This window comes from Hippocampus comes, unplaced genomic scaffold (genome assembly GCF_001891065.2).
Source record: "Hippocampus comes isolate QL1 unplaced genomic scaffold, H_comes_QL1_v1.1 scaffold9, whole genome shotgun sequence".
Lineage (NCBI taxonomy): Eukaryota > Metazoa > Chordata > Actinopteri > Syngnathiformes > Syngnathidae > Hippocampus > Hippocampus comes.
Window position 1 is genome coordinate 1457754 of NW_017805275.1, and position 72089 is coordinate 1529842.

Genomic DNA, 72089 nt, shown 5'->3' on the forward strand with positions numbered 1-72089 from the left:
GTGTTCCAGTATCCATCAAGCCAGTTTCAGTGCCCTTATACTGTTGAGTGTTGTGGGGTAATGGAGTAGTTTATTCCAGATGGGTTCCAGCGAAAGGCGGATTACACCCTGAACTGTCACAGGATACACACCTGGATGGAGCGAGGCAACCATTCACATTCACACCATCACTTGAGGGGGAACTGAATCCACGCTGCTTTCACGGAAGTCATGTGAATTTACCATTACACCACCAATGACTCTTTCTCAGCATTTATACTCTACTTTTTCTGGGATTGTTTTTCTTCCAAATGCCCAAATCAATGTACCAACACCTAATTTGTAGACTTTCTAAATTTACATCCTGAGGACAAGATTTTGCCCTGTGCAATGAATGGTGACCACTCCAGGTGTAGTCAGCCTTTCATCAAATCAAGGAGTCTCCGTCTTTTCACGGTCCCTGAGCTGGATGAAGAGTGTGAAGAAAAATGAATCGATGCAGGAATATTTTTGTTCTTATTTTATGCTTACCTGAGCAGTTAAATACAATGAAGACGTTTTTTTCTGTGCAGTAATACAAAGTACTATGTAGGGAAAATACCAACTACTCGTAGTAGTTAGTTTCTTTTCATTGGGCCTCAACCTATAATTTAATCACTGTGGAATCAGCCATGCTGCAATCATTACTGCGAACCATTTAATTTACCTTTTAGCACTTCACATTATGCCACTGTACTATTGATTTTCCATTCGAAAGACACACACATTAAAAAAAAAATGTGACAAAGAGTTCTCCTATCATTCAGGCCTTTTGCACTTACATGGGGTGGTCAGAAATATCAACGTGTACTGAACGATTCCGAAATAACACGACTAGCTTTATGTCAACGGCTCATAAAAATATGTTTTGAATGCTCAGTGACATAATTTCATTCACCAATGTGGAGCCAAATTCCCTGCCATGGCCGCCAAGTGGACAGGACAACGTGAGTGAAGCTAAACATGATCTTTGATTTCACCTGGGAGAGTCTGTAATGCTTTGTGATCCGTACCGTTAAATGAAGGCAGCCTGATAAGAAGAGCTATTATGAAGCAGTCACACGCGCTCTGGTCAGTTAATGAACAACACTTACGTGGGTAATGACTGACCCTGCGTAATGTTGGCCCCTTGCTGGATGTCTCGGCTCTGTCTCCGAGCATTCTATGCTGAACACTATCATAGACCATAGCTAACTGTTAGAGATAGACAGAGGTGGGGGGATGGTTTGGTAAAATGACGCTGATTGGTGACATATTATGGTTGAGCAGCGAGGTAGCACTAATAAGGTAACAGATCACGGGAAGGAGTCTACTTAGCGCACACGCACGAACACGCACACACAGAAACTTTGTCTATCACACACAAAAAGTAATTGATGACTGTTCGATATGTTTCCCCCTTTATGATGATACTAATGCAGCGTGTTCTACCGGAGACAAATTCCTTGTGTGTTCTACATACTTGGCTGATAAAGATGATTCTGATTCTGATTCTGAAGTTTGGTTTCCTAGTGGGAACAATATTGCATCTGATCTAGGTTGAATCACTTGGTCACAGTTCTGCAATAGTTTTCCAAGGCTATTCTCTATTCTCCTGATTTGATCCGCAGACAAATTGGATCCAACTGACAACAAGGAAAACGGTACTGGAGTTTGTTTCAAGCTGACGACAAGGTGCTATCAACTTTCAAGACTTATAAGACAAATGAATGCAACTTGTCTCATTGAATTAAAACAACTTAAAATCCAGATTGCGAGCACTTGAGACAGCCTCCGTAACGTGTAAATTGTACAGTATGTCATTTTAAACTGTGTTCAAAACTGAAACGTTCCGCAGGCATGTACATAATTTTAATTGTGTTGAAACTGTAACTTTTTTTTTCTTGTCTCATGGCCAGCACTCCCTTAAAACATAGGTTTTTAATCTCAAAAGGATTTTCCTGGTGGAATAAAGGTTAAATAAATGCATTTAGTTAAGCAAATCAAGAGACAAATTGACCGTTCCCCATACAGGTGAAATTCAAACTAGCCAATTGCAGCACAGTACAGACTACATTCCTGGCAGCGTTTTGCTGTTATTTACTGATTTCTTTTTTGTACACGATTTTGGCCCGTTGCACACTCAGTGATGCAGCCGAATCTGGCTGAAGTGTCGCGCAGAGCATTAGGGGGCAGCATTGACAAAGGCTGCGACTTGGAAGAGAGCCCTCACGTCCTCTATTTCCTTCTACATTTATGGAAGAGAATATATAATCAGTGATGATTTCAACATATGTCCTGTGATTGACAGGCGACCAGTCCAGAGTGAAGTCTGTCCCAAGTCATCTGGGATGGGCTCGCAGCCACCCTGAATACGGTAAGTGCTGATTGAAAATGGATGAATTGATGGATTTCAACAGAATCAGAGTATGAGGCATGTATTTCCCATGGAGTGGTTACTTGGTGATCATGAATATGTTGTCAAGCACACCATCTCCCTCAAAGGTTGTAGATGACGACGTTAGCTGTTTGCTGTGCTTTGTATTTTGATTACTAATTGGTTAGCTCACACCAGTAATCATCCATTCCAATTCAATGGCTTTGCTTTAGTCAGTATTAAATCGTAAAAAAAATTGCATAGCGTACGGATGAGCAATTTGTTTTTACCACAAGAATTAAAATATATCACCATCACATCATCACATACAGTTCACAATCCAGTGGTGAAGCACACTGGACATGGATCAAGTGCAACAAATGAATCCAGTTTGAAACAGGGTTGACAACAACGCCAGCACTGTCATGTAATATTCAGGCTGTTGCACATCCTGATGAACTCACGAACATGTCACCTTGTCCCCCAGTTTTCTTTCCTTCACTGTGCCCATTGTTCTTGTTCCTGTGATAGTCACAGCTTGTTTCAGTGATGCACAAGTTTGCTCACAAATATTTAAAAATGTTGGCTGTTGGACTGAGCCAATCAAGGATAGAACACTGAATGAGTAGAAGAGCAACAAGGGAGCAACACCTGAATTTTGGGGTGTGTCTGTGCGATTTATATATGTATACTGTGTGTATATGTAAGCTTATGTTAAATTATTAATTATTTTCATTTTATATTTGAGCATTATGTTCTGTTGTGTTACAGTTACCTAGGTTATATTCTGTTTAATAATTGCTGAAACAAGTTTATGTTGATTTTATCTGATTGGTTAAGGAAACCAGGAAGTGTTTTGGTGTTTCCGGGAAGGAGGTGTGTTCTTGTTCGTTCGTTCGGAGGTGCAGACGTTGGGAAAATAAAACTGCCTTCAAAGGATTCCATCTCTCCTTTTGCCCATTTTTAAAGTAGAGCTATCCACTGAAAAACTACGAACCTCTCAACTTACACATATATATCGAGAGAGAGAGCAAGAGAGAGATACTGTATGTATAGATAGATAGATTTTTTTTTTTTTTGGGGGGGTGCATTCAGAGCAGCATTATTTGACTTCTGTCAATGAACAAGTTGACAAACTTATTCCAAATGTCCTGGATAATGAATGGCAACTCAGGAGGAGCGTAAAGGCCAAATCCAACTACTGATTAATAGTCAATTGATTGTGTCAGTCAGTCCTATCAATAAAGTTTTGCTGCAGCACCAGCTTTCACAATTAAAAGCACAGGAGGCAGAAGTGCCCCCCCCCCAAAAAAAAAGAAAAGCAAGTACACAGAAGTGATAAATAATAATAAATAATACAGTATAAAGGCTTAAAATATAAATAATTGTTGAAACGTATTGTATTATATCATGAATATACACGGCCAGTGCTGGTTCTGGTAGGGCTACCACACCACATGGCTAACCCAAAAAAGGGTTTTCTCTAGGACCCTGCTTACCAGATATGTTGTGTAAAGTGTGGATAATTGCAGAGAAGTGACGATTGTGCACTGTTCCTTTTTTTTTTGTGGGGGGGGGTAAATTTTCTTACTACTTATCTTCTCATTTACATTGCATTGATGGGACCCTCAGGCAAAGCCAGCATTGAACAACTTTTAAAAACAAATTACTTTGATTTGGATCTTTAGTGACTGTACTATTGTTGTTTGTTAAATGTTCTGTAAAGCGCTTTGTTACTGCTGTTGCGAAAGCGCCGTATTAATAAAGATATATTGGACTTTATTGATGTCCTGCGCATTTGTTTTTGTGCTGCTTTATGTGTGAAGCTACAGACTGCGACTTCTCCCACTAAGCACTATGAAGTTTCTCTCAAATGAGCTCAAAACTGGCGAGTCTTTGAAAATGCGCTGAGGAAAAGCACATGGTCAAAGTTAGGGAAAGGTCATGTCTGGGTAAACTAAAACAAACCAAAAAACCGACATGCCCATCCATCACCCTCAATCGCACCGCTTGCATGCTGCTCAAGGTAGGTGCAATGTTTATGAGGTGCAGATCTGTCCAACATGAGCTTAATTGCCGGTGACACAGGTCTGGAATATTACATATCTGTACAATGAAGCTGTAGATAAGTTTTGGTTGTCACTGTGGTTGCGCAGCTTTTACGCCGTAGTCAAAGTGTCAACAGACTGTCTGTGAAATACTGTGGTAGACAGTCATTGTAAAAGTGCCTCTGGAGGAGGTGAGCTTACTCAGAAAATTGCCTCCACAGGGAGAATTTCATGTGTCGAGCAATCTAGTGAGCTCCCGTGAGGCTCCAGTCCGGGTCCGTGGGGTTCCAGGCCAGTGACTGATTTGCTGTCATCGCTGTCCAGCTGCTCCCACGACATGAAGGTGTGTTCCGCGCTGCAGATGTTTGCTGCTGTCTCCAGAACTCTTTCGTGTAGTTTTTGAGACAGATGCTTGTGTGTAACCAAATACCTGCAAACTGAAAACACCTGGGCGCACTCATTCTCATGCATAAGACTCGACGCTATACATTCTCGTCTTCCTGAACACAAATGAACATGGCAAACGAACATGGCAAAAGGCTCATTTTAATTGCACTGTCACCTCTTGTGCAGTTAAAAGCCCGCACAGAAGAATTTCCAGACACCAAATGAATAAATATATGAAATATTCATATATTTTTTCAAAAAAGCCTCCCGACTAACCGAAGTGACACAGGGTTTTTTTCCTCTCCAAATTGCAGCCTTTACGATTTGAAAATTACGTCGTACTACACTGCGATGTTGATTTGAATTTGAGGAATTGTTCAGTCCTACTTCTGCTTCATGTTTTCATTCCCATTCCCACGATATACCAGTGTTTAGTCCAAGGCCCACTGACCGGACCTGGCCCTCCATATCATTATGTCGTCTTGTGGCCTGATTATTGGGATTCCCATATGGAATGTAATGGGTAAAGCACAGGAAATGCAAGTGCCTCCCATTCTAGCCACAGTGCTAGTCTGCAGACAAACACAGTGACGCTCAGCCTCTGACGAGAAGACATCATGACTGGCGACATGCTTTTGGCAGTATTTCAAACAAAGCTCTACCTTTATTTGAAATGTCATCACCCCAAAGTGAATATCAGTGCAGCACAAATAAATTAATAAAAACTAGTGAAGCACAAATGCAACCTCCAGCAGAATTGAAACAGCCTCTGTGAGGCTATTCAGTGGGAGCTGACGCACATGTTAATGCCATTGCTGTTTTTATAGCATAGCCTTATAACTCACACTTTTTGAACTGGTGACGTTGCACTTGTCGACATCATTCATTTTCTAAAAAGAAAACAAGCCATTGATGTTGTGCTTTCCTCAAAAGCAAATATTTAAAAATTGATGTTTCATCGATTGTCACAGGCCGGCTCAAAGCCTGAAGCAGAAATGAGGGGACGCGATAATGTACATTTAAATAATAAGTGACTTGAAACAATAAAAAGCAGTGTGGGATGTGAGTGTGTAGGTGTGAGAAGTGTGTGCAAAGCGCATGGGTGACTGACTGCAAGTGTATGTGCAATAGTGTGTGAATGAGACAACCAAACATAGCCAGAAACAAACAAATCAAGGGGTGTTACCCGAGGGCAGAGAGCGAGGTTGACTAGTGAGAAGCATACATCCAATGAGTGAGTCAGCCAGGTGGCTCCAATCAAGAGGACCCTCCCCTGCCTGCCTGAGGAATTCACCCCAGTAGTACACGGGAGGGGCCGTGTCATCCATCCATCATCCATCCATCCATTTTCAACACCGCTTATCCTGTTCATATTAAATGCTATTTATTCTGTTACTGTTTGCACACAGAAACATAAAACAGTTTTGCATTTTATTACTTTATTGGATTGATTAAAATCCAAACTGTACCTTTGAAAGACTGTTTATCAAGTTACAAACTGCCATTACAACGAGTCCCCCGAAGACAACCATAATGTGTTTTCATATTCTAACCCTTTACATTACATGTGTGGTGATTTTCCTTTGATACACGCATAAGGGTTCGTTGAGAAAATTAGCTTTCCAGTGTTTTATTGTTTCGAACATTCCGACATAAGAATATTACACATTTAATCAAATTTTTATGATGATGACCAATTATTCAAAATACAATTGATCTCAATTGGGCAATTTTTGTTTTGAAATTTGACATTTGATATGGAACTGATTCTCTTTGAATTTGGAGTTTACACTCTGTTTGTTTCTGAAGCAGACTTGGGCAGACAAAAGCAGGCCTGTTGTTGAGCCGTGTGTACATGCTTCATGCACATCCACATGAATTCCCTCGGATGTAGGCAGACAAATGCAAACATGTTTTCACATCTGGAGGTGGAAATCAGCGCAAGCAGCTTGTCAAAGATTGAAAGGAAGACTGTTCTATAAATATTCACTTTTGCATACATACAAAGAGATGAGGAGGAGGAAAAGGATTAGAAAAGCTACGGTGCACACTGTTGTGAATTTTACCAGGTCTGGACGCCAGCAGTCTTTCTTGAATGGAAAACAGAGCTGATTAGTTTGGATTAAAAAAAAAAAAACATACCTGTACAGTGTAATTACATGCTCCTACACAGGCACTCAACGTTCAAAAATATTCACATACAGTTACACGAAAAAGTATTTGCCCCCCTCCTGATTTCTGTTTTTTGGCATATCTGTCATACACAAAGTTTTCAAATCATCAAACCAATTTTAATATCACTCAGAGACAACCCAGGGAAATACAAAATGACAATTCAATTTATTAAGGCACAAAAAAATCCAAAACTTTCTGACCCTCTGTGAAAAAGTAAGGGAAGGTGAGTTCAATTCCACAAGCCACACCCAAACCTAATTACCACCATACTTGTTGAATCAAGAAATCACTTGAATAGAATTTGTGAGAGAACGTGAAGTAGGCTACAACATCTCAAGAACCAATGCATTATGTCACGTTCCAAAGAAATTCAAGAAGAAATGAGAAAAAAAGTGATCGAAATCCATCAGTCTGGAAAAGGTTACACAGTCATTTCCAGTGGACCACCATCAGAGCCATTATCCACAAATGGAGAAAAATGGAACCTATACCTTCCCAGGAGTGGACGACCAACTAAAATTACTCCAAGAGTGCGACGATGACTCTTTCAGGAGGTCACAAAACAACCTCGAACAACATGTAAAGCCCTACAGGCCTCGCTGGCCTCAGTTATGGTCAGTGTTCAGTAGACTCTACCATAAGAAAGACACTGGCCAAAAATGGCATCCATGGCAGAGTTCCCAAGCAAAAACCCCTGCTGTCCAAAGAATACAAAGGCTCCTTTCATATTTGGTCAAAAACATTTTGATGACTATCAAGGCTTTTGGAGAAACGCTCTGTGGACTGATGAGTCAAAATTTGAACTTTTTTGATGGTGTGCGACCCTTTACATCTGGCACAAAAATGACACAGCATTTGATAAAAAGAACATCATGCCAACAGTGAAGCATAGCGGTGGCAGTGTGATGGTCTGGGGCTGCTTTTCTAGCTCAGGACTCGGACAACTTGCTGTGATTGATGGAACAATAAATCCTGCAAAGTACCTGAAGGAGAACATCCGGCCATCAGTTCATGCCCTCAAACTCAAGCGCTCTTGAATCATGCAGCAGGACAACAATCTGAAACACACCACCAAGTCCAGCACTAAATGGCTCAACAAAAAACAAAATTAAGGTTTTGGAGTGGCCAAGTCAAAGTCCAGATTCAAATCCAGTTGAGATGCTGAGGTGTGACCTTAAACGTGCGGTTTATGGAAGAAATCCCTCCAATTTAGCAGAGTTGAAAGAATTCTCCCAAGAAGAATGGGCCAAAATTCCTCCAGAGCGATGTGAAAGACTCATCACCAATTATCGCAAACGCTCGATTTCAGTTATTGCTGCTAATGGTGGCACAATCCGTTATTAGGTTTAGGGGCATTTAAAAAAAAACATTTTCACAGAGGTTCAGAAAGTTTGGGATTTTGGGGGGGGGGGGTGATTAAATGGAATTGTCATTTGAAAACTGCATTTTGGATTTCCTTGGGTTGTTTCTGAGTGACATTAAAATTGCACATAGATTATTTTATAGTACATTATCGCGACCCGGCAGTTACAGTACAGGATACGTGTAGTGGTCTTAATTAAAGTTCTATAAATCATGACCATCTGCAAGGCTATGCAGTTGTCTGAATATGATTGGAATAGTCAGTCGGGGGCGAGTGCAACCGGGGAGTGGAGGCGGAAGAGTGAAAGGTGAGATAACACCCAGCTGAATGTTTTTTTTTTTTTTTTTTTTTTTGTATTTTGGTTGTTTTTATGGTTACAGCAGACTGTAACTTTTTATTGTCTCAATAAAGAGTTTGTTGATTGACCAGTGCTTGTCCTCTTTTCATTATGTGAGAAGAGGCTGCAGTACTGTACTTAGCAAATAACAATGTCATCATTTCAGTGTCGACTTAACCCCAAAATTCTACCGAACCAGTAGTGTATTTGCAGCTCTCATTTACATTTGATGAAAATGACTTGCATGGGGGTTTCATTATCACAGAAAATTTAATAATCTGCCCCCCCAAAAAAACTGCCACAAATGCCCAGAATGTTACACTAATATGCAACGTAACAAACTTATTTATTTTCATACACACTGTATAGTATGGACTTTGTTAAAATAGAAATGGCCCATTTGAGGAAAAATGTTCTCAACCCATTTTAGGCAAATGCAATTGGATGGAATTGTGGCATACAAATTAGTCCTCAACACAGAAAACCAGACAATAATTCTGGAATTAATGTCAAGACATGAATATTATCACAGATTTGGACGGATTTAATCATAAACTCATCAAAAATATATTCAGATGAACGTCTGTAATTATTTGACATTGCTCATTTTGAGTGGAATACCCTGAAATTCACAAGGGAACTCCAGAAGTAATCTTGTTTCTTTCTTTGTCTTGCTCCCTCTCACACGTCCGCATTGTTTTTCCATGCATTTAAAAACAACCACTTGTATTAATTCACTCCCTTTCACCCTCGCTCCTCCTTTCACCGCGATTCCTATTTGCCAGAAAAGGCTCTGAATCCAACTCCGATCAATGAGAACAATCAAAAGTTGCTCTAGGGTGTTGAAGCCTCACGCTACTAACCACAAGATGATTTTACCTGCACCATTTCAACACACTGCCACTACTCTACCGTATTCCAGTGTTTTTTTTTCTTCTACACGTAGCACGCGATATTAGAAGGTGGAAGAAATGATTGAAATTGATCCCGTTTCTAATTGGTGTGAACGTGTTACATTTGTCCCCTTGTATTATCACTGTTGGCGCTCCTCCTGACCTCTCAGCTGAAACACAATAAGTGTGATCAAATCTCATCAATTGTGAGGAAAAAAAAACAACAACCTTCAACGCTGGGTGATATAACTGAAAAGTTTATCATGGTATAGGCTGACTGTCAACAAAGGCAAACACAGATTGCTGATCGAGCTTTAGTGGCTTGGAAGAAATCTGGTCACAATTGTGTCAGCATTCGCCGCATACCGAGCCTTCATGAGAAGGAGACGGCAAAAAAGATGGTTTATGTGAAGAATACTGTGGCCGTTAAGGAGACGTTCTCCATCTGTATGGGAACAGAGAGGCGTTCCCACGTTAATGTTGCCTTTTTGTATTCATTGCATAAATATGTTTTTGTCCCCCCAAAACATACCGTACTTAATAGTTCGACACCATTCTTTGTGAGCCCAATATGCATGTGTGACGTGGTATCTGGTCCTGTCATCTTTTATTCACAAAATAAAATCCACAGCTACAGAAATCCATGTCACACTCTGCCAATTATTCATAACTGCCACTTTGCACAAAAGAAATGCTTAAAGCAACTACACTTTAGGGCCCGAACGTTAAATCGGGATCATTATCTTTTAACATCTGCAAAATCGTGGTGTTTCTGATTTTCTTTTTTTTCACGTTAACACGACATAACCGAAGACAAAGAAAATTACATCAATTAAACATCACCACCACCCCACACCTTGTGTGTCTATTTTTAACAAAATATAAAACGAGACTAAAATCTTTTTTGAGTTTTTGTCGGCTAAAACTAGCATAGTTTTTGAGCTTTTTTCGACGAAAAATAGATTAAATAATAAACTATCACGAATAGGTATGACCAAAATGTGAGAAAAACTAACAGGCATTTTTGCCCAAAAGACTAAATCTGAAATGGCTGCCAAAAACAACACTGCTGCTTTGTCACAATTTCAGTCATAGTATTTGCTTTTCCATCCTGGTTAGCGTGCAAAATAAAAAGAGCATCAACATGGCCATCGTGAAGACTCAAGTGTTGTCGCATAATGGTATTTCCAGCTAGGGAAAAAGAAAATCCCCTCACTCAGTGTGCTTGCCGCTGGGCCTGGTAACATTTGAACAATTTGGCCACACAGAGAAAAGTGTCCTTGTTCTGGGCCTTCCGCAGCAGTGGCAATTTGTAGTGTTTGCAAGTAGTGCTAAATAATCCCTCTCCATGTGCACAAGAGCAATTCTGCACTCTCCTTCCACTTTGAAAGTGTGGGCTGAAAGATGCTCCAAAAAAAATTCAAGCTCAAGCCGGTTTTTGTATCCTCAACATGTTTTCCTTCACTTCCCAAAGATGCATATACAGAAATAGAAGAAAACTGAAATCGGTTCAGGTGATGGACTAATTTCATCCAGCACACTCACCTGTTGCTGCCAGCAACTCTGCCTCCTCCTCAATGAGTGCATTCAAGGTGGCTCTGGGCGGCCTCTCTTTGCTCTCCGCGATAAACTTGAGCTGTTCAGCAAGCACAAAGTCTGGAATAGGAGTTTAGTCCAGGTCATCTGACTCCAGATTGAACCGTTTTTCTAACTGTGGCAGCCATGCCAGATTCTTGAACACAGAGTGAAGTTGATGTTGAAAACCATGGGACAGAAAGACAACCCCACACATTATTTGCGGAGCCTTGACCAACGTCTGTAGTACGGAATAAGCTGTGACATCATCTCTCACATCTCTCACTGTATCGCTCGCATGGTGAGTGATTTCTGGACACTTGCTTTTATGACAGTTTCATCTGAAAGCACGGATCGCACCGCAGTTCTTTGAAGAGCCACTGGAGCATGGCAACTTCGGAATCCCGCTGTACCAAGTAATCAGTCTGGAGTTTATCGCCGTGTATGCCAAGATGTGCCTGTCATCTCTTTGAGGCACAGGTGGCCATTGCAGAATAGTGAAACATGGCGTTGGGTTTCTCACCTATTTCCCACTCTACACTTTGCCAGTTTTCAAAGAAGTTCGATTGGCAAAAATCGGAGTAAATTAAGTTCAACGTGTGCTACATGTGCAGTTTCAACACCAAGACACACACAGACGAACAACCATTCACACTCACAATCATACGAGGGACATTTTAGAGTGTTCAATCAACCTCCCATGCATGTTTTTGTAAAGCGGGAGGAAACCGGAATACCCGGAGAAAACCCACGCAAAGACAAGGAAAACATACAAACTCCACACAGCGAAGGCTGGAGCCTGGAATCGAACTCCGGACCTCTGCACTGTGAAGGAGACATGCTAAACGATCATCCACTATGCGGCCCACAGTTGATTATTACAATATAAAATCGAATCGGTGACCGGGAATGAATTTATATACATTCTTATGACAATATTTGTTTTAACTCTGTTTGTCTTTGGGCGTTCAATTATTTTCAGATGCTTTACATTGAACACAAAAGTTGGGAATTGATAAGTTTCTTTATTTGCAGATTTCCAGAACAAAAAATACTGCCAAAGACGCTTTTCACATCAGTAGAATCTCAGTTGGTTTATTCATGTTGGCAAACCTTTCACTTTGCCCACTCTTGCGGTGTCCACTTGCACAACAAGAACGAGAACGTTATTACACTCACAATTACTTTTTGTATAGCAGCCAGAGGTCTAAAGGAATTGCCTGTTGAGGACTGGCTGATGATTCCCTTTTAAAAGCGAGGCCATGTTTTAGACTGTAGCTCAAGAGCTAACAAATAAAGTGAGAGTTTGACAAACGGCGATGGAGAGCATGATTGTAGTGTCAAGGTTAGTCTTTTGCACTCTCGGCTCGACGCTGCTGCAGGACACTGAAGAATCAGGGCATCTGTCGGCCACGTCCAAGTAAAATGTTGCTCGGTTGTCTCTCCGGCTTGCCCCCACCCTTTTGTTCCCCACTATTGATTAGAAATAATGGTCCTTTCGCACTCACTTTAGAAGAGCGCTGTTAAAGGGCCATGTGCTCCGGCAGCTCTCCTAACCCTGACGCACATTGAGAGCTTCTTTTGGTATCTTCGTACCGGTCATATAGAGAGAGGCCGAGATCTTAATCAGTCTCTAGCTCAATTCTGGCATGTCTCGACCACAGCAACAACGACTGTATGTACAACTGTACACATCGGCTTCCGTTAAGGGTCCAACTACCAAGACACAAAAATAGAAACGGAATTACTGTACAAGAGAAGGGGGAGGCAAGAGTAGCTGCAACGGTTCTTGATACTGCCTCCATTCTCTGTAGCAGGAGGGGAGTGCATCCCCACAGTCTTTAGCATCCACTGTCGAGTAAGCGAAACAACAGAAGACTGACGGCAACTGGAAGCAGGAGCCCGAGAGGGGATGCTGCATTTGGGAGGCTGTTGGACGGCAGAGTGGACTGGCCAACCAGGAGTTCATTTCCCATGGCCTAGGGCAGGTGGTACAGGGGGAAAGACAGATGACAGAATTAATTACAGTGTAGCCTACATAGTTGAGCTCCGCAAAAGTGGCGCAATTTCGACTTAAAGCAAAATGGTCTGGAAAAATCGGTCTCAAAAGTCAGTCATTCCAACAATCAAATGTCAGTCGTCAGCTTCAGCTCAGTTTTGACTTCAAAAGTGCTTTTTCACAGTTTGCTTTTTCCTCGGCTTTTTGTGATGCCACCACAGAAATCAGCGATGGCAGGGCAAGGAGGTACGGACATCGATCTTTCCTAAGGCTGTTCTAATCAGGGTTATATGCTGCACATAATGATCGTCCATGAATAAGATCGGCCGATCACAAATTAGCGATGCATTTTTCAATTTTAGACCTGCTAACGGTTATTTTCATCATCCATTAATCTGTCAATATTTGTTTTTGATTCAGTGACAAACTAGACTTTGAAAAAAGACATCTTATCCAACTTTCCGTTCTTTTATTGTACAAAAATAGGACATTTTTTTTCAAAACGGATATTATGATTCAGTTGCTGGTTTGCTATGTAACAGTCCAGTCATCAGGAAGGGGGGGGCGGACACTCCACTACACACAGGCTGGTCTCTAGCTAGCTGCAAAGAAAGTATGAGCTGTAGTTGATGGTCTATTAAAGGCATTGATCGAAATATGCCGATCACATACTTTTCCATGGAACTTGGCCGATGATGATCGGTGGTCGACTGATCGGAGCACCACTAATATTCACCACTAAACTAGCAATGCAGTGTTGTTTTTGGCAGCCATCTTAGTTTTTTTTTTTTTTTTTTTTTTTTTTTTTTTTTTTTGTCATTTGGACAAAAATGCTTCCAGTCAATGAAAACTCATAAACGTTTTGGTGTATAAACAAAAAAAAATAAAAATACAGTATGAGTCTTTTAATAAATGCACATCATCGTGTGTTTCAAGTTCAACACATACGTTTGAAAAAAATACTGCTATGTTAAGACAAAAGAAAGAGCAAAACAACTGGCGTGCTGGAGCCTATCCTGCCCGTCTTCTAGCAGTCGATGGGGTACATCTTGAACCGGTTGCCAGCCAATCACAGGGCACACACAGACGAAAACCCATTCGCGCTCACAATCACACCTACAGAATATTTAGAGTATTCCATAAACCTACCATGCACGTTTTTGCAATGTGGGAGAACACCAGCATACCCGAAGAAAACTTCCGCAAACACCGAGAGATCATGCACATGCTACAAAGTGAGGCTGGAGCCCGGATTCGAAACCACGACCTCTGCACTGTGAGGTGGACATGCTAACCAGTCGCCCACCCCTGTATTGTATATTATTTTATATAAAGATGTCTAATTTACCTGACAGCAGTCGAAAAAGGGAAGTAACAATATTTTTTTCCCCACTTAAAGCACTGAACTTAACCTCGAATGAACATCAGCATGGTAAGCATGCATTTGAAAATGTCTGACAGACCACCGTTTACATTTTTGTCCAGTCTTGTTACGTCAAAACAAACACAAGTCTCATGTTTTAGTCACCAAAGTGCCATACATACTTCACCGTCATTTCATCAGACATCAACCAAATCTTATGGTCAGGCATTGCTGCCGAAAACAACACTATTTCCCATTTATTATGATACGATACGAACATTCAGCAAACAGTGGACCTATTTGCTTGGGCTCGGGACTTAAACCCTGATGCAAATAGCAAAAATCTGTGAGCAATTAGCGTGCTATTATGCCAACATATGGCGCGACAGCATCGCCATTTTTGCAACAGGAAAAAAAAAAGTGAATTTTTCAGTGAATAATGGAAGATAGGTTAAAAAAAGAATCTCAGAATAGGCAAATTTGCAAATACCAAACCGTAAATATGCGGGGCTTCGTTGTACCTACAAAACACAACAACATGGAGGAACAAGGCACCAAACAAAAGTGAAGGACAACCAGAAAAAACAGACCTGTGTGGGGAATTTCTTATCCAGGATGTACCCCCTTGTTAGTATGCCTTCCGGTGGGGAAGTAGTGCTATTTTGTCTGTTGTGGTGGGCAGGGCTTAAGGTATTGGACTGGCCCGCCGTTGGCTGCTGGTCAGATTCACTTCCAAACACCTTGAGGGCATTCCCTGTTGCATGAGACATAATAGTAAACAAAGTATTTAGTAAAACTTAACCCGCATCATCTTCCGTCTCTGCCAGGCGTCTTCAAAGAGGGGAGTCACTTTATTTTGGTTAACTTTTATTTAATTGTATTGTACGTGAGTTAACGTTGTACTTCTGGGAGGGTTAGGAACTGAAACTGTTGCCAGTTCAGTTAAGAACGTTTTTTTGTTTTTGGTTTTAAAGGAACCAATTATTTTGACTCTTCGAAACCAATATTACTACCACTGCAACATCAACTGCTATGTCGAAAACAAATCCTATATAAGGAGGTAATGTGGCGGTTAGAAATTTAAGGACATAACATTGGCAATGACCACCTGTCAAAGATCTATTGGACCACTAATCGATGTAAAGGATGCCATATCTGACTGTTAGAATCCATTGTGTCTGTCCTCAGTGTTCCACTGTATGGCCCCTCCCTCTGTTGCTTTTGGTTTTCTTTCCCATAATTCAGTGTGGGCTGGGCGTCTCCCCAATCATTGCACCTATCTCATCTAAACACCTGCCAGTCTTCACCTCTTCAGCCACACTCTGCGTCTTAAAGGCCCGTCTGAAGATCCACCCGTTGCCAGTTCGTCAGCTACCTTCCCTGCCATACTCTGTGCTGTCCAGCTGTTGCACTCAGCCTTCCTGTACAACTTGGTTTGGTTTCTCAGACTGCCTTTGGTTCCCGTCTCCTTGACCTGGCCCTCTGCCCTGACAATAAACCAGTACTGACTTCATTGTGTCTGGCTGTGTGTCCTGTGCTTGTCTTAAGATAAGCTTAACACCGAAGAATCTTTTGAAGTCACTTTAATTCATTTAAGAATGTTGACATCGGTGTTGCTGTTCTGGTTAGCCAACAAGTTCAGCATGTATGGGTGGCCTACCTGTTTGTTTTTCCTGGGAGGAGAAGGGAGGCATCTGATTGAGGGCGGCATTTATTCATCTTAAATGGATCGTGCACCTGACGACTATTTGGAGCAGAGTGTTTATGTATTTAGTGTTTTTTAAATTACTGAGTATTCATGAGGACTTGCCCTTAGTTTGGACTTTACTGGCAGAGCATCGACAGAAACAGCAAAAAAGCATCAGTATTCTCTCTAAGCCGCCACACTGCACCTGCATCTCCACATCGGCCTCATTAACTCATAGAACCTTCTGACATGGCCAAACAACTCAGAGACTCTCTCTGTATCTTTTCTAGGCAGCAGGCCCAAGAGAGCTGCGCTCATTTGCCACGTCGAGCTCGGTGAGCCTTTCCGCTTGCTCGCTTGCGAGTGCAGTCCAGTAAGTGTAAGCTGGAAGTGATTTGGGGGATTGGAGAGTGGCAGTGCTCCACCGAAGTTGTACTGCGCCAACATTGTTACCTTTCACGGGTTCAAGTGACAAACGGTGCTAGTTAGTGTGAAGACGATGTCTAAACTGATGACAAAATTAAACTTTTTTTTTTCTCTAGCTTGAAACTTGTGCTTCACCATTACAAGGGGCGGGAAAATATGACTTATCTGACCTCTGTGATCTTTTCTTTGTGATAGAAAAATCTATGAGCAAAATTGTATCATGTTTAAAGTTTCATTTAATTTGGGCACGTCTAGACGTTTGGGTACGTATCCAGCGCCCCCAAATGCCTGTGCGCAAAGGTGTCGGCCGTCTGGGCGGAGGGCTTTTGAAGGCCACAATTATCACGTCAAAGCAAGGGAGTGAACAGAAGGAAGAAGGCTAGACTCGGTCACAAAGTGGGAAAGAACAATTCGGGAACAAAGCGTTGTTGAACAACAAAAGACGATTTGAGAACACCTGTTGCGCCCAGGCGACATTTGTCGTCTGCAAAGTCTGCAACTTGTTGATTCATTGTAGACCAGACAGAAAGGCGTCAACGTACTGGTGGTTCAAAGCTTAAACCAAGGTAACCAATCACTACTGTGGGGCCGGACCGGGGGCGCGGTATGCAAATATCGGGGGCAGTGTTTTTCTTGTATTTTGCATATGTAACAATAAAAGTTCAAACTGGCGGACAGGGAACTCTGAGCGTGATTACCGGGGCAACAACCGTTGTTCGCCCTCAGAGATCCCTCCCGCTGTTAATGAAGACAATTTTCCCTGTGTGCCGAGTCATTTCTTTAACTTTGTCCGAGAAAAACTTTGACACTTTGTGTTTATTAAAAAGTATATATGATCATTTTTATGCCGTTATACTGATTTGAGGTTCCTCATGACAGTTCAAAGATAAGAGGCGCATGTTTTCCCGGGAACTTGTTCAAATGCGGGGGTGACAGACAGTTGTAATTCTTTGGTCTGTTTCAAGCTCCTTCATGAACACTTTTATCACTGCCCCATAACGAACACAAACATTTACGGTTGTTTGACATTTTCAAGATTCCCACCTTGATTAAACACACACTGGTGAATCCAATTTAGTAGGCCGGGTCAAATTTGACCTTGAACATCCTAAACTTTGCATCTTTGTGTATTTCGTGTCACTTTAGGAAAAGTAATCCATTTCGCGAGTAGTTTTATTTTGCACGTAAAGGTTAAAACGGATCAAATTTAACCCGCACAAAATCTAGATGAATCCCAGAGCCACAGTATGTTTTTGCAAGAAACAGGGAAACAAATGAACTGCTGCCGAAAGAAGGGTTAAATCCGATTTTTCAATCCCACGATCAACTCGGATATTATTTGTGACACCTGCAGCACCTACCCGCAACCAGTACAAAGTAGATGAGTAATCAAAAGAGCAACCTGATAACATGATAAACTGTCCACTGTAGTCACCGTTGTCCCTGAAAGGGTTCACTCTATTGAGCGAATGTCATATTGTTAATATCAGGAGAGATTTTATCTTCGCCATCCACCGTTGACCAAAGAAAAATCCATGCCGATTATCATTCTGGTCACTTGTACCAATACCTTTTTCGAGGTGACGTCAAAGCACTTGCCCTGAGATTAGGCTTTGTATATCACAATTCATGTACAATAAAATTCACAGTGCTTTAAATTTACATATAAACATTGAAAGCATTTTGGAAAGATTAAAAAAAATATGAAGACATTGTAAAAATGATGATAAAATCATCTAAAATGTTTGGAATTAAATGTTTAAAACCAAGCATCTCAGTCTACATGAATTAAAAGATATTGTGCAATTGCGATATAATAAAGGATAGGTTCACGAGAATGCTGCCGATGACAAGAATGTTTTCAGCCCCGATTTACTGTAAATAAGCCGACAGTTTGACTGCACCGCATGTATTAGGGGAGTTTGTTGCACAGGTGAAGAACCTAATAACTAAATGCTGTTGCACTTGGCTTGGCTGAGGTTGAAGGAACACACGATAGACCTGTCCCTGATGACATGGGAGGTCTGGATGCCTCTCTTCAAAACCTGTATCCCCAAACAACAGTGAATTGTTCACCAAGTTCCACTCACGGAGACAGATGTTGTCAGTGAAGTAGTCCAGAAAGTCTTGGCATTCCTGCCTCTGGTTGCCACTGGCCGAGCAAGAGCACCACGGTGCGACACTGGAAGTGGCGTTGTCAAGGTAGTTTGGTGTGATTGGGCTTCCTGTGGAGAAACCACGCCAGGTGTCAGCCTGGTTTACTTACGGTATTCATAGGCCTTTGTGCAGTACTGCTTTTTTTTTTTTTCTCGAAAGCGCTCCTCAACACCCACCTCGTGCTGACTATAAGATAAGATAAGATATCCTTTATTTGTCCCACACTGGGGAAATTTACATATATATATATATATATATATATATATATATATACAGCATTGTACTTCAGCTTTTTCACTTTCAGGTTGCACCAGTCTAAAGCCGTGAGATTTTTCTGGTGCAGCAGCACAGTGGAGGTGGAATTTTGAGTGCTTCAGTAAATGCAAGCCAAGTGTGTGTTTGTGCTCTGGGGCAGCAAGTGCATCAAGTTATTCTTGCTCTTGTGGAAAATACATGGCTATTGCTTTCCTTTATGAGATGTTCCAAAAACGAAGAGGCACGTTGAATTCAATAAGCGCATCTGTCATGATGTTGTTCGGAGCTTGTGTGATTTTTTTTTTTTTAATTTTTAAATTATTTTTTAACACTCATGTACTTCTGTTGCAGACGTAGCTCTCGCCTCCCCGTATTTGCACAATTCTACCTCATTGTCCTCTCACACAACATATGTCGCCTTCAACGCTGTGTTTATACAGCCTTTGCATCCCTCCATCTGTTCCTCCAATTCCACGGTAAGCTTCTTGTATGCACTTACCTATGAGTCCTGTGTAGGCGAGGAGGCAGGCACCATAGTTTCTTTGCTTGCAACCACTGGCAGACACTTCAGAGGGTTCACAGTCATACTGAAACTGTGCCAGACGAGACCTACAGAAGAAGGAAAGGTTCTGCTGAGCAAGAACATGTTAGATTCTTGTATTCTGATGATTTAATTTGTCTCAACCACATTCCAAAAGAAATATCTATCAGCTAGCACGGTAAAGGCAGAGCACGTTGAGCTAAAATGTGAAAGTGACAACAAGACAAATATATTTCACCAGCAAACCCCTTGACCTGGAATCATTAGTAAAACCCGCCGAGTGTAATGGAGGCATGGAAAAATAATGACCGAGACCAGAGATTGCAATGAGCGATAACTCTGATCCATCTGGCTTTTTATTCGTGTTCAATATTTAATGTGCTTGTCCAAGGGGCTCTCAGGGCTGTTGGAAGCAATGATGGAGGGTGGTTAAGGCTTGGGGTAAGACAATGGCTCATTTGGTTGACTGTTTATTTGTTTTCAAAAAGCCTGAAAAAGCCGAATCGGACACAATCTACATCGGACATCATTTGCCATTTCAACCTTCCAAATGCTTCACCCATTTCTTGGGGTTGAGCACACATACATCACCTGTCCCAAGGGTTTTTCTTGGGGACGTCAGAGGTAGCACAGACCACAAAGAACTCGGTGGAGTCGTACCCTCAAACCAGTTTTGAAATGGGTTTTTATTGGGTTGAAAAATCTGTTCCAACCTTTTGGAGTTTGCCTGCTGTAATTCACATCAAACTACTGATACATTTGTCACTGAACTCTGAGGTACAACTAACCGCAACCAGATTTGTCCTGAACTGATTGAATGGATGAAGACGGACCACAACCCTGAAGACCAGGGCATTTTCTCATGGTTGGCAGATCACGTACAGTACATAGTTGTAGTGACAATTTGTCCCATGACACACTGTGGAGATCCTTCTGAAGGCGTGTTCGTGTCTCACACTGGTGTCCTTTTCCACCCTTCTTTGTGCCTCATCCTTTTCGGGCAGGAGTGCTCAAACCAGCTGATCGTGGTCAACTGGTAGACCGTGGACTGCTCGCAAGTTGACCGCAAGGGGTGTAGGGAAATGGTCTCCTGTCCCGTTTGTTTATTTGTTTTGATCACCTCTTTGACGACACCACAGATGGCACAGAATTAAAATGGATCTATTGGGTCTAAAAATAAAAATAAACAACTGCATACGGACCACAACACCAAAGAACCAGGAAATTTGGCCTGGTTTTCAGATTCCAGATGTCATGAGCTCATGTCCCACACAGGTGCCCAATTTGATTCTTCCTTGTGCCTCAGCCATCTCTGAGGTTAATTACACAGGTGTCACCTGAAGGGTTCTCCTGTTTGGCTGAACCACTGATTTCCCAGATCCTGCGCCTTATGCTATTTGTCATGCAGCACTAAAGTTTTACCCTCAATCTGGAGTTGGGTGTGGGCAACCAGGAACAAAGTTTTTGCAGCAAGACATTTAGTGGAAGTCATTGGACAATAAACTTGCCCTTACTTGCATACGTAGTCAGCCTCGCAGAACCTTCTCTGCGTAAGGCAGCTGGGCTTTTCCACGCTTTCATAAGAGCAGCTGGGAACAATGGTCTGCCTACGACGTTCCGCGCAGGCCGTGTCTTTGCAGGGGCAAAATAGCAGCTCATGCGTGTGGTCGGCTGGGACACGGTCAAAGAACCTGCGCAGGGCCTTGTTGCATTTGACCCGGTTGCACAGGCCAGATTTGCCAGTGGGTTTGATGCAGGCCGAAACGTATTCTGTGCGCAGTTTCTGACACAAGTCGTCCACGTTACAAGCCTTTGCCGCATCCAAGCAACGGTTCACAGGTACCATTCCAACATCGGAGTCTATATAAAGAAGGAAAGAAATGAACACAGTCATTCTGTTGATGCTTCGTAAATATAGTTTGTCTGTAGTGCACTATCAATTATAATGAGATTTGAAGATCTCAACGCTAAACTCTCATGACTCACAAAAATGTACATGTAATTCTGAAAGGTAAAGTCAGCACTGTCATTACATTTTGCGACCTCGGCAGTAAGACCACATTTCCATTCATGGGTTGTATTGCAGGAACACTGTGTGACTAAGATATCATTTTAGATGCAGGAATTTTGCTCCGATAAATAGCGTCGCTGTCCTCAGAACAAACCGGGCTTGTCTTTGCCCAGGGCCAGCTGCCAGGGAAAATCCAAGCATACCCCAAAGGGTACAAAAGTAAAAACATGAAAGTTAATGAAGGTCAGCAGACTTGCCTGCTGTGATAGAGGCCAAACGGACGTAGTCATAATCCCACTGCACAGTCTCATAAGGATAACTCTCCACCAAGTTGAGTCCTGAGGGAGGAAGAGGTGGTTTGAAGCTGTAATTTTGCTGCAGTCTGTCTAATTGATCGCACATGATCACAATAAAGGACGTCCACACTTTTTCGGGGGAAAGTATAATTTGTCATTGTAGAACAGGTATTCCGAAACTATAAACATTTTCCTCTGTAAAGTGTCATAATGACTCCACTGTCTAGTAGCATACCCAGGTGAATGAGAGGGTGTACCAACTCTGCCAGGATGTTAATATAGCGTGGCTTCAAAAGAACAGTCGTTCTCAGGGCAATTTATTCCTGTTTTTTTTCTTTTTCTAGCCGCCTGAATATTCAGTATTTATGTCTCAATACATGATTCATTCAGGGGATTCTAATAGCTAATTGATACTCTGGCATTTAAAAGGGCCACTGGCGAAACGCAGAGCAAAGTTGAACTTAAAAAAAAAAAAAAGAAAAACCACCACAATCTGTGGGCAGTATTGCGGTGAGCACGTCCGCAGTTGAGCGGCTCGAGGATTTGAATCCACATTTCAGAACTATGCAGAATATCCATCAACCACTAACCGTGAATGATAGACTGGTGAAGGCTCCAGTAGATACTCAGACAGTTCTTCTCCTTCTTCATGCCCCGTTTACATTGGCAACCGTGCAAAGGGCTGGAGAGCAGGGCAGACACCGCATTGGCGCACTGGCTCCTGGCTCCAGGGCCCAGCTTCATGCTGCCGTTGCCTGCCACACATTGACGCAGTGTGCGCAGGCGCGGGCTGCAGGTGTCATCGCTTGAACACATGTCTCCGGCCATCAAGCAGTCGCTGCCAGCCAATACAACTGCCAGCAGAGCTGTGGGAGGGAAGTAGAACAATGACTTGGGTCAACGTTGACCTGTGAGGTTATCAGAGCAGTGGTTCTCAAATGTTTTTTGCCAAGTAACTTCAGAAAAAAAAAAAGAATGCTTAGCTCTCCAAGTACCACCATCCTATCACCAACATTAAAACACAACAGTGTAGTGCCTTGAAAAAGTAACAGCTACTCTTCTGATTACTTGATCTTTAACGTAATTAAATTAGATTACATGTTGGCGGGGTACACATAGACAAATAACCATTCAAACTCACTATCACACCTCGGGATAATTTAGAGTGTTCAGTTAACCTATCAGATGTGAATTACGATTAAAATAAGATTTTTTTGGAATTAATTTATAAAAATAAAATTTTAATGAATTAAAAACTCATTGAGCCTTTTTAACGGACAGCATGTTTCTATTCTTCTCCTGACTTGAGGAACACACCGGCTCCTGTTCAGGTTACGACTAAATACTCACGTTGACTTCACTAACCCATTGTTTGTTTGTTTGTTTGTTTTTAACACACTCATTTTAATTTCAGGGAAGTTGTGATCTTTAAGACACTCATTTCCTTTGTTCTCTTGCATCTGTGCATGTTTCCACAATGATTCTAAGAAGAAAGTAGATTCTGTTTTCCCGGTCATAGTCCAACGCATGACCTCTAATCGGAAGTCTGACACATCTGCCTCAATAAAACCTCTTCACTTGTATGCACTGCAGATAATTATGGGACACAATTCTCCAACTTATTGCTGGTCTTGACAGCTTCATTTAAGTCAGTGTAAGGCACTCACTCATGTTCTCTTCAATAGATGTCAGCAAAAACCTTTGTAATAGACAACTGTGTGTGTGTGTGTGTGTGTGTGTGTGTGTGTGTGTGTGTGTGTGTGTGTGTGTGTGTGTGTGTGTGTGTGTGTGTGTGTGTGTGTGTGTGTGTGTGTGTGTGCGCGTGTGCGTGTGCGTCTGCGTGTGTGTGTGTGTGTGAGTGTTTACCAGCCCTTTTCTCCACAGCTACGCATGACAGTTTCCGCTGCGTGGCACACAAGTCGGAATAGTCACCATCCATTATGAATGCAAATGGGTAAGTTGATTTGACATTTCCAATGAGCTCATCTTGATGTAGCGACGGCTTTAGCCAATTAACCATGTCAGCAATCAATGCGTTTCGAGGCTCAGTTGAGTCCTCACTTTCCCTGTCACATAAATCACAGGCGGATGAGCCGATCAGTTATCCGTGCACGCTGACTAAATGGTCCACTGTAGGAAAGATAAAATGGAAAATGAAATGTAATGAGGCTGACCGGAGAGGAGGCGTCGCTCCTGCTCTAAGATTTGAAAATGGATTTTATGTTTGGATTAACGGGAGTATCCTGGCCTCCACAACCATAAAGCTACTTGACTGACAAGTGATTCTGTGCAGAGGTTCACACTTGGAAAAGCACAATGCCTTGCAATGACGACATACTATTGAGCCATTGATGGTCTCATGGTCATCGTATCTGCCTTTCAGTTCTGAGGGTCTGAGTTCAAATCTCATTTTGGGCCTTCCGGTGTGGATTGTCCATGTCCCCATGTGATTGAAACTATCATCATACATGTCATCAGCATATAATGCAAGTAGCTGTACCTCAATTCAGCCAACACCATAAAAACGGGAAAAAAAAAACCTACACACAAAAAAAAAAGACGAATATCCACCAGAAGTTAAATGTGAACGTGTGCGTGAATGTGGACTCGCAATGGAAGCAGCAAAGACTCTTGTGGTGTCCAAGTACTTTTTTTTTCCAGTGACGCGATGTCAGTCTTTATGTAGATGACTTACCTTCTGTTCATGACTTTTTGAAGGTTTCTACTTCCTGTATTTTGTTCTATTACTTTTGGCTTGATGCAACCCTCAGTGAGCAGTTATTTGTAAACAAATGACTTGGATTTGGATCTCATGTGGCTGGTGTTGTGCATTTGAGTCCATCTGTTTGTGCTTTTTGATGAGGAACACAGAGTGAAGATTTAGACTGCAACGGTAGCTTCTCGCGCTTGTCGTTAGCTGGCAGCTACCATATGCTTGTCACTTGTGAACAAAAGGTGGAATGTTTTATTTGCATATGGTTTTCAGTCTTTCGAAAGTGATAATACAATAGAGTTTCAACTCTCAATTAGTACGCATAACAAAGTCACAGTGTGCGACGTCCTTAAATAATAAAAGTGAAATGTCCCATTTTGTGAAAAGGCATGACCTGGCGAGTCCCCTTTGTGAACCTTGTCCATTTCCATCATGTCATCTTTAAAAGAGCTGGGCATTAATGTTAAACATTAAAGTCAGACCAAAATAGCAAAAAAAAAAAAAAAGCAAATATACATTTGAACATTGTAAAATATTTGATTTTGAGAGCACAAAGTGAGCTATTTCTGACATCAAAGAACGCGCAGATTGATTTTGAGACAGCAACTATTCAAAGTGAAATGCTGTCACTTGGCTCACACTTCAAACACATGCTGCGTTCAAGAACCAGCGGGGAAAAAAGCCGCCTCATTTAGCTTCAAAGTCCTGAAAAGAGTCACAGTCACAGTTGAAGCACAATGTGCTTCAAATGCAAAACACTTTTTTTTAAAGCTGCAGTTTGGCTTGATATCTGTCCAACAATTTTCATTATTTAACAGCACCGATTCTTCATACCATGCAGTCGAGTTTAGATTTCTAATAGGAGAAACTCGAGCAGCATACACATGCAGTCGGGTTTAGATTTCTAATAAATGGGAGAATCGCTAGCAGCGTACACACTGAAAGAAATAATGCCGACTCCGGCTCAAGTTAAAGAGAGCCTGAATGTGAGTTGATTGTGACATACCAGAGGATATAAAAAGTATAGAAATAGCGGATATATAGTATATAAAGGATATTAAAACGTGAGACCAACAAAAATCCTTTCAAAATATTTTCCACCACTACTGTGACCTACAGTTTAATGTTCACAATGCAATTGAACTAGAGAGAGAGAAAACGAGCCGAAAACAACGGATCTAGAACTGAAATAATGTGATTGCAAAAGTGTTTTGTGGCCGTGTCCTATTCTTTTAGTGATGAATAGTGCCAAGCATAGATATTGGAATGATGGCCAACAAGGTAAAGTTTGTTTTCACTGGACCACAGCACATTTTACCATGTGTTTTTTCACTTAGGTCCAATGACACCAAGGTTGAGCTTCTTGCCCATACTTGCATCGGGGCTTTGTCCATGGCACATGTGAACGGAGGTTAAAAGCATTCAGAGGGGGGAAATAGATTCATTGATTCTTAAATTTCCTTCAAAAAACCAGAAAGAACACAGTGTTTAACCTTAATTACCTTTTCAAAGAGCACAAATATACCAGTGATAATTTTACAGTTTAACCCCAGCGAGTCCCAGGGACTCGCTGATCAGAAAAGTACGAGTCCCATTATGCATTTAGAGCAGCGGTCCCCAAACTTTTTCCTGTGAGGGCCGCATAAGCTTTCGCTTCTGTGATGGGGGGCCGGGGTCAGTCTGGAACAGAAAAAGGGTGACCACAAGAGTACGGAAATGTAAAAATGGATTGTTTTCCAGAAACCCACACAAAATGAAGCCGCCTCTTGACAGATGAGACTGACAGACGTTTCTTTGCGCTGAAAGAAACAAAAACAAAAACATCGTTTGTCCACTTTGGGTTAAATACCCTGCATTCTATTTTTCTCTTACCGAACCTTTTCGCCATGATCCCGTTCTCTGAGAGAGGGGCCGATAACGGCACAGAAAGATGCACCAAATGTCACCTTATTGTATCTGTGTTGATGAAATAGTAACTAATTAATAGTTAATAATGAAAACGGTTCAGAACTAAGGAACATTTTATTGCAAAAGCCCAACTTTATGATCAAAGACAAATCCACATCGATGAAAAATAAATCAAAATACTCTGTGGTATTTTCAGGGGGCCGGACCAAATGCGGAGGCGGGCCGGATCCGGCCCGCGGGCCGTAGTTTGGGGACCACTGATTTAGAGAGTCCCAAATTTCGAATTCTGAAATGGTGTACTTATTCAATTGCATATGATAACAACACAAACAACAACAATAAAAACTGATAATAGGTTTATTTCTGATAAACAAACGCTGCAAAAATTTAAATCATTCAGTCATACAAGATTTGCTGAGAAATAGGTTCTTATTTCATCCCATGGTTCAGTCTTTGAATTCATAAATTCTCCTCACTATCACACCTTTGAAGCCACGCTACTTTACTTTAACATCCCATGCCACGAGGGTTTAATCTGCTTCCAATGATGCAAGGCTTTCTCAAAGTCAACTTATCGCAAAAAACTATCCAACTTTAGCTGCTTCCTCTGTGATATCTCCACAATGAACTTTCTCAACACTTGTTGGCAACACTTGTTTTAACGTTACACAACTTGGCAATCGTCTGCTTTCCGCGAGGTGAAGGCCGATCTCACCAATCTCGTCTTGCGAGAACGGAAATCTCGTCTCGCGAGATTACTTAACGCGAGATCAAAACAACAATGGCGGCGATTGTCAAACTGTGATCGTTGCGGGAAAAAAAGATGTACCGAAGCAGGCCTGAGGATTTCGGAAATTCACGGTAACCGTTTTTCGGTTCCGTCAGATTACCCAATGGGAAACCACGGGAACTAATTTTGGGTTCCGTAAACGTTCATCATGGGAACCCATGTTTCTATTTTGACTGATATTCATAATCAAGAATTCTAAGTATAATGTTTCAAGGGTAAATGGTTGAAAACTGCATTAACAATGAACATTGCATCAGCAGCTGTGGACTCCAGGTTTATTCAACAAAATCAATGGATCAAAATATGTTGTATTCATATGGCATCATGAATACAGCATACCACAAAATCAGAGTATTTTTTTCCAGTCTCACACTGCAAAGATTAACTTACTGGTAATCATGAATACAGGTAAGTATTGATGTGGCTTGACATCCTCTTCCCAAGACGATGCATGTGTAATCTACTATCAATTTGACGAAAGAATCTACCACACGTCATCGTTAGTTCTACCGACAGTTAACATTAGCATTACTACACCTTGTGACGAATGATTTATTCATGAAGTTCCCATGCTACAACGAGTAAATTATAGAAGAACCAAGACTGTTTCAAAATATTTTTCATAGCGATTAGCCTATAGATCTAATGACCAACTTGCCTCGGAATTGTGCCTCCCATCGTATCTCGCTCTCGTGTTCTGTGCATACATCACAGGTGAGTTTAGTGATACGCCCTTCGGACCATTCATATGAAAAATCAGACTGGCATTCCCATTTCTTAAATGTCGTAATTAGACCTTTGTGAGTTTTTTTTCGCCGCCTTCTCAAACTGTCACCCGCGCGATTTCTCAGTTGGAGGACTAAAATAGCAACCCGCATGCGCACATAACATTATCTGTTCCGTCCCCCACAACACTGAAAACAAAACAAAACGAAAGTAAATTAGAAGAAACACACTCAAACAGCACACCACAGACACACTTAAAGGCACAGTGAAATCGCGTTGATCACACAGGAGAGATTCGATCGCGTACAGTCAACTCGTGTGCGGTGACTTTTATGGGAAGCGATTTTTCGATACCGTCAAAATGACGCCACGGAAACGACACGCTACCGGTAACGATCGTTACCGTGAAATCCTCACGCCTGCCGTAGTTGTTTTTTTGTTTTGACTGAGAAATTTCCTTGCGTCCCAAAAACGCACATTATTTGGAACTGTGCGTCCCGCGGGGAAAATGATGCGTCTAGGACGCGGGACGCAGAGGTAACGAGATGGCTGATATACTGATAAATAAAAAAGACAAATCTAAAACATTAAATTGAATTTAACACAGTGCGCCCAAGAAAATGCTGGACAATGGTAACTTGTTGTGTATTGTGCTGCAATTGGCCAGTCAGTTTGGCTTATCAAATGGTGACTGAATCGCCCTTCAAACTCTCCTTTTTTTTATTTGCCAGAAGCTTACTTTTTGTTTGAAATAATACAATTGTGACTATCAACACGAAGCCCCCCCCCCCCCTCCCCACCCAAAAGGGTCTCATCCAGATCAGTGCCCCGTCAGTCACAGGAGATTCTGTCAGCATCAGGGTGTCAAATTAGCTATGCGTTGATACGTTGTAGCCTTGAACGTTCATTGCTTATGCAAACACGGAAAAAAATCGAAGATCATCGAATTTTACCTGAACTGGGATAGTAAACACAGAAAATTGATTGCTTGAAAAGTCTGTCTCATTTGGGCTTTCTGAAGCACCTGAGGCCAACATCATTGGCAAGCAGAAATAAGTTTTAAACTTTTAACGACGTGCTGACGCACACGGGGAAATTTGAGCCAACTAAAGAGTCTCTGCATATTTTGTCTTGATTGAACGCTACAGACAGACAGTAAGTAATGGTAGACCATTTTCTCCCTGCAAAATTGGTCGGACGATGTCTCCTTGTACATTCCGGTCGTGTCTTTCCCTGCAGATGATGATGCACAGTCGCACAGACGTATGATGAAGGAGCAGAGACGCATAAAGCCACTCTGATGCTTAATGGAGAGCTGATTCGTTGCTGTGCCGCCTGCGGTTCCGAGGAGACATGAAGCCTCCTCGGAATGGCAGACGCGAGCTTATCAAATGTCCAAATGTACACACAAGCACACAGCTGGTTGGAACAGAGAGAAAAAAAGAAAGAAAAAAAAATCCGAACAGCAATAACTTATTCTGCCAAGCTTCCAGTCAACACTCAACTCATCATGATTTTTAATCAGTGTATTTGAATTTCAGTCTTACCACAAAATCACCAGCTGTACAACGTCAGCGCTTTTAATGATTGAAGGCCAACGACATCATAATAACTTGCAAAGGCTGTGCACAATTGAGGGCATATCTTTCAAGCATGGGCAACAATTATTCCAAGACAGCTTTCCGCCTTCAGTGCTTTGACCGACCAAAAGCCAATGTTAGCCTCAAATGAGGTTTGTCCCAATTTAGTCTCCTTGAAAATATGACCTTCTTTGCCCTATATACATTTTTTTTTCTACAGGAAGCATTGCTAAAATATTTTGACAACAACCAGTGACCTTACGACAAATATCCATCAATCCAGCGAGATGTGGGGTGCATATCGGCATGCAACCATTCACACTCAAATTCACATTTATGGACGAGTTAGTCTTCAAATCTCCGGTCCATTGATTTTCTAAACCGCTTATCCTCATTAGGGCTGCAGCTATGCTGGAGGCTAGAGGTGAGCTTCAAACCAAGAATCTCAGAACTGGGAGACAGACATCCCAGCCACTTGGAAACTACTGTCAATCAAAGCATTCTTCCATGTTTTATTTACTAACCCGCTGCAAAACCAAACCCCGATGTAAAATGTGTCAAAAACAAAGAGTTTTATTTCAAAAAGTGGCATACACATTTTACTCCAGCTAGCTAGCTTCTTCTCCCTTATAGCCAACCACGAGCCCAAACGGATTTGCATTCTCACATACTTGTCACTCGTCACGTATATTCTCAAACTTGTCTGCGCCCGTAATTTCACATCAACTTGCTTGTATGGTTTTGATTGGGGGTGAATGCCAGCATAAAATATGGCTAACTTTCAACTTCTTGGACTACGGCTAATTTGCGTGAAACAGACCAATAGGGCCGCAACTAACTGTGAGTTTTAATCGTCGATTAATCTGTCAATTGTTATATTCATCTAATTAATCAGCTGGAAAGAAACGACTGACTTGTGCTTTTACAACTATTAGATGTCAAATATTTTCTGGATTGGGCAATTGGCAACAAAAGTTCCAACGGTGGTGACATAATCGAATTTGTACGAGAGTCGGAATAGATCCTGGTTTATTACTAACTTACACTAACGCACAACGTCTGTCCTAAATAATATCCTGCTTCGCTGGGTTCAGTATACAAGTGCAGAACTACCTGTTCCACTCTGATGCATCATGAATTGTGCAGGATCTCTGTGCTAAAGAGACACAGTCGTGCCGCCAGCTGTGTCTGCCACTCAAACGCCAAGAAAAAGCATTTGGGGAAACATTCCCATACAGTTACGAAAACTCAACAGCAAAATCTCCATCTCTGACTTACAAGCTCCCAGCATGCGTTTTGACGTTGAAATCTGCTGCTGGCGGCTGCGATGTAATCCACCAGACACAATGAGATGCTACATGAATTACGTGAGCCTCCTTCACCATAAAAATGAAGAACATGGCAAAATCCATCGTGTGCTTTATTACGGCGCCGTAAATCCGCAAGCATTTGCTTTGTTTTCCAATTTTATGGAACCAGATGCGCACAAAAGTGGCCATGTGCGACAACGCTGATGTTATTTAAATGCCTTTCATGGCCTCCTTGAGAATGCCTTGGCTTTATGTCTCACTTTGATTGTGTGTCTCAGTGATGTGTAATCATTGCCATCGCTCATCCACAGTGCTGGACATTTGGGAGCAAGTGTTCAATGAAAGAGTAAAATTGGAAATGTGGGTCAGCGTGCCTAGACTCCGAAGCAGAAGAGTTAATTATGGGGGGGGCACGGTAGCTCAGTTACATTGTTTATTGGGGCTCCTTTGCTGGTCTTTATTTTAAAGCCTGAGACAAGAGGTCACTTTGGGAACACGGCTTGACATGGAGATCTAAAAGAACATGAGCTCTCAAGTGGAAAAAAGCCTGTTCACCGCTACACAAGCAAATTCTATCAAGCATTTAACGAGTGCTTCGGACCTATAAGGATTTGGTTCTCATAGTGGATGACAACAAATAATGAGGAAGGGCACCTGAAAGTCTTTCCGAAAATATTTTAAGGGCTTATATCAATGAAATGATCATATATTTTGATGATGGCATCTTCTCTTTTTTTTGATTTTCTAAATTTGATTTGCAGCCTTTTCTTTTTCTTCTTTTTTTTACATTACTTTTTGAATGAATGCAGTACAAGTATATTTCTAAATATGGAAACAAAGAAAGCGCATATGAATAGCTTCACAAGTTAAGCACCTTCCATGACTGAATTGGATTGGATTGGATACAACTTTATTATCAAAGGTGCTGTATGTGTAACATACAATGACGTCATAAGGCACAGACTCTCCGAATTTGAGGCCGTCAAATTCAAAATGTAGACTTCTTTTTCTTTTTTTTCTTTTTTTTTCAGGATGCATAACAACTTTTTGTATACCAGTAACTAGACAAGTGTTACAATACCTTGACACACAATAAGTGATTTTCAACGGCTTCAGAGTAGACAAGTGAAATAATGCAATGGCTGTCTTAATGGGATGCCTTTAAATCTGGATGACTCATAAAAACTTTTTGTGGGTTGCGTGGCAATTATTTGTGTATATCAGTTCAAAAGAAATTGGGAACACAATACTTGTGTGCTTTTCAGCATAAGTGCATTGACTGACTGGAGGCCAATGATATTACAAAGCGAAGGACGTTACAATCTCATGCTTTTAAATGTTAGCTGCGTTGTGACTATCTTTCTAACGCTGCCAGCAAAGACAGTATTTCTAGAATATTTTTATATTATAGTATTCCCGGTCTGCTCGGCAACACTCAGACCAGTTGAGTCAACGGAAGCATAACATCCTGTCAAAAGTCATGTCTTCTAAATAAAAGCACACCAGTATAATAACAGTTTCAAGTCAAGTCAACTTTATTGTCAAATGTGCTCTATGTGCAACATACAGACAGCACAGATGAAATGTCTTTCCTCTCAAGCACAGGAGAGAGAGGAGCCGTTGCGGGTACCTTCGTCGCCATCAATAGCACAGTTCACATAAAATGACAAAATAATACAACACAACACATAAGACACAGTCATGCAATCTTAACCACTTTTTCTTCATGCACTTTGTTGTTTGAAGCAGTTATATATGAAAGAGGAGTGAATCAAAAGTGTCCTTTCACCAGTGGATCAAAGACGTCATGCTGAAAATGTGCACACGTCTACTCCAAGCTAAGTTTGAAAGCAAACAAGAAGCTGTAGCGTCCATTGACGCCACACTCTATTTCGTCCTGTGGCAGTTGATTTAGCAGTGCCGCTGTGAGATAGGCCACAATGTAGCCCAAGAAAGCGTAGTGAAACTGCGGGATTAGAATGCATGCTTTTATTTTGAAGGCGGGGCTTTTGGCAGATTGTGTTCCACGTGTTGCAAACCGGGAGTGTTATTACTTTGAGTTGTAAATAAAAAAATGTATTGTGCAATATGCCTTGCCGTCTGTTGAACACTTCAGATACAACAAAAAAAATATTTGGGCTGAACACGCATCAATTGGAAATGAATAGCCAAGTGACATTGTTTTGCTACAAATCATAAGTGGATGTACAAAATTCAATGCATAATTTAGATGGAAAAAAACGGTATGAAAACTGAATCATTCCACTGTACCTCAAAATCAGCAGCTTTTCAAGTTCTGAGCTTGGATACCAAGGACCTCGGGAGTCCTCTCAAATGCTGGCTCTTTTAAATACGGATTTTTTTTCCCCCTTTTTTCACCGGAAACTACCTGACTATCCTTGACAGTCCTAATAACACAGTAAATATAAAATAAGTAGATAAATGAGCCTTTAGGAGAGTCACACATTTTTTTCTTGCTACTTGGCAGATCTAAAAAACTGTCTGGGAATATGCTGACCCCAAGGGGTTACGTAAATGAAATGCAAAACGCGAGCTTGTTTGGAAGTACATCACATCAACGGATCCTACACAAGGCGAAATGTTAAGTGATTCGCTTGAGAGAAGTGTCTTTTCGATCACAGATGGTCTCATTAATGTTAACATTTTGGGAGAGCGGGAAATGTGTGGGCGCTAGAGAGGAATAACTTATGGGCTAAAACTCCCCACTTATAGTTGAAACCGTTTTAAACTTTTACTGGTCTCTCATTTGGGGTGTTCACACGGCAACAGCTGGCATGCCCCCGTAGAGCGTTTACACGTAGCCCCTGAAAACAGCTTAAACTGAGCAAATTTAACCCTGCTCAAGGAGGTGGTTTAAAAATTTGCTCCGGAGTAAATGCTCGTTTGCGGGGCAGCACCGATATAAAATGGTCCGTGTGAACGCTACGAGGGTAGACTCGCTACGCATGAGAAGAGTTGATTACATACGGGTAGAATGTGTTGCTTTCGTGCTCTGTTGTACTTCCGTCATCTTTCCTTTTGTAGGAGACTGGACTGTCTCGGAGTTGTTTGTGTAGTTTGTTCCTCTGTTGTGTGTTCACACCCCCCAGTGAATTTATTTTGTGATTTCTTCTCTTGATTTTCTGTTTGGCGCATTATGTTTGCTTTTCTGAGTGTCATTGAAGTCATCGTTGATTTACGTTCTCGGGGGCTGTCATTGAACGCCTTTCGAGCAGAAGGCACAGAGACCGAGAAGGAGAAGGACATGCCTGTAGCTGCTTGAGTTAAACCAATTAATAAAGTGCATGTTTTTAAAAGAACCAACACGACAGCTCTTTGTTTTATTTCCGTATTAATACTATCGTATTGCACGGCTGCAGAAACTGCTGTGTGAACGCAAGTGGGGCTGCACTGGGGTAAACACGTTTCTCTTTAGGAAGCAGCTTTTTACGTGTGAACGCTCCAAAAAATTTACACCGGTGTAAGATATATCGCAACAAAATACGTCGGTGGAGCACCGATGCAAATGTGTGCCGTGTGAACACCCCTATTGAATGAAACTGAATTGCGGTGCAGACAACAGTGGCAACCAGGGATTAACATGACAGGCGGCTCATGAATGGCTGCAACGTGGCTCCACTGGGCACTGAGCAGACTCGTCACATGTCTTTTCAATGTAAATTGAGCTTTTAGGCTGGATAACAAGAGGAAAAGGGAATACGATTTTGAGAGAAGTAATGGGGTGGAGCAGACTGTATAATTTCCTCTGTAACAATGCACTTAAATTGCACTATTATCCGGGCACACTTCCGTAATTATACAGTGTGTTACACTACCATTTGTATGATAATCACACTGAAAGTTTCCTTTGACTCTCAAGTTACCCAAAGGCAGCTGGTGCAAGTGACACCCTGTACAGTCTGTCCAAGGATTTCTGCTCTGTTCTTAATATCAATAGATGTGATTAACCTTGTCGCTCAAACTTGACAACAGCGTAACAATGAAAGTTCACTAGCATTATGTTAAACTTGAAATGGAACTTTACTGGCTGTCAGCGGCTTGCACTCGACGAAAAAATTTGCGAGGGACACTGAGATCTCATTCTGAGACCTTACCGGCCTGCAAATAAAACTCTACATTAAAGTTCATAGTACACAAATAAATGTCTTATGGGTGATTACAGACGTTTAGAAAAAGCGCATAGGCATGGAGGACTCAATGTAACTCCCACTAACAACACTTTCTTTGTCTGGCGAAAGTCAGCAAGCTTCATATTAGACCAGCTAACGAGTAGCGGTGTCACTTTAAGCAACATATATACTTCAACAGATGGCGTAGCAACACATGTACACAGACAGTATAACAATTCTCACAGGCATATGAAGTGTTCTTTATCCAATTATTTATCTACTATTATTTAATAGTGGCATCTACGGGCAATTAATAACCTTTCTGAATGGGGAGACTTTAATTGCTCCCAGATTTCACTGTTAGCGGCAGACCTTTGTCTCTACACTTTACTTCCTTGACTCAAATTAATACTTCCTTATTTGTGTGGTCTTTGGCATCATTTTGTTACATTATCGAGCGTTACAGAAATACCACAAAAAGCTGTAAGTAGCTGAGGATGGTTTTCATTGAAAACAGAAACACCAAGAGGAGAATTTGTAACCAGGGTACATCAAATAGGCAAGTCATGACTTCAACAAATCATAAAATGTGGATTTGTGTCACTTTTTTTTTTAATGAACACATAAGAACGAAGCATTGTATGTGCAAAATGGCCATTCATCTGAGAAGGTTACAATGTGATGTTTTTGAGCAATCATTCCCAACACTGTAATTGTTTCAGTTCATCAATTATATTCATTACAGTGAAGTAATGTCAGCGTTGGTTTGAGTCATGGGGACCGAATAAAAAGTTGCAAGCTTCCCTATTCCTCCACGCTACACCGGCTTTACGATCATTCGTGTCAAGCAAGATCAGCGTTTTGGTGACCTTAAGTTTGGGGCAACAATAACATATGTTGTTTTTGCGGAACCCAAACAGCTGTTTCTCCCTGTTCTCTCGAAAGATGTGGACAGAACTACTGAGGCACATAATCCCAAGCAGCAGTTTGGACCGCAAAAAACAGCCACCAAAGTCCACTACATCTGGCCGTTAGATAGGTAAATCAGTTTGTGATACCAAATCGTCAAAATTAAAACAAAACCTCAATGCTTTCAAATGTAAATGTCTCATTTCTAATGGAATTTTTCGTACCATTCTTGAGGGGCTCATTTCGAAAAAGCGACTTTTGGGTCGGAGCATAACAGACTCTCAATGAGTCAGCGCCATAAATGCATCCACAGTCTAATGTTGATTTTCATTGCGAACAAACTATATATATATATATATATATATATATATATATATATATATATATATGTATACATATATACATATATATAGGGTGGCCTAGTGGTCCCGTGGTTAGCACGTCGACCTCACAGTGCAGAGGTACCGGGTTCAATTCCAGCTCCGGCCACCCTGTGTGGAGTTTGCATGTTCTCCCCGTGCGCGCGTGGGTTTTCTCCAGGTACGCCAGATTCCTCCTACATTCCAAAAACATGCATGGCAGGCTGATTGAATACTCAAAATTGTCCCTAGGTGTGAGTGTGAGCGCGGATGGTTGTTCGTCTCTGTGTGCCGTGCGATTGGCTGGCAACCGGTTCAGGGTATCCCCCGCCTACTGCCCGAAGACAGCTGGGATAGGCTCCAGCACCCCCCGCGACCCTTGTGAAGATAAGCGGATCGGAAAATGGATGGATATATGGATATATATAGAGAGCGAGAGAGATAGCTCAAGTGATGCATCACTGCTGTTTGCATTCAGGCTGACTACAGTATCTCTTTGCATGCATGTGTCTGTGATCTGGTTCTCTACAGTACAGCATGAATTGAATTTCCCCTTAGGCATTATAATGGGTAATGAATAAATAAATAAAATGTAAAATGATGGTGCTGAGAGTTTGGACATTCGGAACTTGTAGGTGCCTGTCTAAATGAATATAATGTATTCCTATGTAGCTCATCGAATGATTTGTTCCAAGTCCCCACGGAGTGTGCAGCTCTAATGTGTGGCGATTCATGTCAAGGGGGCACATGAGGAGCAATGCTGCTCTGGTTTCATATAGATCACTCACACACTGAATCCTTCGTGGCATTCTCTTTGTCCAATTAATTAGGGCCTTAATAAGCGCTCTGAGAGGGATGCAACTGGTATCTGCAGGGCGGTGACAGAGCCAAAGGCTTCCTTGAGCAAATGAGGCCAAATTCTTGCCACTGTGGCCTTTAATGAGAAGCGAGAAGTATTGTGCTGTCAAAGAAAGTTCGTGTTCACATGAGTTTGTAGATGCAGCACAAAGAAATATAGTTCTAAAAACAGATAAAACCTCCCAAAAGTTAGACATGCAGTGTTCTCCAGCTAATTCGTTTGTGGAACATGTCTGTCTGTCTGTCATAGAAATCCATAATGCTTGTATGGTGCAGAAATCTGGCTCATAGGGATTGCTTGTTACGGGTTTTTTATGGTATATTGATTGTGCCACCTGCGATTGGCTGGCAACCGGTTCAGGGTGTCCCCCGCCTACTGCCCGAAGACGGCTGGGATAGGCTCCGGCACCCGTCGCGACCCTTGTGAGGATAAAGCAATCGGAAAATGGATGGATGGATGGATGGATGATTGTGCCACTGAATAAGTATGTTAATACATTTAAATGTCTTTGAAGTACGTGCGTGTGCATGTTTTCGTGTGTATGTGTTTTAATGGTCACTCTATATTGCAGATTTTTATCTGCGTGTAGCGGCTGGGCGTAGAAAGCATCCCCGCGTTGATTGATGCTTCACTGTACATGCTTTCCACTGGGCTCCTGTAACCCTTTTTACACACCAATTTTCGTGTCCAGCCACGTCTAGCGCAAAATGTATTTTAATTGTGCCCATGGGTAAAGTTTTATTTCTTTTGGTATTTTTGTGGACGGAAGCGATAAGAAAGGTCCTTGTGCGCCGTTGTGCGAGTGAACAAAGCTGACTTGATTCCCTGCCAGTTGAAGGGCAGGAGAGGCACACAGTCAAGATGGCGGAAATACAAAGTACATTCATAAGGAATTGCAAGATCTCCACTTGTGGATGATGTCAAGTTGGCGACTGCGAAGTGGGAACTTAGAGATCACCTTCCACCATCTATCATGCTTCTGTGTCTGATATCTAACAACACCGTTAGTGTGAGTTCAAAAAAGTTCAATGCATGCTGATGTCATGTTTCTGAATGAATATGATGACATCCACCACACATCAGCAGAGTGCAGAATCTGTCTATCTGTGCCAGGATCAAATCCACAAAAATTGTGTTACATCACCTACGCCAACTCAGACCCGCGAGGTGCAGGCCAGTCTCTCAAACATAGTAAATTAGACGAGCCCCGGCACGAAAATGAAGACGCGCCAGTTTACGTTGAGCGCACTTGCATCTGTCGACCAAAACAGTATGAGAGGCAGGACATATCCTGTATGTAATGGTTTGCCGATTCTGGGGTGACAACTTTCACAATCGTCGGTTGCCATCCCACCACTATTCCATCTTCTAGTTGTATAGAGTTATGCAGAATCAGTGAAATATTTTTGGAGATTGAATGGGGACCATGTCATTTGTTTCTTTATTTCTTTGTTTTGTTTATTGATTGTGCTTGTCATGTTTTGGTTTGTGACCAACAGGTGGCACTGTAGGGCTCTCCCTGCAGCTGCACACCTGTTGGTCGTTATGTCATTAGCTCTTTAAAAGGACTCCCGCCCGACCACTTATTGTCGGGTGATTGTTTGCTTGTCCTGTCGTGTTTGTTTCTGTCATGGTTCTGTTCTAGTTGTTTTAGCTTCAGTCATGGTTTTGTTTGAGACTTTGGATTCGTTTTGTTGTTAGGACTTTGTTTGTTTAGGATTTTGTTTTCTGTGTTTTATACTAATACACTTCAAGTACACCCTGCTCCTCCCTCCTGCCTGCTTTTTGGGGTCCACCACCACCTCGGAACGTGACAGTGCTATTCTGAAATGCCTCTGAATTTAATTTGAATGCATAAAGGAATTAAACCATTTAGGAATGGCATACATTTTGTAAATTCCGCCAGGGTATGTGAGCTTATGAGCAAAACTGTAATACCCAAGCCATATCAGAACTATGTGTAAAATTCACACATGTCCTGCTATATATATATATATGATTGCGGGATGGCATGTCACTGTGTTGCAGCAATGTCCGTCCTTTGCCGGGTTCTCTGTAAAAGGCCAAGCTGATGATGCAATTTTGCAGTATCTCCGTGTAAAAGTGGCTCAAAACCCTGAAAAAAAAGTTTTAATAATTACAGTTCGCTGAGATACAAAAGTAGTGCTGAGCGAGTGCCAATTTGTCGACTGCATCACTGGCTGCACCTCAGCGATTAATCTTGGCATGGTGATCGGAGGTGCCATCCTCCCCCCTCCATCAAGCAGATGTTGTAAATCCACTGCAGCTCGCACAGACAGGTGCCCTCCAGCCACTCTTTTTTTTCCTTCTTTTGTCTGCTGCCTCAGTAATGGCACATTTCCTTTCCCGGAATGCTGAGGGAATGAAGCGGCACAAGGTCAAGCTTCTATCATCTCCTCATTACAAGGTTATACAGGTTAGACTAGTTGAACCTAGAGGGGAGCAGTGGCAGGAACCAAATGCTAATTGTCAATTTCAGCCAGTGGCGTGAAAAGGCAGGCACAGGGAACATTTGTGGACTGCAACTTGTTCTTTTTCGCATATTCCCAAAAAATAATTAGTGCCGGGAAATGTTCAAATGCTGATGTCATTCTGAGTTTTTCACAATACAAGCTTTCACTTGGATGATTTTGTTTTTTCTTCTTGAAAAAAATTGAGTGACAAAATGGTGAAAACAAACTTAACAGCAGAGAGTGAACAAGCTGGTTTATTTAAATGTCCAAGTGCTGGCTTCACGCTATCCATTGACATTCTCATCTGAAATTTATACACAAAACAAATAAATTTAACCAAATGATATAAGTTATGACAGTCGGTTAGCTTATTGCTTACACTTAGTGCTGTAACGATATGGAATTATCCTGTTAGAGTGGATCCCACAAACGTACACAAAGATAAGATTATGGTATATAAATAGTTTATTCACAAACGCAAGAAAGACAAAGCAAATAATGACGCTGGTCAACACACCAGGAAAAAACGAGAGAAACAAAAAGCGCTTACAAAAGGCAAGGAAAATTCAAATGGAAATTGCTTGTCTCAGAAAGAGAAGAGAATCAAATCCTGACAAATACCAGCCAAGAATAATTTTCCGAAGTAAATGACTACTTAGAAGAATAAAGAGGGCAATTAAAAAGGAACAAGAAAAAAGGAGCAAAATCTGGAACGTCTAGAAGATTGCACATGAACAATGGCTTGCGCAAGGCGAATTAATCCGACAGTCAGTTGTCGGCTTCGAAGTCCTTAAATAGTTTGTTGATCATGATGGGTAACAGGAGCGCAACTGAACAGACCGCAACACATCTGCCACATGCTGGAGACTAACAGAAACTGAATCAGTACCAAACACCATAGAGAGGCCATATGTACTAGCATGGATTTTGCTGTAGTTATAAACTATTAGGAGAATGTACATTGAACAGAAATGGTGCAGCAACACGCATAGGGTATATTATTGATCCTCTGAAAAACAACTGACATCACAGCCGCTAACTGGGTCATTTAGGTGTGAAACTCTTTTTGCATAATTTATGGATTGTGTTTACTGTTTCTCTAAATGCTATTTTATTATTTTATACTCTGTTCTTTTATTACAATCCTCGAGTTCGATTTTTATTTATAAAAAATTTAAAACATTTTTGTTGGGTTTTTTTTTCGTGAGGGTGGACTGAATGAATGCCATTTTCATTCATTTCAATTGGAAAAAGATGATTTTGAGTAACAAGCATGCTCACGGAGCACATTAAACTTGCAGATTTTCAATTGAGATCTTGGCCGACATTGGTTTGGTTTTAACTTACATTGGTTTGGTTTTAGAGTGATCAATAAACAAAAGATGAAGAATGTCAAAGTGCCCCCAGCACCCTTCACTTTTCCCAAAAGTGACCCTCTATGGGAAAAAAAAAAACCTTGTTCAATTTTAACAAGTCAATGGATTTTTTTTTTTTTTTACAACAATCAGCGACATGTGGTGTCTATAAAATATTTGTCAAACAGCAACAACTGCTTTAAACACTTTTTAACACAGCTGAGCAGGATTTATACTTGGCACCCCTTGCACAGTGCCATTACAAACAGGCAGCATCCGATCAGTTACGGCACTGATGCTCCTTCAAAGGTGGAAAATTTAAGGGCATTACTTTGTCCCTTCATTCTGTGTCAATATCATTGGGCACAACGTGTAAGTGGGTGAGATACTCAGATTTGATTTTTTTCAAGAACATTGTTTGATTTAAACTCGTATGCTATGTAAATACATATCAGGGCTCTTCTCCTTGAAGTCAATCTGTATCCTCATTAAATGTGACTGATCAATTAGGATGTGCAATTCCTGAAGGATGACCTGTTCATCCTTTCCGCCAGCTCCAACTCTAAGTTTATGTCATTGCCTGACTCTCTCAAATCTCAAATCGATGTAATTTTTTAAGAGGAATGATAAAATCATAGAACCCCAATGGATTGTTCACCAGATTGTTAGGATGCGGTGTTTCTCTTTGCTGTCAGGTTCCATCACATCGAATTGAGGCAGGACAAATGACCTGTCAGGGTTTGTGAGCTTCTGGCCATGCGGCCGTTTCCTGCATTTCCCATTTCTACAACACAACAATAATTCAATTTATTTCATGCAAACAGGCATTTCCAGACATTCCTTTTGATTGTGGCCACACGCGGCTTTCGCTGATTTGATTAACAGAAAGAGCTCCTACTGGGCATAAGAGACGGCAAATTAATTTCTGTTGAAAAAGCGTCGCCCTCGTGTACGTTCCGTCTTGGGAACACTGATAAGGAACTATTGCATTATCTCGGCTGAGGCTCAGTAGTAGTATTTACTTGTCTGTGCATGGAAACTACCACTGCAACTTCAATATAGTCGGAGGCCACAATGACTTTTTAATGAAAGAACATTAATAATGCAACATGTACACGTATCAAATAGCGCTGTTGCTGGCTTCATTCATCCTGACTGTCATGAAATCTGTGCAATGAAAAAAGGCAGCCGCATCCATCGCCGGGCAGATGTACAGCCCGGAAGCGTTGAGATCGGCTTGTACTGTGTCGCTTTCAAGATTGTTTACGCAATGGTCTTGCGTTGCACGACACTTGTAACAAAGCTCTGATGACATATAGCGGGCCCGTGTAATCGGCTAATGTTTATGGAAGATTGAAATCTGAGCGACGGCAGAGGGCGAGGCTGTAAAAGCCAGGATGTACGATCACTGGGGGAACGGTAAAGGAGATGAATATCAGTCGCTCTGACGTCGCAATTTGAAACTCGCAAGAATACTGGCTTTTTTTTCAAAGCAAGAAAATGCTGATGTCATTCTGAGTTTTTCACAATACAAGCTTTCACTTGGATGATTTTGTTTTTTCTTCTTGAAAAAAATTGAGTGACAAAATGGTGAAAACAAACTTAACAGCAGAGAGTGAACAAGCTGGTTTATTTAAATGTCCAAGTGCTGGCTTCACGCTATCCATTGACATTCTCATCTGAAATTTATACACAAAACAAATAAATTTAACCAAATGATATAAGTTATGACAGTCGGTTAGCTTATTGCTTACACTTAGTGCTGTAACGATATGGAATTATCCTGTTAGAGTGGATCCCACAAACGTACACAAAGATAAGATTATGGTATATAAATAGTTTATTCACAAACGCAAGAAAGACAAAGCAAATAATGACGCTGGTCAACACACCAGGAAAAAACGAGAGAAACAAAAAGCGCTTACAAAAGGCAAGGAAAATTCAAATGGAAATTGCTTGTCTCAGAAAGAGAAGAGAATCAAATCCTGACAAATACCAGCCAAGAATAATTTTCCGAAGTAAATGACTACTTAGAAGAATAAAGAGGGCAATTAAAAAGGAACAAGAAAAAAGGAGCAAAATCTGGAACGTCTAGAAGATTGCACATGAACAATGGCTTGCGCAAGGCGAATTAATCCGACAGTCAGTTGTCGGCTTCGAAGTCCTTAAATAGTTTGTTGATCATGATGGGTAACAGGAGCGCAACTGAACAGACCGCAACACATCTGCCACATGCTGGAGACTAACAGAAACTGAATCAGTACCAAACACCATAGAGAGGCCATATGTACTAGCATGGATTTTGCTGTAGTTATAAACTATTAGGAGAATGTACATTGAACAGAAATGGTGCAGCAACACGCATAGGGTATATTATTGATCCTCTGAAAAACAACTGACATCACAGCCGCTAACTGGGTCATTTAGGTGTGAAACTCTTTTTGCATAATTTATGGATTGTGTTTACTGTTTCTCTAAATGCTATTTTATTATTTTATACTCTGTTCTTTTATTACAATCCTCGAGTTCGATTTTTATTTATAAAAAATTTAAAACATTTTTGTTGGGTTTTTTTTTCGTGAGGGTGGACTGAATGAATGCCATTTTCATTCATTTCAATTGGAAAAAGATGATTTTGAGTAACAAGCATGCTCACGGAGCACATTAAACTTGCAGATTTTCAATTGAGATCTTGGCCGACATTGGTTTGGTTTTAACTTACATTGGTTTGGTTTTAGAGTGATCAATAAACAAAAGATGAAGAATGTCAAAGTGCCCCCAGCACCCTTCACTTTTCCCAAAAGTGACCCTCTATGGGAAAAAAAAAAACCTTGTTCAATTTTAACAAGTCAATGGATTTTTTTTTTTTTTACAACAATCAGCGACATGTGGTGTCTATAAAATATTTGTCAAACAGCAACAACTGCTTTAAACACTTTTTAACACAGCTGAGCAGGATTTATACTTGGCACCCCTTGCACAGTGCCATTACAAACAGGCAGCATCCGATCAGTTACGGCACTGATGCTCCTTCAAAGGTGGAAAATTTAAGGGCATTACTTTGTCCCTTCATTCTGTGTCAATATCATTGGGCACAACGTGTAAGTGGGTGAGATACTCAGATTTGATTTTTTTCAAGAACATTGTTTGATTTAAACTCGTATGCTATGTAAATACATATCAGGGCTCTTCTCCTTGAAGTCAATCTGTATCCTCATTAAATGTGACTGATCAATTAGGATGTGCAATTCCTGAAGGATGACCTGTTCATCCTTTCCGCCAGCTCCAACTCTAAGTTTATGTCATTGCCTGACTCTCTCAAATCTCAAATCGATGTAATTTTTTAAGAGGAATGATAAAATCATAGAACCCCAATGGATTGTTCACCAGATTGTTAGGATGCGGTGTTTCTCTTTGCTGTCAGGTTCCATCACATCGAATTGAGGCAGGACAAATGACCTGTCAGGGTTTGTGAGCTTCTGGCCATGCGGCCGTTTCCTGCATTTCCCATTTCTACAACACAACAATAATTCAATTTATTTCATGCAAACAGGCATTTCCAGACATTCCTTTTGATTGTGGCCACACGCGGCTTTCGCTGATTTGATTAACAGAAAGAGCTCCTACTGGGCATAAGAGACGGCAAATTAATTTCTGTTGAAAAAGCGTCGCCCTCGTGTACGTTCCGTCTTGGGAACACTGATAAGGAACTATTGCATTATCTCGGCTGAGGCTCAGTAGTAGTATTTACTTGTCTGTGCATGGAAACTACCACTGCAACTTCAATATAGTCGGAGGCCACAATGACTTTTTAATGAAAGAACATTAATAATGCAACATGTACACGTATCAAATAGCGCTGTTGCTGGCTTCATTCATCCTGACTGTCATGAAATCTGTGCAATGAAAAAAGGCAGCCGCATCCATCGCCGGGCAGATGTACAGCCCGGAAGCGTTGAGATCGGCTTGTACTGTGTCGCTTTCAAGATTGTTTACGCAATGGTCTTGCGTTGCACGACACTTGTAACAAAGCTCTGATGACATATAGCGGGCCCGTGTAATCGGCTAATGTTTATGGAAGATTGAAATCTGAGCGACGGCAGAGGGCGAGGCTGTAAAAGCCAGGATGTACGATCACTGGGGGAACGGTAAAGGAGATGAATATCAGTCGCTCTGACGTCGCAATTTGAAACTCGCAAGAATACTGGCTTTTTTTTCAAAGCAAGAACCCTACGGATTTTAAATAAGATCATAAATAGGATAGCCAAGGTAGCTTCGGGCAACTGCCAAAGGAGGACATACACTGTTGCATGCCATGTGTTGCCACCTAAGGTTTGTGACCCCAATTCGTGATCTAAAGAAAAACATCATGACAGCAGCGACGGAAAGCTACATCCACGCTCTGGTTATGGCTCCTGGCGGCATTATTTGGCTGGGTGCAAGACTGACATTGAAACATGAGTTCAGAACATTCCGCTTTGCAAAACAGTGATTGCTTTTCACGCCGTCGATGGGGATCCTTTTCATTTGATTTGCTGAGCATGAGTGGCATCATAAATGAATACATGCTGGAGGTATACTGTATATAAATGGTCAAGGCAATCAAGAATAGTTCCAACGGTCACAGTCAATGACAGTGCCCTTTCTCCATTTGTATTGTGGTTATTAATATCAATTTAGCAAAGAACAGACGCAAGTTGGCATCCTAATGTTACAATTTCACTCGAGGGAAACATTACTGTTGCCAACAAGGGCTTTTGTAAAAGAGTGGTTCATTACATCCTTGTAAAAAAAAAAAAAAATGAGTGGCCATATGTAGCGGTAGGTCCTAGTGTGCAATGAAAATTCTCATTTCACACTCAGCTAACTTAAGGAAGGGAGAATGTCCTTGGACCTTTTGTCAGACCCCCTCTGAAGAATTCCCTTCCATCGATCATCATGAAATTCCACTTGGATGTAATAGTGTCCAGGAAAGAAGTGGCGCTCCAGATTCCTCTGCAAAGGGGTTAGGCATGCCTGCCTGGAACAGTTTTTCTGAGTGGGAAAAATCCGAAATAATGAGCCTCTGTTTCCCTCAAGTTCACAGAGGACTTTTTTTTTTTTTTTTTTTTTACTGAGCACATTGATCACGATCGATGTTTGCAGTGCCTAATGGAATTGGTTTGCGTGCTAGTACCTCGACTGGTGATATCGCACATTTCCATAAAGATACGATACGAAGCAAAATAGAACGAGGTATCCTTGATACTAATAACGGTACCGATACTTAGTAAAGGAAGACAACGTCGTTATTGTGGTCGTCGTTTGCAGGGTGTTCAAAGTTGATATTAAACAGATATCAACGATGACACTTGGTGTGAAAAATGATCAAGAGTATGAACATGATCATCATAATTGAAAATCTCTCCAACTTCGATAATTAGCTTGTTTTATTTGCTCTTCCACACATTTCCTCACGAATATGATACCGGATGATGCCGATAGCAGTACAGTAAAACCTCAACTATCACGGTTTACACATATTTTGTTGTCAGTGTTATTCGATTTGTTTTCCTCGTTTGCCTGCATTTACATCCCGCGCATCATGAAAAAATACCCGCGTCTACTGAGTGAGCCAGTTAGAGCGCAGCTATCGTTTTTGTCAGCTGCTGATTGTCGGTTGTGTTCTGTCAGCAAACCAAAGATACTATAGTTCACAAAGTTAAATAACTAAAACAATAAATGAAAGAACGTTTGTTTTGGTTACCAAAATATAATAAGAATGAAAACGCTTTTTAAAAAAATAATACTTAGCTAAAAACTAAATTTGACATGTATAAAACTAACTATAAATATAGCCAGTATAGAATACCATGTGGTAGACTTTTACAGTTCAAATATATTTTGTTCTGGAAATCGATTCTAGAATCGGCAAGGCTGGTATCGAAATTATCAGTACTGTTTCGGCCAACGCTAACCCCCTTCTCTCATCTTCATATGTAGCAGAACCAAAATACAATCCTGGACAATGCTCATTGAGTATGATGAGCGTTGCGAGTGCCTATCCAGTTGTAGGTCACCTTTGTACATTTGTAAAACCTCACTTCCCTGTCCCTTCAAATACCGTGGTCAGCTGAGCCGGCAGCCTGGAATTTTAGGTCACTGGTCAGCGGTCTGCATTCCCAAACCGGAGACGTGGTCGTGGCGAAGGTTCGATGGACTCTGCAAGGGTTAAAACGCCACCGGTGACCTATATCCGTTGCCAATAGTGGACGATGAAGTGAGGTTGTCTGCTTGTAGATCTCGGGTCAAAAAAGGTTGGGCACCGCTGACGTAAGTGACAGTTTGACGAAGTAGGAATGGAGGAGGCCTGACACTGGATCCTGCATTTTACTATCACCGTCGATATCACACGGTCATTGAAGCAGACTTGAAACTAAACACCATCCTCATACCACTTTTTTAGCCAATAATGAATAAAATGGACTGCCGGGAAGATATGACAGTGAAGGTTTCATTCATAAAACGGGAAGTCAAGTCAAAAATATTGTTTCCAATAATGTGTCCGATCTGCCTGAACTGAGGCATGCAACCGTTTTTATCCATCTCAGGGGGCGCTCATTATGCCACCTGGCGCCGTGTGCTGTGATTGGTCATTACCTGAGCCTTTTCTTCGACGCTGTGATGTCATTTTCAGTCGATAGCAAGTGGCAAAATGGGCCCCCCGACAGATGGATAAAAACTGGTGAATTTTGCTGCTTAATTCGTTTTCCATAAACACGTTATTAATCAGATTAACGTGTTTGGACTAATGGGACCACATAAAACATATTATTGTTCAGACTTGACTTCCCCTTTAAATAGTAAACTGCTGAGCCCATCTGAACACCACTGCGTCGTGAAATAGCAGAATTTGCCTAAGCACGTGATAAACTCTCCAGAAAGACTAAAAGCAAGGAGGTGTCAGTGTGGCAATATTCAGCATCTCACAAAAGGCAGTACACACCTCGTTTTGTAAATATTTTACAATGATCAATTTCCGGACTGCACTGAAGAGGTGACATTTGACCATGTAATTTGTATGACTTGTGCAAAAGTTTGAATTTACCGTCCTCTTCAAAAGAACGTGACACACTGACATGAATAGATATGTATTAGCTAATTTACATAATGTCGGCCCCAAAGCATGAGTTGGCATGTTTACAAAAACGTGAAGGGTGCACTCACTGTTCCTTGTGCCTCCCTATCGTTTACTGGTCATTTTATTGAAACAGATTCCATCACGATCGAATAAAAGGAGGCACTTGACAGTAATAATCAGGATGTGACATGCTTTGCATCGATGAGTGCCACTCATGCTGCCATCTTTGTGTTGTGATAGAAGTCATTACCTAGGCAGATGATGATGTGAGGCATTGAATATAATGACACCGTGAAAGGTCAGAGCAGCGAAACGGACATCGAAAGAATCCGTCTCCGCTGCAGACTTTGCAGCCTTAATTATTGAACACTTTTTAAGAGCTCTGACTGGAGAAGACGAAGAGCCTTTCTGTCTCGAAAGCTTTTAACTCCACTGTTGCACAAGTGAATGAATGAATGTTACTAAGCTACTGTGTATTGATAAATGGCATGCTCACATCCTTGTTCGAGCTTTAGTTCCTGCTCATGAGACATACACAAGGCCCTGGTGGTCTAATAATCAGCGCTGTTAAAAGTTCAGGAAAGACGCCAGGTACTATCAGGACGGATGTTTGCTTGTTATAGCTGTTTGTTACAATCCTAAAATGCTTTAAAGGGGGCAAAGGGACTTTCTGATTCCTTGTACACAAATAGATGGCTCCCTGGAGTGCCTTGCCTACCCATCCATCAAGTGTGAAATTACACTGTCAAGTGCATTTTGTGTAAGCGTTAGGGAGAAAATATGTCTGAAAGTGAGTCATTTTTAATTTATGCTGGATTGTGACGTAACAGTTTACCTAATTTACATAACATCGGCCCCAACCGTGAGTTGGCAGGTAGGCATAGCAAGGACTTTTGTGTTTGACAATACATCTGCTGCATGAGCCACATGATATCCAAAACACTTAAGTGAGTGTAATTTGGCAGCTTGGTGATGAAGTACTGCCTCCTCTGAGTGAAAATAAGATCCATCCTTCTACTGTCCTTATGGGAGCTCACAGTTCATAAAATTTGGAGCTTACCACCACACCCTTGCTCCATCTGTAGTTGCAATGTTAAAGAAAGGCACAGGGCGGTCTCACAGTGCTGAGGCGCAGGGCTTGATTATGGCTCTGATCATCCTGTGTGGAGTTTGCACGTTCTCCCCGTGCCTGTGTGGGTTTTCTCCAGGTATTTTCTCCAGGTATTCCGGTTTCCTCCCACATTCCAAAAACATGCGTTGCAGGTGAATGGAATGCTCTGAATTGTCCCGAGATGTGAGTGTGAGCGCGAATGTTTGTTCATCTATGTGTGCCCTGCGATAGGCTGGCAACCAGTTCAGGGTGTCCCCGACCTGCTGCCTGAAGACAGCTGGTATAGGTTTGCAGCACCCCCCACGACCCGAGGACAAGCAGATCAGAAAATGGATGGATGGATGGATGAAAGGCACACCCAACGGTAGAGGGTGAAGGCACCCCCTCCAAACAAATTTTTTTCAGCAAGGCTGGGGAAAAAGTGAGTCGTGTGTTATAATAATGCTCAGCCCATGTAAAGTCTACTGCTAACCGAAACAGCAGTACCATTATGACCTTAAAAACAATGAATAAAAGGAAGTCTGACATTATGACGACACTGCATCTTTAATGGTTTTAATTAGCTTTCCTTTCGAATCCGACATGAGCCTTCCATAATGTGTGCATCCACATTTATGGTGATTTCTACAATGATTGAGAGGCTTTGATGCCCGCTGTCCACATATTTATGAATGAAATACATCTGAAATTCATCACAGATGTTTGCAGATCTGTCTGCCGGCGCCTGCCTGTGATCAAATTCACCAAAATCAAGTGAGACCACCTGCCTACCGTTCGCCAGCACATAAACGTTGACGAGCAGGCCAAAGCCGACACTGCCTTTTTTGCCACCAAACTGTCACACCTCCAACAGCACTCCTTATACTGCGCAGGCACGCCAGCTTTGCGGAGACCGGAAGTGAGGATCCAGCGAGCACTTGCGCCTCGCCGCAGATGCGCTGTCTCCAAAAATAGAACGCCTAGTGTCAAATTTAGGTTCACCAGTGACGAAAAACTGTCCTATCAGGATCTCGCAGCACTACATTACGTTGCCCACAAATCTCATGCTGCAGCAGTGTATTAGGTGTTTTATATACTCTCCTGGTTGCACACGTTTTATGTGGAGCCAAATAGAGGTTAAAAATACACATTTAACCCTTTCAGGGACAGCGGTTACTACAGTGGACAGCTTATCATAATTCAGGACAAATGCCTTGGAGGAGGTCAAGCCATGGTATGCTTGCTAATGGCATGATTTGCAGTACTGATCTATCACCGTTACAGATACAGGTCACATCCCACAATGTCTTAGCCATAAAGCCAAAAAATACAGTTTGGCTGAAGCTGGGTGGTGAGACACTATAGACCGGGGGTGTCAAAGTCATTTCACATTGTGGGCCACATACGGCCTCGGTCGATGTCAAGTGAGCCGGACCGTTAAAATTATACCATACTCTGCTATAAATAACCAAAATATTATGTCTTTCCTTTATTTTGGTCGAAAGAAGCACAAGAACATTCGGAAAATGTTGAAATTTAATCAACATACCTTTTCCAAAACATTTGACAAAATAACTTGACTCTCTGTTTCATTTGGCTGTCTAAATCTGCTGATAGGTCCGAAATGCTCTCTGGTATTCCTCTGGTATTGGCAAAACCTTGTCGGTTCTCGGGACATACAAGTTCAGCCGCCTTCATCATGCATCGTTTCACAAAGTCACCGTTGGAATATGGCTTTAATGCTAATGCTATTTCGCTAGCAATTAGGGAGCTGGCTTTGACTGCTGTGTTGGGTCTGTCTCAGTGACAGACTGAGACTGCTGTTCTGATCAAAACAGTGTTACCCTAGCTGATGATGCGTGAGTTGCAGCTTATTAAAAATATTCATTCCGTGTCTTTTATGTATTCTTTCACTTTTAAATTATCCTGTGGGCCTGATCAAACCTCCTTGGGGGCCAGTTCCGGCCGTAAGTTTGACACCACTGCTATCGACCCATGGAAATGCATTGAAATGGTTAAAATGAGGCAATGTGCAATGAGAACTGAATAAGGAGTCACACTTTTCATTTTATGTCGCGTCACAATCTTGGGATGGGGCCATTGCGGTCTCTGAATGTTCTGAACTCCTGTTTCCATGCCAGTCTTGACACATATTGATTAGCCCAGGGGGGTGATATGTTCATGTTCAAGTGATTGATAGTTTACAGAGGAGGACACTCCTTGTCTTCATTCACATTTCGCTAAGACCCGCCACCCTTAGTTACTGTTGCTTAGCCTGCCAAGGCTAGTTTCTTTTGTGACTCTGTAAAATGAAAATAAATTAGTATTCTGAAGTTGACACAGAGAAGCTTGTTAACAACCTTGTTAAATTTGAATGGTTAAAAATAAAAAAATTAAGCAAGTTCAAAAAATCAGTCTCCGCAATGACATTGTGACATGTGCAATGACAATAAATTTGATTTCCATTTCCATTCTAACAACGAGGAGCTCTAAATCAGCCATGCCAGCCAGCAACCCCGGTTCTCGTCAGACATTGTTCCCCCTTCCTCACTCTTTTGCTTTTCTCTCTGTGACTCCTGGCATTCGCAGGTGTCAACCAGGCACTCTCAGGTGGCCACATCAATATGAAGCCCCAGTCCACGTGCCAGCTGTCACGACATACCTTTTTCCCCCCTTGCTCTTCCACTTTATCTGCATGACATCTGCGCATTCACAATGAGGCACTCTAGCACGGCCACACCAGCAGGCTACCCAATGGGAAGATGCATTTTCAGGGCGGGGGCATGGCTAGCTAGCCAGCTGCATGTTGCAATTGTGCAGGATAAACATTGCAGTCAAGTTTTTATTTATTCGGGGAGCATGTCATTGGCCCCCATTTTAGCCATGCCCCCCCAAAAAAAACAACAACACAAAAACTGAAATGGTGAAAAACAGTTTAACATTATAGCTTCACCATTTGAACTCTGTCGGCCTTTGCACATTTCCAGAAATTATCTTCTTTAAACATGTGCATTATATTTCAAAGCCTAATATGTATTTTGGGGGCGGATTTGTGATGCAGATTTGGCAGATTTGATATGCGGGACAAACATAGCACCTCAAAAATCTTTTTTCGTTTGTGATTAAAAAAAATCTACAAAATGACTTCCTGTACTCAAAAGCCCCGTTCACACGACAAGATTTACTCCGACGCTGCACCGACTCTACGCCAGTGGAGCGTTCACACGTGCAAATTTACTTCGACGTAGCGCCGCTCAACAGCCTAGTGCGCATTAAATTTGATCCACCTCAGGGAGGTGGTTTAAAAATTTGCTCCGAAGCAAATGCTCGTTTGCGAAGCAGCACCGAAGCAAATGTGCGCGTGTGAACGCAACTGGCGTAAATTTGCTCCAGAGCAAATGCTCGCTTGCCGGGGAGTGGCCTCGCTACGCGCTGGAAGAGTCCATACGGGTACTTACGCCACGAAGTCGTCCACTTGTTGCTGAAGAAATCGAAGGATACATTGTTTTCGTTCTCTTCTGTATTTCAGCAATCTTTCTTTTCTCGCTCTCCTGTGGCGTCTGATAATCGACCACATCGTTGATTTCTCCGGAGAAGAAGCCATTTTTGTTACAATCGAAGGAGGGGAAATGGTACTTCCTTTCCCCGCCTTCTTCTTTCTTTACGCATGCGCATGTTTTACTGCGAAACAAAATACTGCCCCGTGTGACCGCAAGTGGAGTTACTTCGGCACTACGTCGGTGCAGCGTCGCTCAGCGGCTTGTACGTGTGAACGCTCCACGAAATTTGTTGCGGTGTAAAATATATCGCATCAAAATACTTCGGTGCAGCGTCGGAGTAAATCTTGCCGTGTGAACAGGGCTCATGTAGGTTTCTTGTTTAGCAGTTTTGTGCCGTCCTTGAATGGCATTGTTTCATGCAAGAGAACCGTTTGCACTGAAAAAAAAATGACAGTATGTTGCTATTTTGTTGTTTGCTTCAAACCCTTTGTTGTAGGGTTAGGATATCGGCTCTTTTATCCATGCATTAAAAATGTATAATGCAAAATGAAATTTATTAAGAGCATGTATTTTGCACTTATGCACATATTTTGTCCATATATAAAATAGCATTTTGGTCATACTTCTGGTTTGGAAGTGTGTGGTTATATATGACCCCTTATTAGCAATGATGAAAAATTGAGCCCCCCCCAGCATTAAAGTTGCCCATCCCTGCCTTGGAACATAGGAAGGTGTGTATCTTGATTTATGATGCATTCATCTAGCTATGTGAACGACTGCACAGCTTTCTCCAGAGCCTGCATTTACTTTTCCATTTATTTGAGTCTGTTCTGTACAGTACTGTGATTGGGCAGTCTGTGTTTGAGGGATGCTGCTTAGCCAAAGGTGAACTGGTTCAAGAGACAAGTCATCAACCATTACTTAATTCCATAAAATTCTCAATGTTTTTTTTTAAATATTTACATTCCTAAGGGAAATGCTTAAAATTCATACCAAACGATTTTGAACATCACAGACAGTTTTTGCTACCAGCAGAACTTGATCGAACTTGGTTGTGAATTATCTACCTTTCGACATTTAACTTGCAGGATCTCCAGGGAATTTCTTATCGAACCTAAAATAATCACACATTCGACGATTTGTGCTTAATTCCGTATAATTTACAGCTTCTGTGTGAATTTGTCAATGCACACGCCGGCGCACATTTATCACGCCGATAACATCGCATCGCTCGCCTCGCAGACTACACGCCAGGGGATCGACTTCATTTTTCATAACAGCCACGGCAACAGTGAGCAGCATAAACTCTCCGTCCTGCGCAGTGCAAGAGCTGACCCTCCACTTGATCAATGTCTGTACTCCGGGACCTCCCGCCGTTTGAGTTCCAGACAACTTGAATGCAAAACTAAGGCAATTTAATTCGATTCATGATATTGAATGATGAAGTCTTTGCACTGCTAATTGCTTTTGGCAGATAACCTAATCATTGTCAAGGGATATGATGGGTGTCATATACAAACATGGATCTCCAGATTTGCTCTTAGGCAGAATAGCTTCAGTGTGTGCCCTGTGACAGGGTTGGCAGGTTGTTAGCTGGCATCGGTTTCAGCTCACCAAAATTCTTTATCGGACAAGTGCTATTGAAAACGATGGATGGGCTTCTAGGCATCTGACTTCTGTGCCCTTACTAAACGAATGGGGAAATAATTATGATAAGACTTTTAAAATATGAACATTTGTAGGTTAAATTAGCTTTTCAGAACACCTCATCTGATGTGGACCAAATGCAAGGTGCCTCAGGTTGTCCACCCTTGCATTAGTGGCTTATCTTCCCAAACACATGTGGACTGATCTTTAATTATTTTTAGCATGTACGACATGGATGCACTTAACAGAAAATGAGACACGCCACTGTGGGCGGTTGCCTCCCCTTCAAAAAAATCAATAGTGCTCCTACTTTCAATTATACAGAGAGCAGGTGTCACTTTAATGCTGCATGGGGATTCTTTACCGGAATAAACAATTCAGTACAGCATAAATAATTACCACTGTGCAATAACAATAAAACGGGAGTCGATCGGAGCAGATGCAATTCATAATACAGCAGTTTAAAATAAAAAGTACAAGCAAGAAAAAGAAAATGTCAGACAAAATGAAAATGACTAGAAGGGTGAAGAAATACAATTGAATAAGGGAATTACATCGGGTGTGTTTTTTTTTTTGGTACGTTCATTCCACTTGCGGATAAATTAAAGTCATATTAGTTATTCAATCCACTTACCATAAGTTGTGAGATGGAGAAGATAAAGCCCCCACAGGTCCATCTTTCTGCGCCAAATGACGATCTTTCCCCCCTTTGGAATAATAAACGCGTGGGAACTTTCACCTTGAACCGTGCAGTTAGGCGAAGAGACGTCGGGATCCACACACGCGCATTATTAATGATAAAATGATTGCTGCTAGGAAAATGAGACGCACTCTCCTCGAAGCCGTCAAATCGTCGTTCGGTCCCCTTTTAAGGTGGTACGATCCCATCAGTCGACCCGAAACTGTGACTGTTCGTTGCGCTTTTAGAGCCGTGCGTATTGACGATGAGTGGAAGTTCCACTGCGCGTCTTCTCGTCCGCAGCGTGTGTATGAGTGAGAGTGGGAGTGGGAAGAGAGAGTGGGAGTGGGAAAGCTGAAACCTACTACCACGAGTCACGCAAGTCGCGCTGAAGATGATGAAAATGGACGGAAATGTGATTTCTGTCAAATGTCCACTGGCCACAAGATTAGGGACACCCGCTTCACAGTCCAATGACATCCAGTGTAAGAGCTGTCTTGAAAAGTCTGCCTTTGCAGAGAGAGAGAGAGAGAGAGAGAGAGAGAGAGAGAGAGAGAGAGAGAGAGAGAGAGAATTGGCTGCGATGTTTTTCAAATGCACCGCGTCACACTGAAGGCTGTTCCTAATATTCTGCCTTCTTTATTTATTCAAGTCACCTCATATTGATCGAGTCAATCAGTGATTAATATCTTTTTACTATGAAACCTTTTGGTGGGGAAACATGCCATGACATCCAAAAACCAGCAGTTTAAACGGTCGTCGCGCGTGACGTCAGCTTCAGTCTTCCGCTCGGTGGGCATTTGAAGAAACTGTGGGCGAACTTTTGTGCGGGGAAGGCCACATTTTATTCTTAAAAGAAACAGATGATGGACAAGGTCATTTGTGGATGAGGGGAAAATCAAAAGGAAGTTGAAAGTCGGTAAAATGATTCATCTTAATAATTATCATCATAATAAACATTAGCATAATCATTCTCATTTTAAATTGCATCGTATAGAAAGAATTTAATTACAATGAATTAACCGATTACAGTCTGTAAAATTAACGTGCTTCAGAGGTTGTAGTGTACGTTGCAGATTCTGAAGTGGTTCATTACTGTTCTTTTGAAAGGGGCTCGTTCTATATCGCAGCCACGAGTCTATAAAGCGCCATTAAGTTCTTTCGATTAGGTTAGTTTTAATCTCCAAGTCCTATTTGGTTCTCATTTGGTGCTCGATACAATTGGAAAAATGGTTGGTTTTGTATAGAACCACTAAAAATGGGTGTTGATAGTACAGTATACTATTTGAATTTTTAACGAGTAGGTGGGGACAGGTGAATGGTGAACCGTAAACTTGTTTGGGGGACTGAATTGCTGTGTGAATACCATTAAATCTCAGGAGTCTTCATAGTGTTAATTTATCTTAGTTTTAGCAGTGGTTAACTTGATATTTCAATTCAGAAAAAGTACATATATTATATTTCTAATGCCTATTCTTAAATGTGTACGGTTAAGAAGGGTTTTGCAATGGTGATTTGTTTTCTTCACATTCTAATTTCCTGTCAAATTAATTATAACCAATTACTGCTTTAATAATTGAGAGTCTAGGCTTATTGGACTAAATGTCACACAGTGTTGCTCTGTCCAACTGACTATCTGTTTGTTTTTGTAGCTTTATTGAGAAAAATATGACTTCTCTAGTCCTTTATCAGCACATCAAGGTCCCACACTTGACAAAAATGTTTCTGTGCCAAAGAGGTGTTGGCTGTTTCAAAGGAAACACAAGGTTAGGCTGAATACCTTAGCTTGATGCACTTCTTTTATGGAGGTCGGCTATGCGGTCGATGAGTCGTGGTCTTACATGAATTCGGAGAGAAAATTAAACACACATACACACACACACATACACACACACACACACACACACACACACACACACACACACACACACACACACACACACAAATACCTGAGATGTAGCGGGCACCTCAGAAGAGGCAGATTTGGGGCAACCTATTTCAACAAAGGTTCCCAATGCAGTTTTGAAGCCTCATAGTCCAAATTCATGCTGACAGTTCACCTCTAATTGGTCATACAATGATATGCGGGCCATCTTCTTTTAGTTGGATCCCTTCCTAGGTCACATATAGATGTAGGTGCTGAGTAGCCCAAACTGGCCATGTTCACTTCCATGTTGGCACATGCAAACACATTTTTGTTTTTTTGTTTCTGCGGAAACAACTGAAAACACACATTTTTGAAGATGGGTTTCATTTGCAAGTTTAGGTTCACAGAAAAAAAAATGTTAATAGGTGAGTTTGCGAATTCCATTGTTGCTGGCAAAAGCGAGAACTAAGTACCGAATGCTATAAATAGTACCTGGTTGACATAAACCACAGCTTGTTGCTTGCTGGTCGAGCAGATTTTTCATTGTAACATTGTAACACGGCTGGCAAAGACACATAAACACATAATAAAATTAGTTTACCGCGTTGGTGTGCAGTTTTACTCAAATTTACGGTTCAACATTCTGGATTAGTTACTTTTTTAATCTTTTTAATCCATACTCGGTAATTCACTGGAGAAAAAAAAACTGCCAGATTCTTTTGTACCCTTTCTGTGATGCTAAATGCCACAAGATGGCAGCAAACTCCTGGATAATGTGAAAGTAGTAATTAGTGGCAAGAACTTATGTTTAAAGGGGAAGTCAACCCCCAAAATGTTCTTTGCAGCCCAATGAGTCTAAACACGGCATTCTGATTAATAATGTGTTTGTGGAATGTGTTAAGCAGTAAAATAAACCTATTTTTGTCCATCTCATAGGGCGGCCATTTTGCCACTTCCTGTCAACTGAAAATGACATCACAGTTCTTTTGGGTTCAGATAATGACCAATCATGGCTCAGCTTCAGAAAACAGGCTAGCCATGATTGGTAGTTAACTGAGGCCTGAACAACTGGGAAGTCATTTTCAGCTGCCAGAAAGTGACAAAATGGACGCCCCCAAGATGGCAGAAAGTGGGTGGCTGATGCTGCTTAATTCCTATTCCACAAATGCAATAAGGATGAAAATGCAGTGTTTAGACCAGTGAAGATGTGCACATCATATTGTAAAGAACATTTTGGGGTTGACTTCCCCTTTAAGTGACACATCTTGACTGTTAAACAGCTTTGTATGCTGGGGAGGAGCTTAGTTTAGCCTAACCCTAGGTTGTCAGCAGAAATTACAGAGTTTCTCCTCCGCATGTGTATATTACTGCTCATATGATCATAGTTTGAGTGATATGTTTTATTAGGGATGTAACGATATCCAAGCGTCAAAATACGATATCACGAAATGAACCTCACGACACAATACTGTGGGGATGTTTGGTAATATATAAAAAAAAGCCCATGATACTGTATAAAAACTCACAATATTGTCCCCAAAAAAAATCATATTGGAAAAAAAGCACAAAATTGTGTTTTTGTACATAACAGCAGTGATAACGAAATAGGATCGGCCATCCATTTTATATACCGGGATATATTTTAGTGCTGTCAATGTAGTTCACAATACTGTGTTCTGCTGATAACACTAATAACACATAATATTGAGGCAATTACCTGGTAATGCACGCACGCATTATGAATCAAGTCAATTTGTGGACAAACTCAAATGAGATACATTCCCCTTCATCTGGCGATTAGCCAGATGAATTGGCCAAAATATGCCTCATTCAAATTCAATTGCACTAGCAAATTAACCACTAGAATGTGCTTTTTTTCCCATTTTTCTGCATTATTTGAAGCTGGGTGGTACGACTTGAACAATGGTACCTTTAGATTACGGAAAGTCTTTTGATATTTATATGTCTTGTCTTTGTTTATCGTAGTTGCTTGGAATTGCAATACTCATGCAGCCATCTCGTTACCTCTGTGTCCCGCGTCCTAGACACATAACTTTCCCGCGGGATGCACAGTTCCGCGGGAAAGTTATGCGTTAATCTCTAAAACCCATTAGCTTCCGGAGGCTTTGCCCCATGGGCCCCCATCTGGGGCGTTGCCCCTGGACCCCATGGCCTGCAGCCCCCAGACCCTCGGCTGATTTTCAGATTTTTTCATCACTAGCCACTCTCATCCCTGAATACTAGTGTAGCCTATACTACCAGCCACAAATTCCTTGTGTGTTCTACATACTTGGCCAGTAAAGATGATTCTGATTCTGATTCTGGAGTGCAAAACTGAGTCATGTCGAGCTGAACTAGTACTCAACAGTGGAAAATTTGAATTAGTTGCAACTGAGTGATGAGTACATTACTTTTGAAAACAGTTGGAAACAGTTCTGGATGTCTGGATGGAGAATGCAGTATCTGGAAAATGCATTCGTTGCCACTGCACATACACTTGGCCCACATGGAAAGGCAAATCAGTCCCTGGTCACTCTATTGACCACCAGAGAGGCCCAGCTCCATTTGCAGAGCTGCTCGCTGTTTTGAAGCAGACAGTAATTGATTTTTTTTTCACTCTCTCTTGTGCTAAGAATTCCAGTTTTGCACCATCTGTTCATTTTATGCTTCAGAAACCCTTTTCGTCGGGTAAGCCCGGATGTGCATTTGGAGTTTGTTGACCGACCCCCCTTTAGTGCGTCTCTCCCAAACAGGCAAGCACAAAATGGAGTTTCCAGATGATCCATGCAAACAAAGCTGGCCAGCAGCAGATAACAAAGGGTCACTATGTTGGAGCAGCCAGACTTAGCGTTTGTGTGCTTTACTGTACGTGTGTATGGAAGGGTCCAAAAGGATGATCCAGCTGTGTGGTAAAGACAGCGAAGGCCTCTATAGAGACATTCTTGCCTGCTGGTGTTATCTTTGATGCCATTCATGCCTTACTCACACAAGATACATTTGCTCAACCTTACTGATACCACACAACCAATTAGATGTTCTCATGTTTTTTTATTGAACAGAAGGTAAACATTCACAGTGCAGGATGGAAAAAGTATGTGAACCCTTAGACTAATGAGCTAATTGGAGTCAAAAGTCAGCAACCAGGAATCCAATCATTGAGAAAAGATTGAAGGTGCTGGGTGAAGTTGCCCTGCCCTGTAAAATACACCCCAGTTTGGAGTTTGCTATTCTCAAGACGCATTGTCTGATGTGAACCATGCCTCGCACAAAAAAGCTCTCAGAAGACCTACATTTAAGGATTGTTGACATGCATAAAACTGAGAAGGGTTACAAAAGTATCTCTAAACGCCACTGCTGTCCAAAAAAAACCCCATTGCTGCACATCTGAAGTTTTCAAAAGATCACCAGGATGTTCCACAGCTCTACTGGCAAAGTATTCTGTGGACAGATAAAATCAATTGTGAGCTGTTTGGAAGGAACACGCAGCACAATGTGTGGAGAAAAAAAGGTACAGCACACCAATATCAAAACCGTATCCCAACTGTGACGCATGTTGGAAGGGGCATCATGGTGTGGGTCTGCTTTGCTACCTTAGGGCCTGGACAGATTGCTATCATCGAAGGCAAAATTCCCAAGTTCATTCAGACATTTTGCAGAAGAACCTAAGGCCATCTGTCCACCAATCGAAGCTCAACAGAAGATGGGTGATGCAACAGGACAATGACCGAAAGCGCAGAAGTAAATCAAAAACAGCACGGCTTCAACAGAAGAAAATACACCTTCTGGAGTGGCCCAGTCAGAGTCCTGACCTCAACCCGATAGAGATGCTGTGGCATGACCTCAAGAGAGCAATTCACACCAGACATCCCAAGAACATTGCTGAACTGAAACAGAAAAGAGGAATGGTCCAAAATTGCTCCTGACTCATTGTGCAGGTCTGATCTGCAACTACAGGAAACGTTTGGTTGAGGTCATTGCTGCCAAAGGAGGGTCAACCAGTTGTTAAATCCAAGGGTTCACTTACTTTTTACACTTCGCACGCTGAATGTCTACATGGTGTGTTTGATAAAAATACATGAGAACATATTATTTGTGTGGTATTAGTTCAAGCAGACTGTCTTTGTCTATTGTGACTGAGATGAAGCTCAGAACACATTTTATAACCAATTTATGCAGAAATCCAGGTAATTCCAAAGGATTGACTTAGATTTTAGTGTGTGTGTGTGTGCGTGTGCGTGTGCGTGTGTGTGTGTGTGTGTGTGTGTGTGTAAAACACACACACACACAACCTTTGTTCTTGGAGTTCACTTTTTGCTTACTCAGCCTGCGTGTGTAATGACCTTGCACCCTGCCATAGTTTCTAGCTAACAAGCTTGCAACGACAATATGTGGAACAATGCATTAGCATTTCTGCGGGGATACATTTAAGTTAAAAAGTGGGAAGAATGGCTTTGAAAAGGTGTTTTATGAGTCCTTGAAGAGCAACCCTGCTCACTGGGGATCTTTTACTATTTAATACACTACCTGCAAATTGCAGCATACGCAGTTTAGACCAAGATTAGATTGAAATGAAAATATGCTTGCAAACATTTAGGGCATCACCAACTGTGGTTCACATACAATTGCAGAAGTGTATGACCGGTAGATTGAAGGTGAAATAATGGTCTGGTATCACGTCTACACACTTTTTTTTTTTTTAGCTTTTCCCCAATTCTTTTTTACTCTTCACAAAATAAAATGCTTGAATAAGAATCTTTTCCCCTATAAAAGGGATTCCCCTTTGTATTATTTCATCCCCTCACCCAATGAGGATTGATAAGGGAATCAAGAATAAACGGTATCAGTATTGCAAGTTTCTCATCAATTCCCATCCCTAGGTGTACTTGTATAAAGAGTTTACAAAAGTTAATTTCAGATCAAACTCATGCATGTACTGGCCTGGCCTGCTGATTACAGCCTGTTCAGGTGTTAGCCGCGTAATGGGAGATTGTTTTGACAATCCTGTCAGCTCCATGTGAAGGTTTGCACGGCTAGATGACGACTCATCTTCCCCACTCGGTGGACTAAAGCCCCTCCAAATGAAAATTGCAGACTCCATCTGAGTTGCTGGCAGGGATCGGTGTGTTGAGCCACGGCTAATGCACTGCTGATAGCTGTCAGATACCTCGCATCCTTATATGGATACGGTAAGGAAAGCTCCCACTTTTTGCTTGAGGCGAGGCAGCCATTGATTTCCTTTCCTCCCCAGCCGTTGCTGTACGTTCACAACATTAATGAGAGATTCCTAATTGTAGACACAGTCATCGATCTGTCAAAGCGTCATCTTGCGGGGAGGTCAAGTGGCTTTGCAGATGCTGTCCATTTAACCGACATACTCGGCACCAGACACTCACCTCAAGATTAAAATTTACAGTAGAGTGAGTGTCTTAGTTGAGGCATGGTAACTGCATTTCAAAATCAATGGTGGCAAAGTGGTGACGACACGCCTGGAAAGGACCTATTCTTGCTTTTGGTTCAAACCATCATTTGACTCACTTGTGAAGCACATTCATAAGTATTATCACCTTCAGTTAGTGTTTTACCAGCTTTTGCCTTTCAACAGCAGACTGAAAATGGTGATTTCGTTCTATGTGGGAATTAGCCACTGAGTGCATTATTCGTTTGAACAAATAAACACCTCCCTTTTTCCCATCGGGCAGGGAAAAAAATGTAACTGCAGTCATCGTTGTTCATATACTGTTATTTAAAAACAGACATCAATTAATTATACACTGAGCCAATTTGGCTAACCCAAAAACTAGCACTAATGGATACTAGCTATCTTCCTCCCTCTGCAACCCACTCCCCAAACACAAAAATTCCACATTTTGCTCCAAATTCTTCATGGGGCGTTTATTTTTCTGGCGGGAACATGCACAGTTAAGCTGTGTTTAATTTTGCGAGATAGAGACATCCTCCGACTGAGCCAGACTTGACGGCAAGTGTTTTCCCAGACGGTGACTCAGTTACTTTTTCCTTCTTACAGATGGTGTGCAGTCAACGCACTGCGAATGTGATGCGGATACAAGCTTTTGTTAACTTGCTTGCAGAAGCCTTATTGGCTCTTCAACCTGGTTTGGACCACACCGGTTATCTTTGAACGTGGACAGTCAAGGGAAAATAGTTATAAAAGCAAGTCAAGTCTGAATTTCACAGCTCCCGTGTGTATGCAAACAGGTGTTTTTCCTCTGTGCTCTTGTTGCCAAAGTTACGCATCAGTTACTTCAGTGGATGCAAGCATTTCATCTCATACACTGCTATCTACAAGTGTGCCCCAAAAAAAATAATCCTAAAAGCTAAGGCGACGGAGGGGCAGGAGTTCAGTGCAGTAAGGCATAGCGGGAGAACTGTCGTAAATAATAGACAATGTTGACATCCAGACTGGTACGGATAGATAAAAGGTTTCATTATTGACCTCGTCTTTTCGCCTCAATTTTCTGAATTCCGTTGCCTTTGTCTGCTTTTGTCTTCTTGCCTCTGAGTCGTGCATTTGTGTGCTACTCCTTGTACTGCTCATGAAAAAAAAAAAAAAAAACCTACTTTGCCCTTAAGTGTTAATAGGGGTACAGAGTGAAAGTCAGAGTTTTACAGCAAAGAGGTTTTATTACCTTTTATTATGTGAAGTTTTCAATAATCTGGATACTCTGACTTCCTCCCACATTTGATTAATTTAGGACTCTAAATTCTCCATAGTTGTGAGTGTGATTGGCTGGGGACCAGTCCAGGGTGGGATCGGCTCCTGTTTACCCGGCAGTGACCCTGATGAGGACAAGCGGTAAAATGGATGCATTGTCGCCTCCCTGTGTGTTTTGACATCCTCGGCCAATCAAGATGAATCTGATTCGGATGTTAGAAGTGTTGAAAAACCTTCACACAGACAACCACACTCCTTACTTTGGAGGAGGAAAAAAACTGAATGACTTTTTTGAGTTGCATCAAAGAAACCTGATCATTTTTGCACTTTTCAAAGTGTATTGCGGATCTACAATATGAGCGGTAACGGCTTAGCCTAGAGGTGAACGAAAAAAAAGGTGTTGGAAAGTACTAGTAATCAAATGTCCATGGACGCACATAAGCTGTTCTGCTCTTTAATGTAACCCCCGAGCATTTACATGATGAAGAAACCGTTACGTTTTGAAATGATTTGTCTCATCCCATTTTTTTGTAACCCTTAAACATGGGCATTTGAACAGGGGTGTGTTGACTTTTCATACCCACTGCAGACCCCACTCACCATCACCTCATCATCAGGACATGACACTTATGTACCATACGAAAAAAAAAATGCAGTATTATCATGGAATTGTCGAGAGCTGGCTCAAGTTAGGAGTTACAGTGCCACCTGTCGCTTTGGCATGCACTTGGCATCCTGTGATTGCATTTGAAGGGTGCAGACAGATTTTTTTTTGAAGATAGAGTCAAGATTTATTTTGATTTTAGAAGTATCCATTTACATGCGGACATCTGTTTCCTGGATGAGGATGTCTGCAGTTTCTGCACACTGGCATAAATTAGCCCCTCCATTTGCATGAAAATAAACATGCGCCTGGATGAAATGTTACAGCGTGACAGCATTGATTAAAACGTCCATGTTTTTAATTCCCAAACAAGGAGTAGTGGGTGATGAAGGGTCACTAAAGCGAGGGGAACGAGAGGGTCACGGGTGAAACGTGCACCCTACATTATGCGTTGCCACGGCGACAAAGAGAAATGAGCTTCATTGTGGCTGCGCGGCTTTGTCTTGAACCCTGAACCTGCAAGCTATTTCCCCGATGAGGTTTCCATACTGCTCGTACATGTTCTCTCACTCCCCGGGGGACAAAAACAATTAGTTGAACTGGAAGGCAAAATAACGTGAAGCTCAAAGGTTACAGGAGGGAACAACTGCTGTTAGCCATTGTGATTGTTCAGTCAACAGCTGGGCTTCAGTCTAATTTCTTGCCGTGAAGTTGAAACCTATTAAGGTTGGCCATGTTACTTCTAAAATGTACCCGGAATATATTTCATATTACTGGTTACACTTTGTACTCACGTTTCTTTGCAAAATTACCGTCAATGTAGAGTAAGAGGTTAGTTATTACTTTAAAGTTCCTTTTTAACCCTTTCAGGGACAGCGGTTACTACAGTGGACAGCCTATCATGTTATCTGGTTACAGGTTATCATTGCTGGTGCATGAAAGGGTGAAAAAAAGATCTGTTATTTATTTATTTATTCTTTTGACATTTTAAAAGGAAAATGGGAAATTTGCAACCATAACAGGCAAAGTTGTCAGTATAGTCTCTTTGAGTATATAGCGTGGGGTATAATGTTAAATGTTTCGGCTTTTACGATGGGAGATCTCTGCCTCTGATCAGTATCAAAATCTACTTTTCATATACAAATACAATTGAACCTTGAAATGCGAATGACCCATTTTTATGAACCTTTCAATTTTTGTCGAAAATCATCTTCTTGTTGCGTTTGTTTTGATTTGTTTTGGGAACCATGGCTGAGTGGACGGATCAGTCTTGTGCTTCTTGCGCTATGTAACCCTCATTGGCTCGGGTGTGTAACTCTTTCCAACTGTTTCCAACTGTTTTGTTTGTTTTTTTAATTCATAATTAGACCTCAGAATGACTTCAAGGTCCCAAGAAAACCCACATAAATCTTGATGCCTCCTCTGGGGCAGCGAATTGAAAGATTTTTGTGTGTAATAATAACATTACAAAAATATTGGGAACAACTCGTTATGTTATTTTGTACTTTGTTACCGCCCAAACATAAGATATTACTGTCACTGATTAAGATGCGATCTAACAATGTGCGTCCTAGTTGCCAAATGTATTCCTGTCCCAACTTTTCTATAATGTGGTCATCACTTTCATGTCTTCTCAAACAAGCATTGCACTCTGTGTTGAACAAGCAGGAGAATAAGGAGCCATTAGAGCTGATGATGAAGTTTGCCCTCATTAATAAAAAAAAGTATCTTAGCTAGCTAGCTAGCTAAGCTAGCTAGCCATCTCTCTCTCTCTCTCTCTCTCTCTCTCTCTCTCTCTCTCTCTCTCTCTCTCTCTCGCTCTCATTTAAGCTTCCAAACTCAGTAAAATTTCACTTTTTAATACAACTACCTCCTTCATTTTCACACTTGCACAGTACTCTTTCACTCAGATTATACTTTATTCAGAAATCCATCTGGAACAGTGCTTCGCATTCAGCACTTCTAATTAGCAGCAGTGTTTCAGCTTTTGCTGAAATTGGTGCTTTGCCCCGGTGTAGAGGAGGGGAGCTGTCCATCTCCTTATGGCCCTCCTTGGACACAGGTTCTTTTATTTCTCTATAAGGTGGAAGAAGACCCAACACCACGTCGTCTTTTTCTCTGTTTATCACAACGCAACACAAATCGATTCGGGCTCCTGAGAGTCTCAGATTTCGTCAGGAAGCGTAGAAAAATGCAGTCATGAGAATATATAGAGACAATATGATAATGAGAGGCGGGCAGTTACGCCTCCATGCAAATCCCGGAAACAAAGAAATGAACATGTCATCCGACCCGGTGTAGCTGGAAAAAGTTGGGAGTGGTGAGGTGAGACCAGACCACCACTACCCGCTATTGTCTTCGGTCTGATCTTTGATGTGATGGCAGCAACACAGATGCTTGAGATAACAGTTACTCTTTTGATGTCAAACATGTCCTCTGGAGGGGGTCGAGGGGCACTAAAGGTGACTGTAATCACAGTGAGCAATAAATACCTTCAACAGCATTCTACATTCTTTGTTTTCGTGTTTGAACAGAACCAACAACAGAGTGGGGCTAAATAAAATCACAGTAAGGAATAAATTCCTTAACACCCGGGCGTGTGAATTTCTCACCCAGCTGCATTGTCTCAACTGTAAATTAACAAGGCTTTAAATAAATGATCTATTAATGAGCGCCGCAGCAGAGGCCATACATGCGCTCCTCACGGTTGTCCCCGTCATAGGATGTCATGTAAAAAAACGTGAAGCCAACATTATAAATAATGAGGCAATCTGCTGCCGGTGCCATCCCCTCCTCGCTTTAATAAATACAGTGAAACTCCTCTACAACGAAATCATGTTTGCAGCAAGAAATTTTTCACAACAGGGCGTTTTTCACTGTAGCAAACACACACACACACACACACACACACACACAAATGTGTGGATTCTTTATTTTTATTCCAATAGTGCATAAGTTCCAATAGTGCATAAGTATGAGCATACACTTATTTGACACTTCATATAGTCAGTGTAGAAAGAAAAAAAGGGAAAGAAATTGCGAAATTTACGATCAGCATTCACTTTCACTTACATCAATATTTTGGATAATGTCTTCTATTTTGCTTCCTCCGTCTTTCATTTTGATCACTTCTACCCTCTCTTCCAGCGTCAGAGCTCTTCTTGTCTTAGCTGCTTGACATCCAAAGGTCCGTTTTGTAGCCATTTTAGCAATGCAACGTTCTTGCTGCATCTAACAATAACTAACAATAACAAATACTTCCTGCACTAATGCGCATGTGTAAACCAGTGTGGTGGTTGCCGTTGCCATTTCCGAACGAAGCAGTAGAGATCGCTGTTGGATTAGACTTCGTTGTAGTGAATCTCGTCACGAGGCAAGAGCAGAGAAAAAGATTTCGTATAACAGGGGTTTTTTTTTCGTTGTATGGGGGGCAGGAAAGTGGGAATGGTGTTAATGCATGAAGATTTTTTCACACTGGGGGTATTTTCACCCATGTAAGTTTCGTTGTAGAGGAGTTTCACTGTAAGCCACTTGTCAATGCGCTTGCACTTGATAGTTGAACAGCAAATCACCGCTGCAGAATGCCCCCCCCCCTTCGCTTTGTCTTTGAACGTATTTTTCCAAGATTTATAAACATAATAATAATTATTATTAATACAGCAAAGAATCATTGACGGCTTTCTTACAGTTAAAGGAATTTGGGCAGAAATGGGTGACCACAGCTTGATCGTATTCTCTGAACTGGAACGAACTGAATTGGATTTGTCAAGTAATTACTTCATGATTTTTTTTTTTAATCCATTTTGATGATTAAACGTTGCAATGAATTAGTGCGTAGGGTCGGGACACTGCTTTTAAATCAACGAGATCTCTTCGTCCCAAATGTCTAAATGTAAGTAGCTGTCATGAATCGTCATCAATTCTTCCCTCAATTAATGAGAGTGTCAAATATAATGTCGATCACCCCAGATGGCATTGGTATTTCCCATGAATGTGGTAGAAGTAGTAATTTGAAAATGTAAACACCTGCAGAGATATGCAGAAGTCACGTTTTTTTATTTGGATATTTATGTTTACTTCCTTGTATGTATGTGTGCGCGTATTGTGCCTCAAGCCAGCTGGGTATACTTCACGTCAAGCGCCATCGAAACGTCACGGATCAACGTTGATTCAAAATTACTACTTTAACCGCAGTGGTGTGGTGCATAATGGGTGGAGCCAGACAAACCACCGTTCTCTAATTGGTTGAGAGAGAATGATTGCAAAATACTGTAATGGTCGGGAAAAAAAAAACACTTCAAGCATCTCTTGGGATTTTTCTTTCAATCAAATACAGTAGTTGTCTTTACCATGTGCTCTTCTTCTTTTTTGAAGTGACTGTTTTTTAAGTTATGCTGTTTACATACAACTCCACTTTAACAATAGTATTTTTAATTGTAATACATGATAAATTAATATACAGTATATTAATATTTAGCCACCACTCTGGACAATCAAGCTGCACAAAGCTCATAAACAAAAGACATCTGGACTATACTAGATCCGTTCACTTCTAAAAATTCATATGAACAATATTTCAAAGTGACAAAAACATTTTCTGGGAAATATCACAATTGGAACTAAGGGGGTGTGCCTCTGATCTAAGCGAGTTTGGTTCCAGTGTTGAATTACTAGTGACCCGTTTGAAAGGAAGATTTCGGAGGAAATTAAAAGATAGTTAGATGACGTCAACATTTCTCGCATGAGAGTGTCCAATTATGGTGGAATGAATAATGATAGCCATTAAGGACATGTGACTCATTTAATGTATATACATGTCTGTGTGTGTGTGTGTGTGTGTGTGTGTGTGTGTGTGTGTGTGTGTGTGTGTGTGTGTGTGTTGAGAACGAGGGCAAATCAAAATCACTAATGATGGTGAGTCGGTGTGTGCGCCAAGTCAAGCATCTTTGTGGGACAATTGTGTTATGCAAAGTGGAATGGCACGATTCATTTGGAAAGTCTTTTTCTAACAGTACAACAGAAGCTCCCAAGGTGAGCACAACAGTGGCAGAAACTGGAGTTTGTTTTGCTCATTCATTGGATTTTCTTTGTTTGTTTGTTCGTTTTGTTTTTTTTTGTTTGTTTTTTTGTTTTTACTTTTCCACACTTTGACATCACTGGAGCTGCAGTCACCCTAGACCAGTGTTTTTCAATCTTTTTCAAACCAAGGCACATTTCTTTCATCGAAAAAATCCTGCGGCACACCACTACCTGAAAATGTGAAAAAAGCTTATTAAAACAATTAAGTGTTATATTGTTACTATAAGCGTTTTTTTTTAACATTGAAAATTAACGCAATATTATAACACATTGAATAGGAATCAAAATCAGTCCAATATTTGGTGCATTCGTTTTAATGGGAAGTCAAATGTAGTCACCTGTCACTCACTGAATTCCACAGCGAACTGATACAGAAACAAAAGTTAGATATCTAATTCATTTGCATTGCGTTCACTGCGCGGGATAGGTTTTCTTGTGCGCAGAGAGTGTGCGACCAGTGCGCAGTTGCGCAGCTTAGAGGGCACATTGGTGCCATTGCATCTCCAGTAAACGTAAATCTCAATGAAAGATACCTTTCATTGTATTGCCTTTCATTGTATTGCGTTTGTCTCGAAGCATAAGGCAATTTCCTAGCTGCTGCTGCTCCCTACCAGTATGGAAGAGTACTACATGATTACTCTTCTTGTCGATCGACCGTACAGGCATACATACATTTTGTATAATTTCCCACCGCACACCTGACAATATCTCGTGGCACGCACAGGGTTTGAAAAACACTGCCCTAGACCAGGGGTCCCCAACCGCCGGTCCGCAGACCGGTACTGGTCTGCAGGGCATTTGGTACCGGGCCGCACAGAAAGAACTTGCCTTAATTCCGTTTTATTTATTTCGGAATACGAAAGATGTTTTATTTTGAAAAATTACCAGATTCTCCGTTACATCCGTCTGTGTCACGCATGACACACGTCAAGCCACGCTTCTCCGTCACGTGACTGATTACGCGAAAAACAAAACGCCGGAGCTCGCAAAATGAGTAAAAGAAACTGCTGGAGATCGCAAATGACGGCGGCCTTAAAAGTACGTTCGAGACAACTGGATTAAAGTTTTGGCTGAATACTCTGAGATCGCCACAATAGCACTGTTGCTATTTCCGACATCCTACCTGTGTGAGGCGCGGGTTTTCTGCAGCAACGGCCGACTAAAACAAAATTACGAAGTACACTGGATATAAACCACACACTAGAGGTGTCATTGTCTCCTATTACCCCGAGATGGGACCGTCTGGTTTCAGAAAGTCAAGTTCGGGGCTGTGGTGAGTCGTCATTTTCATGCACTTTGAATTTGCTTGTATCGTATTTTGAAGGCATTAAACATTACCATAGCGATCAGAGTGTTGCGGCCAGATGAGACTCTCCTTGTGTTTATTATTATATTTCGAAAACACCAGTTTTCATGCAGCTCATATTATTTTGTTGTATTATTTCCGCCACACCTTAAATGCTGGTCCCTGAAAATATTGTCTGACATAAACCGGTCCGTGGGGCAAAAAAGGTTGGGGACCCCTGAATTAAAGTATGAAATGATGTAATTTCGGACATTGCTGAACTTCTATCTCTACTTGTGAAAGAGTTAAGGTGACTTAAAACCTTGCTAGTGACAGTTCATCTTTGTACGGCGCAGACGCGGCTTAATGCAGCCTGGGTTGTTGGTGAGAACAAATTAGGTTCCACTGTATTTAATGAGACTTGTTGTTTTCTGTTGACCTTCACCTCGGAGGTCTTTCAAAGGTGCGCATGCTGATGAAGTGGATGTGCAATCAAAGATGATTTATGTTAATTATATTACATTATGTAATAGCCATTATCTTGAGTGATAATTGGCCTCATTAAGCTGTTGAGAATTCAAACAAGGCTGACGAATGTAGCAGGTCAACTGTTAGGGGGAAACTGCCTCATATGAAACTGCGTTTCATCAAACCGACTGATTTGAAATGACAATTGTTACCCTTTTGTCCTCGCCCTTCAACGAACAACCATTTACACTTACAGTTACAGCTTGGGACAATGTAGAGTGTTCCATTAACCTGCCTTGCATGTTATTGGAATGTGGGAGGAAAACGGCGTACCCGAAGAAAACCCACCACTCATATTACAGCAGTGCGGCATTTAGTTGTGATACTCATTTTGCATCATGTATGGGTTGTATTTACCGCGCGGCAATTGGTTAGCGCGTGCAGAGGTGCAGGGTTCCATTCCAGCTCCGGCCTTCCTGTGGGGGGTTTGCATGTTCTCCCCGTGTTTGCGTGGGTTTTCTCCGGGTACTCCGGTTTCCTCCCACATTCCAAAAATTTGAATGGCAGGTTAATTTAACAGTCAAAATTGTCCAAATAGGTGTGATTGTGAGTGCAAACGAGTGTCCGTCTGTGTGTGCCCTGCGATTGGCTCGCAACCAGTTCAGGGTGTACCCCGCCAACTGTCCGAAGATGGCTGGGATGGGCTCCAGCATACCCTGCGAGGATTAAACGGTTTCAGATACTGGTTGGATAGATGAATAAATAAATAATGGTTGCTGAGTCTTGTGAAATAAATTAAAATATACTGGATACTTCATTTTCAAATGACTTTGACTGTCCTTCTTCATTATGGACGTACAATCGTACCAAAATGAATACATTTAAAATGAACACTGAAAGGTCATGCATGTTATTAACTGAAAAAAAAGAAAACCAAGGACATTTTTGCTTTAATTACACTTACCTTTAGTTAGCTTTATCATTGTAGAATGTAGTTTCTGTGAGTTATGGGTTTGTTTGTTTGTTTGTTTGTTTGTTTGTTTGTTTGTTTTAAGCACTTTTGTTTTTCTTTTACTT

The 72089-nt window shown here is 41.5% G+C and overlaps 1 protein-coding gene across 1 annotated transcript; it reads right to left on the reverse strand.

Annotated features, from left to right (window-relative positions):
* Positions 1 to 12157: 12157 nt before the first annotated feature.
* On the reverse strand, positions 12158 to 55521 carry gfra4b (GDNF family receptor alpha 4b). Its single transcript, XM_019870113.1, has 8 exons — positions 54992 to 55521; positions 22478 to 22753; positions 21849 to 21929; positions 21095 to 21440; positions 19539 to 19648; positions 18718 to 18852; positions 15105 to 15268; positions 12158 to 13131 (listed from the first exon to the last, which is right to left on the reverse strand). Exons 1-8 carry the CDS (start codon positions 55032 to 55034, stop codon positions 12994 to 12996), a joined length of 1293 nt encoding a protein of 430 aa, XP_019725672.1. The 5' UTR covers positions 55035 to 55521; the 3' UTR covers positions 12158 to 12993.
* Positions 55522 to 72089: the final 16568 nt, after the last annotated feature.

What these genes read in the sequence shown, in the direction of transcription:
- gfra4b (XM_019870113.1), bottom strand. Translation starts at nt 55,034, where the DNA reads ATGGACCTGTGGGGGCTTTATCTTCTCCATCTCACAACTTATG. An exon ending in GAGGCTGACTACGTATGCAA is followed by an intron (nt 19,649 to 21,094) that starts GTAAGGGCAAGT and finishes CTTCTTCTGTAG; the next exon opens with GTCTCGTCTGGCACAGTTTC. An exon ending in CGCCTACACAGGACTCATAG is followed by an intron (nt 18,853 to 19,538) that starts GTAAGTGCATAC and finishes GTTTCTCCACAG; the next exon opens with GAAGCCCAATCACACCAAAC.